The 72,089-nt window shown below is 31.2% G+C and overlaps 2 pseudogenes; one reads left to right on the forward strand and one right to left on the reverse strand.

Annotated features, from left to right (window-relative positions):
• Positions 1 to 9,058: 9,058 nt before the first annotated feature.
• On the reverse strand, positions 9,059 to 34,964 carry LOC107513734 (annotated as a pseudogene).
• Positions 34,963 to 35,740, forward strand: LOC107513733 (annotated as a pseudogene).
• The last annotated feature ends 36,349 nt before the right edge of the window (positions 35,741 to 72,089 follow it).

Consider the following 72,089-nt stretch of genomic DNA (forward strand, 5'->3'; position numbering starts at 1 on the left):
TTCTCCTTTTTCTATAAATTAGCAGGTTGATTTGGCTGACCTGTATTGACTTCTACTAATCTCTTATGGGCCAACTCATGCATACATGGACAATTGGTGAGTTGGGTAGGGCTGGTTAAAGATGGCCTTGGCTAAGACAAAGTATGAAGGTGCAAAGATTTGCCTTCAAAGAACTTACCAAATAATATTCTAATCCAATACATTATGTGATATATGGCTCAGAAGCATACGCGATGCTATTGGAATTAGAAGCAATATTTTTATTATGATGATTGGAGATAATTTCCTGGAAGTCAAATTATGATTGGGGTTTAAAGAAAGGCTACATTATTGACAAATTGGCATTTTAGCAGATGGAATGACAATTGTAAATATTCTGAGGCTACAAAGTACATATTCAGGTAATGGCAAATTGTCCAAACTGAGCAGAACATAGAAAGGTAATGGAGAGAGCTCATGTGGGATTAAGTTGGGGACTAGTTTATGCTGAGTTATTTTGGATACATTTTGTATCCTTTATGCAGGATCTTCCTCAGATGTTGTATACTTAATTGTGGAGCAAAAACAAAAAGTTAAAAGAGGAAGTAATTATTCATTGAAGAGCAAAGAGACTGCTCATTAGCAGAATCATGCATAATAAATGGAAAGTCGGTATGTGCCAGATTTCAAAGTAACAATAAAACCTTGACTAACATTTTCTCAAAGTTTTGGATATAAATGTTTTAACCAAACAGAGCTAAAAACTGCTAGGCACTGAAATGTAAGTGATCTTTTTTCATAGCTTATCCCAATTAGGAAACATAGGTGATAATATTATGAAAATGCTATGAATTTTCTTCTGCTCATTTTTTTTTTTTTTTTTTTTTTTTTTACTGCTGCAAGGTGATTAGCATTGAGATTTCAGGAACAAGGGCTTCTTTGCTGCTGGAGCGATTAAATGATTAAATGACATGGAGCCTGTTTTTACTAGTAAAGGTGATAATTGCATAGAGGAGTGTGACAAAAGCATTAGTATATGTCCATGAAACTCTCTCCAGAACAAAAACAGGAGAAGCAGAATGCTTTCATAGACACTAGCCTGCTCTTCATTACTGTGCCCATCACACTTCTGAAATTCATTTTTTTCATCAATTGTAATGAAAAATAACGAGAGAACAAAAGTCGTCTGGGAATTTTAGTATTAACTGACATTCCAGTCTTGCTTTACTTGGTAGCATTGAAATTAGCTACTTGAGGTACCATTAAATTCAGCTTATATCTGAATATAAATATTTTTATTCTAAAAGTTTAAAATAAGGAGGTAGGTTTTATATTTACTTTATGCTTTATTTATATTTTATAACATAGATTCAAACCTACTTCAACAAGATTTAAGACCTTGCGAATTATATCTAAAGTACATATTTTTAATTTTCAGAGGTTGACTATTCATAACTTAAACCTAAACTTCGTTCTTCATTTAAACAAACAGGAAGATTTAACTTAGTCCCTGGATATTCATCCATACTATCCAAAAGAGAAACATTAATTTACTCTTTACATTTTCTTCCAACTCTTTCTCAATTTTACTTATAGTAAAGAAAGTAAAAGATTCTTCATATCTCATTCTACATATTAAAACACCATTATAGCATTTTTAAAAATTTACTTTGGCCCAGCTGACAGTATTTTGAGGTCCATAGCTTTTTTTAATGGTCAGATAATTAATGATCTTTGTCTGAATGTCATCTGAAAAAGTTTTACTATTATAGTATTTCTTTCCTTCCAGGAACCATTGCCTAAATATTACAACCTGTTTCTCACACTAGTTTTGTGATTACATTCTTCTAGGCTTTCAACATCTTTAAAAATGTGCATGTTTAAATACATATACATTGTTTGAGCTTTTGTCATTGCATATTTGAATAAATCTAATTTCCTATTTCAGTATTATAAAAGATTGTTAAACAAAAACTATTATTATCTTCTATTTCAGGTTTATCATCCTTATGCGACACAATGTTATTCGGGCATTTCTCCTATATTATACACATTTATCTATTTATATATCATTTCCTAATTATGTGTCAGTGAATAACGAATTCATGATGTTTAACTAGAGCTTTAAGAACCAAATAAATACTGAAAAAATTCTCTGTATTTCAAACTATCAATACATTTCTGTTTGTCAATATAACTAAAAATTGTATTAATGCACACAACTCATCTGTGTTTGGTTCAAAATAATTTCTGCCTTGCAGAAAGATATCATTTGTCTGAATTTTCATAACTTGATATGCTTGTCAAATAGCATATAATGAAAATGGTCCAGAACCATTCTTTTATAAAAGAAAAATAACCTATTAGTTAAAAGTACAGACTCTAGAACTAGACTCCCTGGGTTTGTCTCTTGACTCTGCCACTGGCAAGTTGGGTGATCTAGGACAAGTTATTTAACCTTTCTGTCCTTCAATATATTTATATGTAAAAAAATATGTCATTACATTGTGATAATTAAATGAATATGTATGTATGTGGTATATGTGTCTCTGTGTATTTATAAACAGTGATAGCTAAAGTATCTAGTTTCTTAAAACCATAGTTTCTATTATCCTTCTTTCCTGCATAAACCTATAATCAAAACACTAATCAATTGCTCTTACATCAATTGCCACGAATGACCGTCATTCAGACAAAGCTCATCGATTATCAAATGTCTTATATGAAAACTATTTTTTTGGTTTTTATTTAGTGTTAGATAGAAATAGTATTTCTCTTTCTTGGAACATAGACATGTCTTCTAGATTGATTTCTATTCACTAGCTCTTAAGCCTAGTTAAAAATTAAGCAAAACAAAATTTTAAAACCACCAAAGAAAATCGACACCTCAAATTACTACTTGAACCTATTCTTCTTCCACCACTTAGCTTGTCTTACATTATAAACTACATTATAAATACATTATAAACTTACATTATAAACTACTCACAAAATACTTAGTATCCTAAAAGAATAAACATTTATTATTTTTATAATTCTCTACATTGGCTGGACAGCTCTTCTTGTCTGGGCTAAGTTTTCTGTGGCTAGATGATCTGGGGTGAGCTCATTCAAATGTCTGACAATTTGTAGCCTGATTGGGCTGGGTTGCATAGTTCAGTTGAGATGGCTCGTGTATATTCTTTCGTCTTCCGGTAGCTTTGTAGGACTCAAACTGTTCATAGCACTACCTTAAGACCTTGATTTCTGCCCTCTCCAAATGATATTTGTTAAGAGGTACCATTTCATGGTTATATCAGAGGTTCATAATGTGATACTGGTTTTTGTACAAATAATATTAAACACTCATGCACAATTTTAGACCAGATGGCACTCTTGAGAAAGCTATATGACAAAGTTAGGCAATGTGTGGAGAATTTAACATAACATTGAGCCACAGAATAGCTACTACTGAACATTCCAAGACCTAGACATATTTATGACTGATTAATAGCTTTAAAACTTAAGATAAACCTTTTGTGATAGTGTTAAGCAGTTAGTAGCCATGAGCAACCGACTGGAGCAAATGCCCAGCTCTGTAACCATAATAATAACAAGATGACTACTCAACCCCAAAGTCACCTTTAGAACCTCCCAGAAAAAGAAATATTTTTTCAATTATCAATACCCCTACATCATGGAGTACAAAGAAATAAATAACCACAACATAGCAACCAGTTTAGGCCAGCCACAAACACTTGATCAGTAAGGAGAATGCTGACCTCTTTTCACCTCATCCTCATGATGCGTAATATCATACATATGCCTAGAAGTTCATGAATCTAATCATAACAACTGAATTCTGAGTATGGACACATGCAGTTGACAATAGATTATCTAACAGCCAACTGTCAATCAAAATTGCCACACGCCAATCAGTTAGCACTACCCTTGTAACCTATCATCATGGCCCAGATATAAGACAGACCTCCCCTGCTCTATGAGGCTACAGCCCACTCTGAAGTAGCTCATTTCTCTCTTGAAATGTACTTCAATAAATTTTACTTTTCCTAACTTCGTTGATCTTTAATTCTTTACTGTGTGGGCAGAAAGAACCAAGGCCCCCCAACACTACCAGACTAATGACAGATTTAGATTACCCCCAACAATAAGAGTAGAAAAATTAATGTCAGTTATAGAATGCCTTAAGAAAGACTTTGCTTTAATTTCTAATTCAAATAAAAACACTATTACTATTTCCAATATGGCATTTCCAAGTTCACACATAATGCCGAAATCATGCAGTCTGATCACAAACATAATTTAGGAAGTTCAGCTAAGTGCGGCTAATGCTTTGGAAAGTACAGGTCAATTAATTTTTCTCAAATATATTGGATAAAGAGAGAATAACTTATTCCCTTTAAAATATTAGCATACGAATCTATGAGCCTCAGGTTTATAGAGAAATAGAATAGAACTATACTAATCCAATATACTAATATACTAATACAATAGAAAGCAATACCAAAAGAGAACAATAGAATTGCTATTATATATCTCTTCTCTCCCAACTCATTTTTAAACGTTTTTCTTATGACTTCTTCCTGGATACCCAGATCGCTATTGAGTCATTCTCTTTGGTGGCCTTGCCTCTCGAAAAATTCATTCTTGTAATTTGAATCTATCCTTTCCTATCTCTGTTTAAACCTTCCATTTCCTCTTAGCTCAATGTTTGTTTGTTTTTTTCCAGTATTTTTATTTGCACATTTTAACATTCAAAAACAATTTTACAGATTAATTTTTTTCACAGGTTCATTATTTACAGTAAACATCAGGATTAAAATGGCGTATGGAAGAGTTTCAACAAAATACCAGCAGCGATGGTGCGATGGTGCAGAGTACAAAGACTCTGGAAGAAAGAGAACAGAGGAGACAAAAGCAGCATGTGGCCACTTCCTACCAGAGATACTGATTTCATTAAGGCAAAGCTTTTCTTCTGTTATGTCTTTCCCCCACCTAATTTAACTCAGATAAAAAGACATTCTAATTCTCACCCCACTGCTTCCTGAGGTCTTAGGAACATGATTGGTATTATACGTGACCTGATGCTACCTGTGAATATAAACACCTGAACAGACAAGTTAAATTTTGATGCATTAACCATCTTTCTGGGAGAATTAAAAAGAAGCAGAAGTTTGATTCTTAAGATTTTAAGAGAGAAAGGGGAGGGCTATATGTGTATGGTGCTGGTGGAAGGGGAGAGGAGAGAAAAAGGACTCAAAGAGGAACGAAGGTTGCAAACCCAACTCTTCCATGTACAACTGCTCTTCTGTTTTTCTCAGATGCTGCAAATATAATGTTCTATTATATTCAGAAAATAACGAACGGGAGTTTTCTACCCTCAGTCAGTTGTATGGGTGTGATGGTTAATAACAGGGAATTTACCCTGGGGAAGGGGTGTATTTATTTCATGTACATAACAATGTAATTCAAAATTGTGCTTTATTATGTTCTCATCTAGTGTGTTTTTCTTATATTAAATCAATTTACTGTGTGTCCTTGGGCAATTTTCTTAACTTTTCTGTGCTTCAGTTTTCTACTCGTAAAATGAGAATTGTAGCACTTTAATGTTGAGAATTAGAAATGCATAAAAAGCACTTAGGAATAGTGCCTGACCAAATTAATAGAGACAGAAAGTAGATTGGTGGTTGCCAGGAGCTTCGGAGAAGGAGAAAAAGGAGTGTCTGTTAATGGATATGGGATTTATTTGTGGGGTGATGAAAATGTTCTAAAATGAAATAGATAGTGGTGAGAGTTGTGTCATTATGTGAATTTACTGGGAAAAAAAAACCAAAACAATGAATTTTACATCACTTTAAAAGGGTGAAATTTATGGTTAAACGTATCTCAATAAATATACAAAATTCTTAAAAAATAGAATAGTACCTGGCACACAGTAAGTGCCCAATATATTTTAACAATTATTTGTAGGAATATTATTGTCATTATTATTATTTTGCCTTCTTATGGGCTAAGGTAATCCTTAAAAATTCCTTATTTTTAATAAAAACTCACAGAATCTAGAAAAGTATTTCTAATTTACACACATGGATTAACATTCACACATGTATTTCTATCTAAATTGTCTCAGAAATTAAGAGTCTGAGAGTCACAATTTTAGTATTTTACTCTGGAATAAAACAGTTGCATGCAATGGACATTTGTTTATAATATAGACTTTAGATAAATTCCAAAGATGATGTTATCAAAAATTTATGACAGGAGATTTTCATTTTCATCTCCAGGAGTAAACAGGAAGTCCAGTAAATAGATTATATAAAGCTTAAAATTAAATTTTCAAATACAAGCTTGCTAGAAATGTGATAAGAAAATATATTTTAGGAGACCGTTTACAAAAAGACAAATATAGTAAATAGTAAAATACTTACTAGTCCCATGTCCTGTGGCCCTAGTTTGCCCAACTATAGAAAAATCTCACCACAATGAAAAGACCCAATTCTACTTATGTGATCATTTTTTTTAAGAGGTAAAAGACTTGACGATTAATGACTGACTTTTAAGACTACAAAGCACATTAGAATATGTTCTCATCAATTGAGTTTTTATAATATGAACAATGATTAAATCCAGTCTTTATCTATTCTATTGCTAAAAGAATATGACAATTGAGCCTCAAACTCAGCTGCAGGAGAAGCAAGTGATAAGCCATGATGGCTGTGATGCACTTTGTTCAGCTGTGATGTACCACATTCAGCAATTATGTTGACACACTTGCATTTCATGTGAAACTTGAACCTTCTCAATTCCTGGAATAGGGTTTCCTTCATTAGAGTCCCCTCTTCTTCTAGTCCTTTCTATAATTAGTCATTTGTCTTTGTAGCAAATCAGAGAAAGGTTAAAACTTCCAGAACTCAGGTCTCTGTCATAGAAAGTAATGCACTTTTTTTTTTTTTTGCATAGAATAAGAACATATTTATACCCTCAAACACATCGCTCATTTTCAGAAAGATGATTAAATTTCCATTTTACCCACCTTCATTTAAATCAAATAAAACTGTTCCCTAAGTCACTCAAGGGCAACAGATTAATACACAGCACAGGCAGCCTTACCCTCACTTTGTAGAAGCCCCCTCCCATGTGCACACACATACAAACACCCCAGAGGTGAGGCCTTAGGAATTTCCGACTAAATATTGAGTAAAATTCAATAAAGATTTAATTCCCTTGTGAAAAGCATAGCTATTTCTTTAATTTTACATTATAGTCAGTGGAAGAGATTATGAAACAACTTTGGAAAAGAGATCTCTATAGTGGAAGTTAGAAAATTTCAGACAATGGATATGGATGATAATTTAGGATCAATTTCATAAATTAGGATAGTTTCAAACATTTTCTTTACCAATTTAAGGCAAAAACATTTGCTTAGTCCTCACAGGGTTTATTTTAAAATTAAAAAGAGAATTCTAAATAAGTACAAATATATAACCAAAAACTTTGGAGAAGGCTAGGACACAGGGAACCAACTTTGTAATGCTTTTGTAATTGAATATCATTCCAAGAACCAAAGTGCCCCAGTATTGTTCACTTAGTTAATCTGGGGATGAAGAAAAAATGTTTTTGAAATTATATATCCATGTGTAGCTAGTCTTTAAATACAAAATAAATAAATATTTAAATATGATAAAGAAAACTTGTGGAATAAGAAATTCCTGTCTTTGTAAAGAACTATACATTTACAATGAATGTTTTCTGCCTGACTCCTAGTTTTTGCCTATTAAGAGTTCTTCAATGTGCAATTTATAGAAGGCAGCAGCTCACATTACCTTAGAAAAGCCCTGTTTAGCCCAGAAGTAGCCTGTTCCAGACACTCTGCTCCCTGAAAAGGCATCATTCACACTCATGTGCATACACAGCTGAGAATACATGTGTACATGTGCAAAGAAGTACTTGTCTAAAGGCGGCTAATTAGCTTTGCAAATAAAGTGTAGAATCAAGAAAATAATATCCCCCAAACCAAAAGACACATCTAATGAAAAAATTGCTGAGCTCACTATGAAAAGGCAGCAGCAGTAAAGCCAACTTATCCTACTTTATGCTCTAGGGGTCTAGCTGTTCTGTGAATTGGCCATCAGAACACTAAATCTCTCTGTATTCACATGATTAAATTCAGGCTTAGCTTCACTCTCTAGTTACAGGTAAGACAATATATAATAATGAACTCCTTATAGCTAAGTTGTATCCATACTGCCTCATTCTACCCTTAAGAGAATTTTTCCACATGATAATATGCCTTAGGGACCTACCAATCCAAATTTCTGAGGTCTTCTACTTGGATAAGTTCAAGCATTGGACCACTGAGAGCTTCAGTCAAAGTAAAACTACATATTTATGTTTATGTCTTCCATAGTGGCTGTACCAATTTGCAGTCCATATTCAGAACTAGGGAGTAATATTAAAACTGGTGTCACTGAGGTAGTGTTAAGCATGGCAGAGAGGTGACTAAACAGAAAAATGAAAAAGCGACTAAACAGAGAAATGAAAAAGTTAATTCTTTAAATGTATTTTATTGTTTTTTTAAACAAAAAGTGCAGAATTTTTGGCAAAGTCTGAATACTGGTTAATGCATGTTTTCTCCTCCTACATCTATGAACCCCCCTCTCCAAATCTCCGTCATTGCCTTTTCAAACTTCAGAGAGAAATAAAAGAAAATAGATGCAGACTATTAATTTTTATTTATTCTAATAAGAGGCATATTCTAATAGTCATAAAGCAATATGTTTAAGAAATACACTTGAACTGGTATTCTCAATATTGAAAGTACAATTACCAATTCTATTCAACTTGCTTCACAAGTCATTGATTGTAGCCCAAATGAACCATAGTGCCCCCCATCATGTCTTAAGAAGCCACTATACTGTGTTTACTATGCACATGTATTTTAAAGAAATAAAGGACAGCCTTTCCAACATTAGTTCCTCACATAATTGACAACAGTGCTTTATGTCTCCCTTATAATCCCCTCACATAGGCAGATAGCAAATACCTCCAAAATTATATGAAAGAGGGCCAGAGGCAAAACTCAATGATGAATTGCATTGTTCAGATGACCTTTCAATTCACTGGTTTTTAATTTCTGTTTCCTGATGTACTGAGGAGTGAAGGTGAGAATCATCCAATTGATGACAAAATAGAACAACAAAAAAAAATGGTATAGACAGTAAGAGCTTGGCTGGCAGTTTAGAGGCTGGCTATTGGCAAGAAAAAGCTATGGAGGCTGTGATAGATCAGGCAAACATCATGATCACCACAAAAAGATGGAAAACCAGGTGGCAAAACAGCATTGCCACTGTCAAAAGAAGTATACAGTAACCCAGCACACAAAGGCTCTGAAAAAAAAAAGATATGTTTCCTCCAAGGAGTTTTGAGTTAAGGGTGATGGTAACTGTACCAAACCAGACAATAACAAACACTTCTGCAAACTGGGGCCGTCCATCTTTTTCACTATCTGCAGAGCCTCTTTGAGGCATTAATACAAGTGTCACACAAAGGATCAAAAGGACTCATAAATCCCGATCTCTCAAAATATATTACTTTTTCTTGGGTACAAAGCATGCATGAATTTTTTCCCAATAGCTTTTAGATCACACAGGATGGTATTCTGAACAGATTCATTTAATTCCTGAATGCAAGATCTCATAGGAATGATTTTTACTTCCACAGAGATGTCTTGTGAGACGAATATATCTGAAAGGCCAGTGGACTCATCACAGGGCTTTCTCAGTGTTTCTCCTTTTAGTTCAGTGTTAAACTGGAAAATAGATATATAATCACATTTAGAGCAATGATGGAATTGTCAAATAGAAATCCAACATTTTATAGTAGAAAGAGGCCTAGAAGTGAGTTGTACAACAACTCGGTTAAGCTCAAATAGAGACATAAAGTAGCGTTCTTTCCATTCTATTACACATAAACTTTGCTAAAGCCCTAGTATGCGCTTTCTGCAGAAATGCACCTCCCTTTTGAATCTTTTGGCTCTTTTATCCCACAAAGATCTTCTGGAGTCTAGCACATTTTTAGCAAAAAATTGTCAGCCATTCATATCACACTTCATCAGGCTTTGCTTACTCCAAACAATGTAATAGCAGTTGCAGCCACATGAACTCTGTAAAACTATCCTCAGAAAATATTTAAATACATAAAATAATATACATTCGTCTGAAAATGCAATCAATGATATTAAAATGTAGTTATCAAAACAAAAAAAATGTGATATGATAACATATGCTCTTATATGAACTCAGAAGAAAATATATGTAAAATATTGGAGAAGTGTGAAGTCTATTGGTTAGCTTGAATTTGAACACTAGTCAGTGGAGTAGTCTTTGACTTCCCCCTTCCACATATTAATCAAATAATTGAAATTAAGGAGTACTAGAAAGCAACATAAGAAAATGTGACTTTATTTCGAGTTTGATGACTGAATAATGACTAGGCACAGACTTGCTCATTGCTGGCCAGCGATGTCACATGAGCCTCTATGGACAAGAAGACTGTGATCATGTGGGTAATTGCAAAGTAGAAACAAGAGTAAATGTTATTTTGAGATAGCTACAACAAATGCAATAGAATATAAATGTTTTGGGGGATTTATCTTGGTAGCAAGTTCATAAGGTTTCTATTATTGCTGTAGTTTATTGCCCATGTTCTTATAAAAGGAAATACTGAATTGCAGTTAAAACTTATTAAAAATAACAGTGTAATTTATTTTCCATTTCACATTTATAGTCTTCCTGAATTCTCATCTAATTCTAGATGCAAGATGCAGGGTAATAGAATCTAGAAATAGACTCTATGAGGGTAGCGACTGCATATTAAGAAGATATTTTTAAAATAGAAGATGAACTTAACTATAAAGTTGGGTACTTTTAATAAATCGAAGGATCATGCAAGCTTCCAAGGATGAATGGTACTTTGAATAACACCAAAGTGTTATTATGATATTTTATGAGTTAAATTGAGGCAGGAGGAAATTAAAAGATGATTTAGAATCAAAACTACATATTAAAATTTCAAAGAACATAATAACACACTTTTTATGTTTTGAATATAGTTGGCCCTTTTTAAATGTTTCTTCTACCTACTAGTACATGTGTCATTTCTTCATCTAATTCCACTGCTCAATTCATAATTGTTCTTCTCCCTATTTACAAACAATGTCAAAACAATGTTGCCTGTCACACTTTCTGCCGTCCTTTCAACTAGCTACAATCGCAATAGCATAGATGTTCCACTGCCACACACTTACTCTCTTTGCCCCAATCTGATTTAGGAACACATTGCCTCTCATCTGCATTAATGAAATCATCTCTTGATTTACTGTCCTCCTTTAATTAGACACTTAAGTAATTAGAATTAATTCTACTTTCTCCCCATTTTAATCTAGCCTACATAGTGCTTATAAATCTTAAAATAAAAATAAGGTTATGCTATTTACTATAACTTAACAAAAGCTCAGTTCTTTCAAACCTCAAGTCAAATTCTTCCATCATATGGCCCTAACTTATTTTTTCTAATCTCTTGAAGCACTATATAATCCCACCAACTGATGGTTTCTCTATTTTGATAATGTTCTATGTTCTTCATTTAAAACCTTTTAGTATGTCGACTCCACTGGTTCAAAACTAGCTCACTGACAAACATGTGAAACAAATGAACAGGCAATACAAAATCCAGTTGTCTGAGTATTTTTACATGTATGTAGCAGTCCAAAAACAAACATATCTTAAATTTAATCAAATTTCAATTTTAAGTCAAACTTAAATTTCACTTAAATCATTCTAATGATCAATTAGACAAATGACTATTTTCCTAAAAACATCTACCTTTTAAGTGTTTGAGATTTTTAAAAAATCATTCGTTAGGAAATCTTTAAAAAAAGTAAAATTTTAAAAAATAAATTTTTGACTACAAAATCATATAAATTGCACAAATATACTCTGTGTGATTAAAAGCAAATACAAATAGAAAAATACATAACTCTCATTCACTTATGCAATAATCTTATTTCTTAAGATAGTAAAATAGTTTATAAATATTAACAATTTTTAATATTATACTCAAAACAGTTTTACAAAAGTCCCCAAAGGATATCTGAACAGATATTAAAACATTAAAAGATGATTTAACATAGATGAAATGTCATTAGGTGTCCTAGTCAAACATATCATCAGGATGAATAATGGTTGAGCTCACTGGCATCAAGTGACCATTTTCTGTCTGCTGGTTTTGATGATTATACCACAAGTAATTTATGACCCATGACACTGTCATTTTCTCTCTGAATATCTAAATCCTATTTCAACTTCTTCGTCGGGTGCATATCTTCTATACAGTGGTCCCTGATTCACCAGACTGAAGTAATGACTTTTTCCTTCCTCTACTGTCAATTTCACTTTAGATACAGAAGGTTGTCAGATAAATCACATCGAATCAGTAAGATATTATATAGCATATAAATATGTGAATATGTGAATGTCTCTCAATTTGTGAACCAACAGATTTTAATCTTTTATAGTGTATTTAATTTGAATCAAGCTATGAAACAATTACACATAATCAACCACATTGTTAGGAGGAGGAAGAAGATGACACTCAATTTCAATTTGGTGATATCACTAGGATCCTTTATTTCGAGCCTATTCTATACCTGTTATATACAAAACATAATTTAAAACACTAAAGGGCAAAGATGGCAGCAGCATTTTTGATTATTGCCATAAGTCAGTTTACCCATTTACCATTCTCAGAAATGTCAACTTTATCATTTTAGGCGAGTCCTGCTGTTGATAATTCTTATATGTGTGTGTTCTGCGCTGTAAATGACTCAGTTAAATAATAATTAGTGCCTACCTTTTAAGCATCCTTCTTCCTTATACTCATCAATGGGTTATTGATTTGTCTAGAAATAAAATCAACATAAATCACTAGATTTCGACTATGAAGAATATTGTCAGCTTGCCGCAAAACCTTTGAAATATCTTTCCTCATGTGCACTGAAAGCATTAGGAACACCTAGTTCTAGAATTAGAAACTCAAGCTACTATGGTGTTTTCATTTAAGGGCCAAAGACTAGCATTTCTGATCTAATAAATCTTCCATTTATTGACTCTTCAAGCTATTTAAAGAATAAGCCATGTTCTATTTGAACCACCCATATACTTGTTCTTTTTATTTGCTTAATGGCTTGCATTTGTGAACTTTTTTGAAGTTTTATGGTAGGTATAATTCTAAGACTTTAAATATTCTTCTGGCCTTTAAATAAATATCAGTGTTTAGTGAATAAGTTTCTTTAGCTAAAAATTATCAAAAAGATGGGAATATTTTTCTATTGCCAAATATGATTGAAATAAATATACCTGAAGAGATGACATTAACTAATAAAACAATAGATTTTAATTTCAACCACAAATGGAACAATCACTAAAGTTTCTGGATTTCTCTTTAAAATGAGGATGTCAGCTCAAATAATCTTTAAATTTCTTGTCAAATTTAACATTTTACCCGGATCTTCATGAGACAGTTATATCTGTGACTATATCCGACAGAATTTATGAGATTCAAATAAAAGAAATAATTTTATTCAAGCCTTTACACAAATGTATTTCCTATCCCTTTTTTTCCCAATGAGTATCTCTCTTTGTCATTGGCATCAGTGGCCCAAATAAAAATAACTTTAATGTTAGTTGCTCTCCACTGCTTTTTGATTAAATAATTTTTATATGTTCACATGTACCAAATAAAAAATATATACATGCTTATACATATATACACATTTATACACACACACACACCATATTTTGTTTGTTTATTTTGGACCTTTAATATAAAAGCAAATCTTATCTTTACCTCCTCTCTTTCATTGAGCAGTCATTGAGCTTTGGCAACTGTAACTTGCTAATTACCCCAGGTTCTGGTTTACTTTGCCTGTGAAGTATCTGAGAGGAAAAAGGTACATTGGCTCCCAGTAGAGAAACTTGGAAAATCCATCAACAATATACTTTTACTCAGATCTCAACTAATATAACAATAGTCAGCACTTAATGAATTGATATCACATTTTATGTCTTTCCAGATATCACTTGATGTTTCATTATTTGCTGGTGCTTTTAGAAATTTCCTTTGGTGATAATGTTTTTGTGTCCTTACTAAGCGTAACTTGGCTTTTAGCAGAGCCTTTGAATTTTTTTATAATAAAATCATTTACAGATGTCAGTAAATAAATTAACACCACAAATGCAGCTAAATTGCATAATCCCGCTCATTGATTTTGTGTTAGCCTTCAAGATGTATAGATACCAGGTGGCATCTCTGTTAAAGGAAGGCAGTGAAAGCCAAAACTCTTCAATTCCCAGAAAACAGGGAAAAGCATTTCAAGGGACCAGAGAAAAATCACAATTCTTCAAATGGAATTCCTGTTTATAGATACTCAAGAGCTATATCACTTTGGCATGGCATTTAAAAACCTGTGAAGGCAAACACACACACGAGCATGTGCGCATGCACACACACACAGGGAATACATGACCATCTGAGATTCTACTAGAGATAGCTGCCATAATTGACCAAGATTTCTTTGTCTTTTAATTATTAAAGTGGAAATTAATTTACATTAGAGTTACTTAAACTTGGAGCTTTTTTCTCTCTCCCCAAAAGGTCTATGCTTCTCGGTATAAATAGAATATTAAAGGATCAATGTGGCCATTGTAGAATCACCTTAAATTAAGTCAGAGTACACAGTGATTTCTTCATTTTTCATCTTAATTCCAAACACTTGCACAACTCTATATACTATATACTCTAAGATTTTAGCTTTTGAAATGTTTGGCCATTACAAATGATCACATTTAAGTTCTCTTGAGAATAAAGAAAAATCAAATTCATAGTTCCCATTACATCGAGAAAATCATATTATTAGTTCATCTCATACTGCTTGCCTTTGGGACTATCTGTACCAAATAATCCATCCCAAAGTGCTTTTAAATATAGCTTCTAGAGTGCTTTTAAGTCATAGAATCACTTTTCCTCAGACTAAAATGCAACTATTTATAAAATTAAAATGTCATTTGTTCAGATAGGAATACCACAGAAAGATGATGTAGATGGAAATAAAGTTAAAAAAAAAAAAGGCTCTATACTTAATGTTTAAATATTTCGTTTTGTCATCAAATCTCTCTTCAAGTTAATTTAATTTCTTACTAGTCTAGAAATAGCATATATGGTGAAAAGATCAAAGCTTGGGAGTCACATCACCTTAGGTTTGATTTCTAGCTTTAATATTCTCTTGCTAGCTTACTTTTCAGATTCTCAATTTTCTCATATATAAGAATGTGATAAGAATACTCACCTTATATAATTTTTGTAAGAATTAGAGTCACAAGTGATTTAGCATAGTTTGAGACCAATAAGTACATATAAATGATGCCATTTACTATTCTGGCTTTCTCAGCTTCATTCTACATATTGAGTTGTCTGGGCCCTCATTCGAACTGTGGTATAACTCATCTTGCTCCTTTTCCATACCAGCTTTCTTCCTTCTCCCTACGTGTTCATCCGAAGAATATTTTCCCCCAAAATTCCTATAGCTAATTTTATCCGAGTCAGTTGTCCAGAGAATGTGAAACCTACATCTTCTTGCGAACTCTACTTTTTATATTTTAAATTAGATTTCTTCTGGTTAGAGTTTTTACAGTACTTTTTTATAACTTTACTTTTAATCTTTCTATATTATTATATTTAAGAAGTGTCTTTTGTAGGAAGCATACTATTAATTTTTTTTGTTTTATACAGTCAGACAGTCTTTGTTTATTCATTAATTATTCTATTCATCGATATTTAAGGTAATTATTGATATATTGGTTTGACAACTATTTTTTAGATATTTGTTTTTTATTTGATTCTGTCGGTTTTTTGTTTGTTTGTTTTTGTCATTTATTTTTTCGGGTTGAGTATTATTGCATATTTTTCCACTCTATGAACTTGTTAATTAAATATCGTTTTCTTATTTTTACATTCCTGATGCTTAATCAAAATATATTAGTCATTTATCACATCCTATACATTGTAAGACACTTAAAATACTTTAAATTTAGTCCTTTCCTTCTTGCTTTTGCAATTTTATATATTTTAGTTCTTCATACTTTGAAACCTCAAAAGTCATTCTTCTCCTTTTTTTATAGAGTCACTATTCTTGATATTTATCCACTAATATATTGTTACTTTCCATATTTATTCTTTCCAACATTTACATTTTTCCATTTGAAATCAAATTTTATCTACCTAAAGAACTGCATTTTAAGCGTTTTCTCTTAATTAACCTTCTCATTTCTTTTTTTAGTTGTTTTTAAGTCTTTTTTTCTTCAGCTTTATTTTGAATCACATTTTTATTGGGTATGGAATTAAAGATTGTGAGTTATTTCCCTTTTCTCCTTTAAAGAGTCAATTTTATTATAATTTGGGTTCCTTCATTTCTGTTTAAAATTCAATTGCTATTCTTATTCCCATTTCTTGGAAGATAGTCTATCTCCTCCTGATTCCTGCAGCTACATTTAAAATTTTCTCTTCATTATGATTTTCAACAATTTTATTATTAGGTGCTTTATCATAGCATTCTTCAAATTTATCTTGTTTGTGGTTCATACTCCTTTACCCCATCTTAAATATGTACATTACTTAGGTTTTGAAAAATCCTCATAAATGATCTCCTCAAATATTGTTTCATCCCCATGTATTTTTCTTCTCTACCTGGGAATCCAGGCATATGTGTGTTTGGCCTATTCTTTAGGGCCCATATGTATCTTACAGTCTTTTCTGTTCTTTTGATCCTTCTTTTCTCCCTCTCTATTAACCCTCAGTATTGTCATCTCTTAAAATATAAATTATATTTCTATTAAAACTCTTTTCTGTTAAGTCTAGTATCTAGACCACTTGTGAGTCTGTTTGTTATGTTGTTGTTGTTTTTTTCTGTTTAAGTAACTTCTGGGGACATATCTGATGATTTTTTATTGAAGCCTGAATATTATAAGCTATAGATATATTTTAAGACTCCATATATATTGTTTTTCTACACAGAAAATTTACCTTTGTCTTTAGCTGGAAGCTAGCGTGAAAGAGGATCACCTTAATCCATTTAAGTTTAGCTAATTTGAAACTCAATTTTAGTATTGTTCTATAGGTAGTTTACCGTTTTCCTAGAGTGTTGCCTTTAAGGATCAAAACTGAAAGCTTGGAGTGTTTGCTCATTCTCCCTCATTCTGATGGGCTTTGAACTATAATTGTTTGTTTTCCATTCCCTTTACAATGTACATTCTCTGGCCAACGTTTTTGCTCATCGGCCTCTCAGTCATAGCTTGATAAATGCAAATGCCATGGGGGAATAAGAGGCACAAAATGTCAGGTTCATTCTTCCAAATCTCTTTCTAGCCAGGATCTTGGTCCTTCAGGTTTTGAGTGCCTTGGTAGTTTTCCAATGCCTTCAAAAATGTTTTGTTTTGCTTGCATAATTATTAAAATTTTATAGGTATTTTCAGCAGGAGGTATTGAGTTTACAAGCTGATTTATCATAGACAAAAGTAGAAGTTTCAGAGTTAATTCATTTTTTTGTTTTCCTAGCACCTAGGCATGAAATCAATATTTGTTAAAAGATTTAAAGTAAAAAATGACATTTTGCTTTAATAGAAAGGATAACAATTAAATTTTATTATTGCTTCAGTTGTTAGAGATATAGTGATCAGATATGTCTGGTACATTAATCATAGGCTAGATTTTAAAGAGCTTTTCATGTTTTTGAACATTATTATGGAAGCAAAGAAAAACACTGATTTTCTTCCTTGTATACATTGTAGTAGAATCATCAATTATAGAGCCTTTGGTCAGCAATCATTTAATTTGAGCCATAATGCCAAAGTAGAATCTAGAACCATAAAAAAAATGTTAGTCCTATCTTTAAAAATCATACAGCTTATAAGATAATATAGAGATAAAACGTTCGATATGTATACAAAGAAGTTCAACAATTATGTGTTTTGAGTTCTTATATGTGAGCAACAGAAAATGATCTTAGATGATATAAAAATAATTGTCATATATTAAAATAATATTAAATACCATATAGATTCTCTGGAGGCCAGGAGATCAGCCTTGCTAATTAGCAGGAATCATTCTTCATATCATGCTACATTACCGATCTGGTAGAAACTGTCAAATATCCCTTGGCTTCTTTCTTTCAAGGACATTCATGATTAAAACTTGAGCTCAAGATTATCAATCACATTTACAAAGACTATACACACACACACACACATACATATATAATGTGTATATACATATATATACACATACATGTATGTATACACACACATATTTATAGATTTCAGAGAGATTAGGATCTGATATCTTGAAATAGTCATTATTCAGCCTACTGCAAATATTGCCCTAGAATGAGCACAGAAGCAGATATGAGAATGGAACTGTTTCTTATTAGCCCACAAATCAAAGAGACTTGAAAAGTTTTAAAACTAAACCACTATTTTCAATATTTTCTATTTGGAAAATATGACTATTTTTTAAATTAAAGTATGCTGTTGAGATTCACATGCACAGTTTATTATTGTTATTATTTGTTATTTTAAGTGAATTAATAATTATTGTAGATATCTTAGAATCAATAGATATAACCTTTATAAACAAAAGTTTATAAGAATCTTCAATAATTTAAAGGGTGTAATCCTACCTCCCCAAAATGTGAGAACTTCTGAATTGCCAGTACTTATATAGGAGCAAACTAAAAACATTGAGTTTCTAGAAGGCAAGTGGTATGTTTTTTTTTTTTGCTGCTTAATATATACCTTGAATAGTGTCTGAAGTTCAAAGCATTAAACCAATATTATTTATTATGTCTTGATTTTACATGTAATGTTATAAACAGGAATACTAAATAGAGATTCTAAATATCCTTGAAACCAAATTCCTTGAGTAGCTTTTACAATCTCTCCAAGAATATTACCTTTCATTTAAAGCTTCCCATATAACCTACTAGGCTACTATCAATCTCAGAGTTGTCTAATTAATAGTCTGCTTCTTAATTGCTGCCTTCCTTTTAAATCACAACATCTTTAATTCTCTACCAAGGAAGGAAAAAAAATACTCTCCTGAGGTTATCAATGTTATCCTTAAAATTTCTTCGTAAATTCAAGAATATTTTGTGGCCTTTCTAAAGGATTTTTAAAAATATGTAAATATAAAAGCTTTCTTCTTCAAATATATGTCTTTCAGCTGTACAAGAGGTTTTGTAGATTACTGTGACACTATAGAAATCTTTGGATTATTCGGGACTTCTTGTTGGTTTATTCATGTATGTCTGTATTTTTATTCACTAGACTGTCACTTAACAGAGTGTGGGCTTAATTCATCTTTAATAACACAAATTAAGTGACGAGTTTAGTCTTTGGAGTCAAATAGACCTTGAGTTAAAACCTATATTAACCATTTCCTAGTTGTGAACCCAGGTGAAATCACTCAACTCGGAAGCTCCGTTTTCTTAACTATAAAATGAGGATAACAGTATCTATCTAAGAGGCTTATGTAAAAATTGAGGAAAATACCATAAGTAAATAAGGTGTATTCAACTAAGTCTGTAATTACTATACTAGAACAGTTCTATTTTTTGTGTTTTCTTCTCTTGTTCCTATGTGCCTATTTCTCAAACCATTAATGTTTGTTTTGGTCAATGCCTTAAGGAAAAAAGGAGACACACCTGCTAAGTCTAATTAAAAGTTAATATTTTAGACCAAATTTATAGCCTGGGTTAAGGCTGAATTAGAAAGGAGGTGCACTCCATTTACCTGTAAGTAAATGATCTTTCATCTTCTTGATTTTCAAGCTCAACTCACTCATTAATTACCTAGCACATGAATTCTGGTTAGTTGCATCAGTTTATCCATTTTTGGATACTGAATACAAAAAACTTTGTTTAAGCCAAACATCCAAGTAAGTACAGCATACATTGGCCCCCTCTGCTAAAGAGTGAGGAGTGTTTCTCAAAAGATGCATCAAAACATATATATAACACCTTGTTATATATATGGGCCTGTAAACATTTAAGGGCAATCTGTGGGACAGAGTGCTTTAATTTTACCTTTATATTTGCTCTTAGCTTTGTACTGAAGAAGAGTTTCAATGGGACTTCCAAAGAACAGATACCTAAAAACTTCTCTAGACCATAAACTGATTATGAGAATAATTAGATCTTGATTGTCTCTGCAACATTCAAGAGTAATCATCGGATGAAAAATATGGGCTTGATATTTCATGTGGGAACTGCTCAGTCTTAAGGATTTTCATCTATCAGAAAAATTATTAAAGATTTGTGATAATATTAAATAACCATTTAATAAAAATCAGGGCTACCCATCATATCATATATAGATCTTTTCTTCCAGCAAGTGTCCTGAACATCAGATATTTCTAAATGCATTTTTCTAATCCAAGTATGGGAATTTTCCATAACTTATTGGCTTTGTGAGATTGGAGGGTTCATATGCCAAAATGATTTATATTGTCATATGTGGAAGTAATGTATACTTGTTTGACTTCCTCTGGGTTATATTCATTTGTTAAAGGAATTTTTAATATATTCATTGAAAAAAGAGTAAATTATCTAGAACTTTCAGAAACTTTTTCAAAAAAAAAAAAACGAGAACAAATCATAGGGGAAGAAATTTTTTAGAGTCTTCAAAAACACAAAAAGCAACATAACTATTGTTAAAGAGCTTCATAAATAAATTAAAATAGTGATTAGCATTTATATATTTGGAATATTAAAGATTAAAAATTAAAAGAATATTAAAGAATATTAATACTAAAAAATAACTAAAATCTTTTTTCTCTATAAAACCATCTATCCATTCATTTACACATTCTCACATTCAATAAATTTTGTTTTGTGGTGAGTAAACGCAAAAAAATTAGATAATTTCTCTTAATAAGGAACTTGTAGTATAGCTGCAGAGATTGACTATAAACAAATAAATAAAAATTTCATTATTTAATGACTTGTCCTGTAATGACAACTACTTTGAAGCCAAAAGAATACATTTGTCTGTTGATTCATTTGAAAAAAAGGACTGTATGGAGTTGCATTAGGTGTTTTGTCAGGGAATTGAAGCGGAAGTTAGTAGGAGAATCATAAATTAAATATTCTGTTAATAAAAAATTTCTCTGAGACCACAGAAGAGGGAAATGTTGATGTAGGTGAATACTTGAGTAAGATTAAGGGTATTTTAAGATCATATTTAAGAGTCTGGAAGTTGGATAAAAGATCTGAATGGCAGAAGATGAGATTGTAAAAATTGCTTGATACCGAATAGTGAATTTTGTTAGTAAACAGTGGCCATGGTCAGTTAGTAGACTAACCATTGTCAGTCTTAAAATATGGCTGTAGTGAACTCACTCTAAGGTGGCCTCCAGGACCCCACATCATGATATTCACAGCCTTGTATGATCTCCTCCACTTGAGTATGTGTAAAGTTAGTGACTTGCTCAAACAGAATATGGCAAATATAACAGAACGTGCTGATTATGTTATATAAAATTACAGTGCCTGTCTTGAGAAAAGACTCTCTCTTACTGTCTTTAAAGAAACAACCTGCCATGTACTAAAGATCAGGACCATGTGGCAAAGGCATGAGGGTAGCTTCTAGCCTTCTGCCAGCAAGAAACTGAAGTATTCAGTCCAATAGTTCACAGGTATTGAATGTAGCCAGCAACCATGTAAGCTTGATAGAAAATTCTTCCCTTGTTGAGCCTTTAGATCAGAACTCAGGCCTGGCCAACACCTTAACTGATGCCTTGCATGAGACAAAACTGATTCCTTACCCACAGTAATTGCAAGATACCAAAGTAAGTTGTTTCAAGCCTCTAAGATTATGGTAATTTGGTACATTGTAATAGATAACTCCTTAAGGATGCGTCTATTTTGATATTTTCAGAAACAGTAACAATAAAGAAGATTCCCTAGCGCTCATCAGATATGAACCCATTAGTCTACCTTTCATACCTAGTGTCTGTTCTTTAGCTCGGGTTGCATCCTTCAGCGAATCATGTATAATTTAGGCTAAATATAGCCAATCACATTTAACTGTTAGCCACACAACTGAAGAAAATCGCTGAGTAATTTAATGGGAAATAATATATTTATAAAACACTATTCGTACTCGATGTCACCAGCTTTTGAAAAATATTAGTTAAACATATTGTCATTTAGTAATCATGCACAATATTACCACACACCATTGTGCTTATTATTGTGCTATATTTATTGAGAATTCTTGTATAATGTTCAAGGCAAAATGCTTTTTGTTTTCACCTGAGTGTTTATTAAATTAGTTTTTCTTTCTCGGGAAATGTTTGATTTATGTTTAAATCTGTTTCAGTTTCTGGCACGAAAAGCAAGAGTTTTGTGACAGTATATTATGAACAATAACATGTTTGACAGCATCCATCATGCTTCATCTGAAATGAAAGTTATTAGATTCCTGTAGTCAGTAATTAAAGTTCAATTGCATTTTCCCTAGGAAAAACTTCGAGTAATAATAAAAATTGTTTAGAAATAAACATATTAAAGAAATAAATTCTTTATATAAATAAATCTTGGAAAGGCAGTCCACATAATAACACTATTACACTCTGAAGTTTAAGCATTCTATTGTCCAAGCCAGTTAACACTTTCCTCCTGAAGTTACACTGTTATATTATCTTTTTCCCAACTGAGAAAAACAATTTTAAAAAATACAACAAAGGAAACAAAAACATTTTCTAGAGTCATACATCTGTTTGTATGAGGCTAACTCTAATGGTCTTAAGTGTCATAGAAAACTGCTTTTCCGCCTTCCACTTTGGAGGGTTTATTTCAGAGGTCCAGCAATGGTCTATTTCATCTTTCTGTTTTTTAAAAATTCTGTGTTCAAACCCTCAGAGATGAGAAGAAATTCTTTGCTGAAATACTGTTTAATGTTGAATAAAAATGTTATAGGTTTTTAATGATATGATTTTAGGTAATTAACCCTCAAATTTAAACATTAAGTTATTGTCCTGAATATTTTATCTTAATAAAAGTGTTATAATAATCTCAGGCCATGCATTTTTAGAAAAGTTTGAAACTTTAAAAATTTTCTTCTTATTATATGAATAAATAGTCTTAGTAATCTTATTTCATAAACCTCTGCCGAGGCGTGCCCTTCTTTTTCCACTGAATATAATTTTCTCTCCCTAAATTACCCAATGCCTTCATCTCCTCCCTACCCTACTTACATTCCTTCTAAAACTCCACTCTTAGGAAAAAGTCTGAATTACTTTATCTCTCTGGGAAAGAACCTGTAAATCTTATCCTAACATCTTGAAATGCTCTCTTTTCTAGCTGTAATAATCTCTAGGGCAAACTCAATTCTAGGACATTGAAATGCAAAATTATCTAACCCAACTTAAGAACAAATGACAGCTTCTTTTTTTTTTTTTACTATAACATCAGATGAAAGGTCTTTTCTAGCACTCTAATTTATTGTTTGAGCAAGACTTAGTAGATTTGTATATACATACATACATATATTTATAAGAAAGATAATCAATTGCCTTTATTTTTAGCAAATTTTCCTAGAAATCTTTGGTCTCTTTCTTCGTTAACCCCTTTAAATGCATGATAATTTATGTACGTAATTCCTCCTTAACTAAACTCTTTTTCCTTACACATGGAGAATTAGTATTATAGATTATATTTTTATACACTTAAATGTTAGCTATCCATACATGTAATAATTTTTTTACATAAAACAGAAAAAGATTTTCCTCTCATAAACAAAAATTATATATTAATATAATCACTGAAATATATTTTTTCCTACCACCTAAAACTCTATACTATATTCTGGTTTCCCCACTATGTTCCTCTTCCCGAGTAAAGAATAAACTATGTGTAAATGTGTGAGAGTCGAAAGTTTCCACTTTTAAAACCCTAATTTTCTTGACAGAGATGTCCTATAGTCAGAAATTTGTTTTCAATATATTTAGTAAATTGGAATAGCAATTGCTTTCTTTTTCATGTTCCACCTAAAGCTCAACAGGTAGATATTCATAAATATCTAGCAAGATAGCTAAATTTTGGAACTATAAGAATAAATAAGCAAACCTAAATTCCTAACTAGAGTGAACAGGAAGATTGTTTGAGAATAAAGTAGAGTAAGGAGATATAAAATTCAAGCAAGTATGTTGCAGAAAATACATGTGCAGGCTAAGTGTTAATGACTTGCTTTTTCCCCACAAATGAGGCCATTTCCCAGAAATGAGGAAATGTTTTAATTTCCTTATTTGCCAAGAAATATATTTTTTCATCCCTTTCTTTTTCTTAATCTCTTTGAAATAGCTTCACCTTTCATATACATTTACTAACCAGAATAGCTCATATATCTTCTCTTTATATATGTTAAACCTTATTCTTCTCTTTTTGGTCATTTTACTCTTCTCATACGAGCATGGGCATATATACACAAGTATACACATAGAAACACATGCATATATACGGGGTGGGGGCCGGGAAAGTGCTGCTAATATAACTTCTTTGAATATGTTAAATGATCATGAAGGAGGGTAAAATCTTGAATTCTTCAAAGATCTATGATCCGTCAGAGCCATTGCAGTCCCTATATATTTCCTGTCACACTCCTAAAAACAGTTGTCTGCTTTTATTGGTTTCTTTATTAGAAACAAGGTATAAGTGCTAAGTATAATTAATGTTTTGGGGGTAGACTTGCTTCTAGGTCCTCTCAACCAACAGAGCAAAGAAATATGTGTGTGTATATTCACCTCTGTGTGTGTGTGTGTGTGTGTGTGTGTGTGTGTGTGTTCTGTTTGTTTACCCACTGCAGGACTACTTGCTGCCTCCAGTTTTTAGAGATTATGGGTAAAGCTGCTTTAAATATCTGAGTGCAAGTTTTTATATGCACATAATTTTTAAATCAACTGGATAAATACCTAGGATTTTTTGCTGAACCTCATAGTAATATTGCTTTTAGATTTTAAAGAAACTCCGGAACTATGGTCCTATATAGGTATACCATTTTGCATTCCCACCAGCAGTGAATGGGCATTCGTATTGCTCTTCACCTTTATCAACATATAGGTGCTCTGGTCAGCATACCTGGTTTTCAGCTTTTGAGCCTAGGATTTAAACATGTAAGTGAGCCTTCAGATATTTCCAGCCCCTGGCCATGTGAGTAACCTCCAGCATTGAAGTTTTTGCAACTGACTGTGAGGTATTGTGGAGCAGTCAAGCTGTCCCCACTAAATTACTGATCCTCAGGATTCATAAACATAATGTAGGTGTTGTTTTAAGTCTCTAAGTTTGGAGATAATTTGTTACACAGCAATAGTAACTGGAAGATAATGGAGCTATCGTGAGAATACTTAAAATAAAATATACAACTGTATTATAAAGTTGTATACCTGAAATTTATATATTGTTATTAACCAATGTTACCACAATAAATTAATTTAAAAATTTTAAGATAAAATTTGGACAAAGAGCTAACTCCATAGGAAGTTGGAATTTAAATGATGAACTCTGAATAGCTGTATTAATTACATACAATAGGAATCATGTAATAAGTGCTTACTATATCCTAAGCATTATGCTAAAGACTTTATATGCATAATGTCATATAATTCTCACAATAACTTTCTCTCTATATATTTAAACTATATCTATTAAGAAAACAAAACAGAACCTCAAGAGGTAAATATCACAGACATAAAGCCTCACAGATGCCAGTGGAATGCTCTGAAACTAGAATGGCCCTTCAGAATACTCCAAGTTGAGCACGGAGGGAATTCAGCCCTCTAAATCCTGTGTCAACCAATTATTGGATGCAGGCTGCTCCAAAAAAATACCATTAATTCATATAAAGTTTAAAAACAACATTTAGTATGGTATAGAGATAGCATTCAGGAAAAGGTTTCTAGCTGGTGAACATATCAACTGGAAGAGAACAGTAAGTGTGCTTCTGGGAAAGTTTATACTTCTCTGTTTATTAATCTGGGTTTTGGTAACAGGAATATGTTTGGCTTTTTAATATTCACTGAACTATACACTAATAACTTGTAAACTTTTTTGTATGTATAGTGAACTTCAATATTTTAAAAAAATATATGTTATACTAATCCTATCAAGACATGGTTGAGTTTATTCCAAGAATCCAAGATTGGTTTAAAATCTGAAAATAAATTACTGCCATTCACTAGGCTAGCAGAATGGAGGGGAAAAAACCCATATGATTATTTAAAAAGATGCAGATGTTGTTATTGGGAAAAAAGACATTTGATAAGTATTACCTTCTTACTAACAAGAACTTTCGGGTCATCTCTTAGATATGTCCTTTTATTAGACATATTTTTGCCTTTTGCCCCTGTTTGTCTTCACTTAAGATACAAATTCCTCAAGAGAAAATCTGATTGGCCTTATTTCGGTTATGCCCTCACTCTTCTGATGAGGGTAAGAGAGTTACTCTGGTTCCTGCTGTACAAAAAAGCAGGACTAAGCATAAAAAGTAGGCAAAAATAAGAATGATCACTTGAATGTTTAATAAATGTTCATTTGAATAAATCAATGGACCATCAGGCTCAAAGCCACAGATACATAAAACTAAATTTCATATACTCTGAGCTATAAATGGTTCACTGTGATTGAAAAGAAAAACATAAGTGAGAAATATTACTGGATGTAAAATAGCAGATGTAGATAAGAACAAGATCTCAAATGGCCTGTTAGCCTTTGTAAGTAATATGAATTTAATTATAAAGCATTAAGAAATTATTAAAGCATTTAAAGCAGAATGGACATGAGCTAATGTGTGCTTTAGTTAAGAATGAGCATGCTGGCATCTGTAATGAGAATGAATGTGAGGAGAGTGAACCTCAAGCAGAGATGAATTGTAATAATCCAGTTGAGAAATGAAGAACTAAATTAATTGGTAAGGAAATGAAGAGAAAAAGGTAGGTCTAATTGCAATTTATAAGGTACCATCTATAAGCTTAATATCTAGCTGAGTACCCAGAAGTGAGGTAAGGGAGAATGAAGAGTAAGGTTGAAGGTTTATAGGATGGAGGGAGGCTGATTAGCAATACAAGGGTTATAAGAGAAGGATTGGCGAATAGGAAAAGATAACATATCCCCTTGATCTATTTTGACCATAAGTTGCCTGTTAGTCATACTGCTGGAGATGTCCAGTAAGCATTTGGATAGATAGGTCTGAATTTAGTTATAAACAATCACAAAGTGATGAACAATATTTAAATTGTTCTTTTAGTTTAGTTTGGAATAACTTTCCTTAATCTTCTGCTCCTTGAATATATCTATTCCTTCTTAAAGGATATATTCAAGGGTTGCTTTTAAGAAACTTTACCGGTCATGATTCCTCACATCATTAGAGAAAAAAGAGTGCTTTCTATGTTTTTCTACTGTATTTTTCTTAGTATATCAAGAGCTGTCCATATTCAACTCCCACATGGAACTTAGCAAAATGATTAATATTCATCTAGAGTTTAAACTCTGTAAAGGCAAGAATTTGGTATATCTTTTCCAAAGTGTATCTTTAAGGCCTAGAGCTCTTCTTCATAGATGATGAGTATATGATAAATATTTGGTGAAACAAATAATAAAATAATGAATGAATGAATCTGCAAACAAAAACAGAGACTCTATTGTATCCTCATTATGCCTACTACTTTTAGTGCCTGGCACATAATAGGTACACATAAAATAATTTTAATTATGAAAGACCGAAGAATTACAAAATTTCTTACACTCTATAATAAATTCATAAATATGTGAACTGCATGCATTTTCTTTTTCTATAATTTTCAACATTGTTTCTATTTTGCTAAAAAACATTGTGTATATTTATATTTTAGCTATATGAATACATTGAGGTTTGTGCTTTATATTTTAATAATATACATTGTATTAAGAGTGTGCTTAATATGTTTATGCCTTTATGTGTAATTTGCCCATTATTTCAGAGAACTAGAATTTTACAACATTTTTTTGCATTACATTGCATTACTCAACTCTTCTCTTTATTATTTTATACTTTAGCAATCAATAATATTGAGAAATAATGACAAATAAAAAGCTAAATGACATTCTAATTTAGTCTAGAAGTGGTTTTTTAAACACTCATATTTGGCTAATGCACCATAAGAGGAAATGTAAGGCAGGTATATTTTTTAGACATTGCTAGCCATTTAAACATGCTATATTTACTTGCACAGTCCTGATTTTATATTCCTGTGTTCTGGCTGTGGTTGAAGACTGTTCACATATAAAATTATATGAGAGTTTGTGTGTGTTCATAGATATAGCAATGCTGAAGAAAAATATACTGAGTATAAGAAATTTTTCAAGTAAAATGAAGCTTACTTCTAAGATTGATACTTTTAAAATGGTAATTCACCATGATCTTCATCAAATGAATTAGAAATATAATGATTTTTAAAAGTAGAGGACAGCAATTTCACATTTTTTTGTTTCAATGCCTGAATTTTTAATGTGGGACATCATATTTTGCACCAAATATTTATGAAATTTTATTTTTTTTAATTCTCACAATCTTTGTGTCAATTATTGAAAATTCAACAAGAATGATACTTATTTCAAATAACTTTTAAACCTTTTCTTCTGCCTTTAATCTGTTGGTGGTTAGTGCAATGTATCAAAGCTTTTTATAAGTTATATTTTACATAAAAATCAATATATACTCAAAATGAAGTCATATGAGTAGAATTCAAGGCTTTAGTTGAAGAGCTTTACAATATAAAACTTGTTCCTAGACATTTGTTTCTTTATATATTTTCAGAATCATGTAATTTGTTCTGTGGGACTATTTGCAGAAACCAAATCTCTGTAAAAGTGTGCTATTTCTCTATTTTAAAAAAAAGATTTAGATGAGAATAATTATTTTTAATTGTTCTGTGGCTGAAATTATGTTTCTTTTCCTTAAACAAAAGATAAAATAATCTTATTTAATTAGTACCTGCTTTGGAATCAGAAATGTGAATTTAAACCACAGAACAGATAATTTATTAATTATAGTAACTTACGGAAGTTAATCAACCTGTAAACCTCAATTACCTATCTATAAAATTGGGGCAAAATCACTTATGTCACATTGTAAGAATTAAGTGAAATATCATTAAAAAAAGACTACCATAGTATTTGTTATGTACCAGCTTTATTACATATATTAATTTATAAATCATGTACATATTATACATATATATGATTTTTAGGATAGAGTCTGGTATACATTATTGGGATATATTTAATTAGCCTAATAATGAAAGTTTATAACATTTTGAACATGCAGTTCACATGAGATGAAATAAAACCTCCAACACTTATTTGGAGAATGAAACACTGAATCTAATAGTTCTCTTTTTCAATATTTTCAGGTACATAGCACAGGTGTATTAAGCAGGCAGACACAGTTCTTGTTCTTCATAACAGGTAACATGAAAATCAACAATATCTTTAATATAAAGTTTGTCTAGAGAGTCTAAAAACCCCAGAATGTCTCAGAAGGCTGAAGACTGGGCAAGAATGATTAACACTGGATGAGGCCACCAAGTAATTTTAAGGCAAATTTCCTAAAGACTTTAACATCCACTCTGTGCATAGCCATGAGTAACCAAAAAAAAAAAAAAAGCAAATTTGTGAATAATGTCATCAGCATCCATGATAAGACCAGTGAAGATAATGGTACCATTGTGAAAAGTTCAGAAGATTGCCATTTTTTTTTTTCCTGAGAAATGAACCCAAAGAATATATGTGAAACTTGGAAAATATTGCACCCAATTATTTAAAAAACAGGATTTAGTAATCAAAATATCATAATTGTAAGAATTAGAAGTCATCTTTTACTCTTCTCTTCCCAAAGAATTTCAAGATCCATCTCAAGCAATACAAATTGTCCTAATATTATTTTTATATACTCTGTACCTTATTATTATTAAGGATTTATATCTACCCTTGGCTCTTGTATGATAATTTCTTTGAATACTTGCTGAGCAATTATCTTCTTTGGCATTGGAGAATAAATGATAAAGATGAGAGGTTTAATTTTACATGTTTTTCTTTTTTACTAATTTTTAACATTTTCAACAATTCCTGTTGCTAAATGACTTGAGATTCCACTAAATCATTGCTCTCTAGCAGAGATGGTAAAAGTTAGAGTGTTTCCATGTGCACAGAATCTTATTTCCGAATAAGTTTAAAAACATATATATATAAAGTAAGGAGCAGTTTTCTCTGTTTATTTTTAAATAGAACAGAAGCATAGAATCCTGAGAATAAGGAATGAAGATCATAGGTCAACTTTCTATGCCAGAGTTGCAGAACCTTAAGGTTAATGCCAGGGGTAGTATGAGTGAACCACCACTTCCACTTGAGGTGATCAGCGTTTGTGTGAAATTCATGAGAACAGTAATCTCTGAAAAATGTCTTATTACTTCCAACACAGAAAAGCTCATGAATTTACATGGTAAAAGTAACAACCCTAAGAAGTAATGAGAAAAAACTAAAATTATCCTAGGTTGAATCAGAATCAAATTGTTGTCAAAAACTTAAATTAGAGGAAAGTAATGCAGAGGAAAACAAGCAAAAGCTCTGCGGCTTAGTAGTTATTGATGCAATAATATTCAGCCTTTTGGTGAAAACATGCAAACTCCCTAAGTATCAGTAAAGGAAAATGATGTGCAGATAACAAAAAGTAAGAGGAAATCTGTTATAATTCCAAGGAGGCAGGACCTCCCTGAGATTATGAGTAGGTGAATGTTTAAGTAGTACAAAGAGAGTCACTCTGAATAAACTGGATAATTTCATCTATGACCACGCCACTATGAAGAAGCCGTATCTTGTTGATCTCGGAAGCTAAGCAGGGTCAGGCCTGGTAAGTACTTGGATGGGAGATCACCTAGGAAGACCAGGTGCTATAGGAATAAAAAATAAATAAAATAAAACAAGGGATTTTAAACTGACAAGGTCCTTGCAATCTGTGAGGTCAACCAAGAGTTGCCTCATCTAAAAAAGAATCCTTTGGATAATTTGAAGAGAAGTTATCTGTCTGGTGTATATATTTAAGTTTTTTGAATTTTTCTTTCCTCATCTGTAAAATAGTGTAGGTAACAACATATATTCTCTTAATTTTTGAGTGTGATGGACAACAGATAATGCATAAGAAACAACACCAAGAAAAAAAAGGCAAGATATGTTAAGGGATTGGGGACAGATATGTAATGTCTATCTCAGTGAGAATGATATATAATGAGACTTATAATGTGTGTATGTTCTAGTGAGAATGTTGTAATGTAGGAGAACACACTTAAATCCAATACAACTAAATCTGCAATGAAATAAAATATTATTTACCTAAATTTTGCTTTTAATTTACTGAAATTGTGAATAAAATCTGATTATTAAATTCCTATTTTATTGGTCTATAAGAAAGATGTTTTTATATTTCAAATTTTTACTAGAATATACATCATCACTATTTTAAAAAATATCAATGGTCAAGCCAGGAACTACCATTATTGAAGGATGCTATATATTTATTTCAAAAAGAAAATTAAACATGGATGAATAAACAATACTAAAATTAACTGCCAATTAAACATCTAAAATTGTCACAAAATCAGGAATTTCACCATACTTTTTTGTATTTAACTGTCACGTGTTGTATGTGTGTGTGTGTGAGAGAGAGAGAGAGAGAGAGAGAGAAGGGAGAGGAAGTGGGCTTGGCTTCCTTACTCAGTTGCAATGGACAGCTTTCCATCTGTCATGCCCCAGTCCATTTTTTATCAGCTGAATCAGTCAATTAGTTCATACAACATAATTTATTGCCTTGCTTAGTTTTATCTCCTGATATACCCTCTTGACAGAACAAACCCCTATCCTGAGCAAATAGCAAAGTGTATACTTTCATTTTTTACACTGTGGGGAAAAAGCAGATACGGGACACACCATTATTTATTTGTGTTTGGTGTTTGTTTGTCACAAAGTAGCAATCATAAATAACAGTCAGGAGAGGACAGAGACTCAGCCTTTAATAATATTGATTTGAAAATACATCACCCAGCATTGAAAATGTCATATAAAATTCATATCTATTGCTGTTTACAGGGGGAGAAAAGAACGTTTGCACTTTGCAATGCTAGCACAATTCTCCAAAACATTAAGATGCCGCGTGATCTTTTTTTTTTCACACTTATTTTTGGTAGCCAGAGCTACATTTCAGGGTTATATTGATTTTCATTCTGGCTGTGGTCGATTAATATTTCAGGAAGGATTCAGGTGCATTAGGGCAGAGCTAAATAGAAATATCAGTGCATTTTCTCAAGCCGGGGTGGTGTGAGGTGTGACAAAACCAACCTACCTACCGATTTTATTTGGTAAGGTGTACAGGCAATAGAATGAATCTCTAAAATTGGCAACTGCATGGACTGGTTAACAGGAAGCTTGACATTCTTTTCAACACTTGCTATTGTTATTAATGACGTCGCAGCTTCATGAAACCAATAAAATAGTAGTGTTTGTGAGCACATTAGTGATCTTTTTATTTTAATCTTGAGGTTAAGTGTGTTCACTCTATAATTTTGCTTCCCAGAAACATTTTTTAGTAATTACTTTTCCTTGATAAGGATTTCTCAGTCATTACAGGAAACTGCAAATGTAATAGTTAAGGGATGATTCTATTGTAGTAACATTTTTCATCCTGACCCTATTCCAAGGTTGAGAAATTGCTCCTCAGTTTAATGTTTTCTATTTGCTTCTTTGCCAGCTGAGTTCTTCTATTTTAATAGCTCGTTTCTATCATCTACCATTCCCTTCTTCCTTTGGGCTTGGCTTTTTCATTATCTGACTGTTATACGAAGCTCAGATTTCCCTGAACACATTAAAATGTCCAACATATTGTCATCTACATAAACAACCACAATTTATGTGACCTGCAAACTCCCACTCTTCTCTAAGAAAGAAATAAATTTTGTAGAAATAACAGAGAACCATTTAGACCCATTGGTTATTACCGGGTTTGAAATATTACATTTTATTTAAAGAAATGTTAATGATTACAGTGAATAAAATTATATTTAATAAAACAGACTCTCAGTAATTCAATTCAGCTATAATCAAAGTTATCTTAATTAGAACTTTGGAAGAAATCAACACTTTTATTATCTTTCTCACAATTACTAAAATTATACAGCTTATAAGGAATATGATTAAAAATTCAACTTAAAGATGTCTTTAATACTGCCAAAGACCTATCAACTTCAGAAAGCTCAGTAGCCATATAATGAGGAACTAATTATGAATGAAACACTCTACATAGAATAATGTCCCTAGCATCAAGGTTAAATGCATTAGCTTACTGTACACTTTAGTTCTTTAAAACAATGCCACATTGTTAGTTTGCTTCAAATGCGAATCAAGGTTTTTCATTTTCCTGAAATTACTGAAAAACTTTCATTTCTTAATGCTTATTCCCCCTCCCAAAAAACACAAGAGATGTAACTTTTTATTCAACTCATGTTTATCTGCCCTTAAAATTATATTTCTTATTGCATGAGGTTCATTTATTTTTTCTGAAATATCTCTTCTAGACCTCTCAAGATTTCATTTGGACTAATTGCTTTCTTGACATGCTTCAAAATTCTTCACTCAAGTGTCTTTGAGTTTACTGGAATCTCAATCTACCTCCCTTTTTTGAGAGAGAGCATTGTTTTATTGTGCTTTATTGTCAACTATCTTCCTCTGAAAGGGATTCAAGAAAGAAAATCTGTGTGTTCTTGCATGTCTTAAGATATATCTCCTTTGACTTCATGTTTAATTGTTCTTTGGATGGGGATAAAATGAGTAAATAGATTACTTTATTAAAAAGTTATTTAGTCTGAGAGAGTTGAGTGATGTCTTTTTTGTTCTATTGATCTTTTTTAAGAGGTTCTAGAATTCTATAACTTTTATTGAAATAGAGAGTTACATGAGATTGTAAGAAATAATGCAGAGAAACCCTTTTTACATTTTACTTAGTTTCCCCAGTTGTAACATTTTGCAAAACTATGCCAAAATATTACAGCTAGAATATGAGTATTGATACAATCTACCAGTCATATTCAAATTTCTTCAGTTTTATATGTACTCCTGTGTGTATGTATATATATATGTGTGTGTGTGTGGGTGCTTTAAATTTTATCCAACTGCATCACCTGTGTAGGTTCCTGCTTCCACCACCACAGTCAAGATACTGAATAGTCCCAATGCCACAAGTATAAAATCCTATTGTGATTTTATAACCACAACCAACTTTCTCATACTTTTTCCTCCTCCCCTACACAATTTCTGGACACTACTAATCTGTGCCTTATTTTTAAAAGTTTATCATTTAAAAAATGTTATGTAAATAGAATTATACAATATATAACCTCTTAGGATTGACTTTTTCATTAAGTATAATTCCCTGAAGATTTATCAAGTTGTTTGTGTATCAGTAGGTTGTTCCTTTATAATAGCTGAATAGCATTCCAAGGTGTGTTTAACTATTCATTTGCTGAAGGCTTTTGGGACTGATTCCTTTCCTACTATTACAAATAAAGCTGCTTTTGACATTTGCAAACAGGATTTTTGTGTGTGCATCAGTTTTTATTTCTCTGGGATAAATGCCTCTGGATTCAAGTGCTAGATCATACAGTAAGCTGCATGTTTAATTTTTTCATGCTTTTATCAAACTGTGTTTAAGAGTGGCTCTACTGAATTTTCTTTTTCTTTCTACCATCTTCTTCAATCCCAAACTTGAGCTAGTTGCCCATCGGCCTAGCATCTTTTTTGCCATGGCACTCAGCGATGATGACATGGAAAAGCAGACTAAGCATATAATGGCTTTTACTGAACAGGAGCCAATGAAAAAGAGAAGAAATAGACACAAAAGCCCAAGAGTTCAACATTAAAAAAAAATCATCTTGTGCAAACCCAGAAACTGAAGATTATGGAATACTATGAGAAGGAAGAAGAGGAGACAGAGCAGCAGAAGAAAATTCATATGCCTAATTTGAATCAAGCAAGGCTCAGAGTTACAGATCTTCTAAATGCAGCAAAACAGAGACTCGGCAAGGTGGTAATAGATACAACCAGGTACCCAGTGCTAACTGGGTGGAATGGTCCTTCAGTATTTGTGCCAGTTTTGGAGCCCCAGATGATTGTTTATTGCTGAAAACAGGATTTCCCTGTGGTAAAGGCTGCAGTGAAAAAAAAAATCCCTATGTACAAAATCAACACCAAAAGAGATGTTGATGTCCAAATTGATCGGGCGGCTTACCTTCCTGAGGAAATAGCTGGTAAAGTTGAGCTATCTAACGGGGATCATAGAATAAAGGTTTCCAATACCTAGAGAGCCAGCTGAATCTGATAGCCCAGCAGATGGAGCCAGAAGTACGGGGAGTCTTATTTGGTGCAAATGCCAACAGGAAGTTTTTGGACTCAGCCTTTGGGAGGTGGAGTTCATGTACTGTTATGATGTGGAAGTTTCTGATATTTGAAGAAACAAGATTATCTAGCTTCTTCTTTGTTGTTTTTAATATTCTGTACTTATCAGTGGATATCCTTCTGTAGCTAATGCCTTTAGCCTAATTGTTAACAATGGGAGAAAGTTTCACTTACTATGATCAGGAAACCTACTTCTAGTTTTTCTAAAAGTAATGCAACTTTCAGTTGGTTCTGCAGCCTGAAGGTGAGGAAATCAGGTGGTGTTTGCATGGACTTCATTCTGTCTTCTGCTCTTCCTCTGGTTCTAGTTATCTAGTTTAGAGGGTGATATGTATGGGGTTTTTTGTTCTTTAGGCTTAAAATGCGTGGGTGTGGGGTATGCATTTCTTGCAGCAGTAGTAGCTTCACTATTACCTCTTTGGGCCTGTAAGTGCTATAAGCGTTCCTTATCTGTAAATGCAATTTAAAATCTAAGTCATGATGCGCTCTCTCTCTCTCTCTCTCTCTCTCTCTCTTTCACACACACACACACACACACACACACACACACACACACACATACAACCTCACTGGCATTTGGTGGTGTCCTTTCCTCACTTTAGCCATCCCACTAGATATGTGATGTCTCATCATGATTTTTATTTGCATTTCCAAAATGAACTAATGATTGGGAACATCATTTCGCATGCTGTTTTTTTTTTCCTGCCTTTTTTTAAAGTTGCTTCAAGATAGGCAATTTTTAATTAATTTTTTTGAGGTGACATTGGTTAATAAAATTACATAGGTTTCTAATGTATAATACAGTAATATGTCATATGTATGTTGCATTGTGTATTCACCACCCAAAGTTAAATTTCCTTCCATTGCCATATATTTGACCCCCTTTATCCTTTACCACCTGCCCCCTCTTTGGAAAGCTCCAGACCTATTTCTCCCACTAACTACTAAACTGCTGTCTGTGTCCATGAGTCTTTGTTTATTTGTCTTGTTTGTTTGTTGCTTTCAGTTTTATATCCCATATATGAGTCAAATCATATATTATCCACTTTTTCTGTCTGACTTATTTCACTTAGCACAATAATCTTAGGATGCATCCAATAAGTTATGTTCATTTCTTTTGTCCATCTTCATATAGGATTTTTTAATGTTGAGTTTTGGGATTTTTATGTATTCTAGATACTAGTGCTCTGTCAGATTCATGGCTTGAAAAATTATTTTTCCAGTCTGTGGTTTTCCTTTTCACTCTTTTCACAGAGGCATTCACAACGCAAATTAAAAAAAAAAATTTGATAAGCTCCAAATTTTAATCATTTTTCTTTTATAGTTTATACTTTTATTGTAAAATCTAAGAACTCTTTGCCAAGCACCAGACCACAAAGATTTTCTATTTTTTTAAAGATTTATATTTTATATTTTATGGTTAAACCTGTGTTCCATTTTGAGATACTTTTTAAATAAGGTATACAGTTTTAGTTGTGGTTTACCCTTTTGCTTATGGATATTCAGTTGTTCTAGAATCATTTGTTAAAAAAAGGTTATCTTTCCTCAAATTATTGTTTTCTACTTTTGTCAAAAATCAGTTGGGTATATTATGTGGGTCTATTTTTGTTCCAATGATCTCATCCATCGACCGATAATACACTGTCTTAATTACTACAGTTATATATTAAGCCTTAATATTGTTTAAAGTAATGCTGGCTTTTAGATATCCTTAAGCCTGTGACTTTCCACTTCAATTTTAGAATAAAATTGTCTATATCTACAAAAAATCTTACTAGGATTTGGAAAGGAGTTGCATTAAACCTGTTAATCTCACTTTGTCAGTTTGTGTAACTCTTATGCCCATTAGGGGAGAATTGACATCTTTAGTGTGTTGAGTCTTCCAGTTCATAAACACTCTATCTCTCCATTTACTTAGGTCCTCTTTGATTTCTTTCATCAGCATTTGGTAATTTTCTGCATATGTGTCTTGTACACATTTTGTTAAAGTGCATATCTAAGTATTTAATTTTTCTTTGGGGTGATTGTAAATGGTATAGTGTTTTCAATTTCTGTTTCCACATATTTATTATTACTATATAGAAATGCAGTTTATATTTATGCGTTTATGTTGTCTCCTGCAGCTTTGTTAAACTGACTTCTTAGTGCTGGGAATGATTTGTAGACTCCTTAGGATTTTCTATGTAATCATGTTATCTACAAATGGAGAAAGACATTTCTTAATTTAAATCTTTATGCCATCTTTTTATTTATTGCTATTACTAGAACTTCCAGTACTATGTTAAAAAAATTTAATGATAGTAGACATTTTTGTCTTGTGCATAATTTGCAGGGAAAACCATCAGTTCTTCACTACTAAGTGTGAAAATAATGTAGAATCGTGTTGATGCTTTCTTTCAAGTTGAGTTAATTCACCTGTATTCCTAACAGCCTGAAACTTTTTATTATGGATGGGTACAAAATTTTGTCAAGTTGTTCCTGTAACATATCCATAAACTTATTTGCCTGAAACAACACAAATTTATTCTTACAGTTCTAAAGCTCAGAGGTTCAAAAACAATGGGTTCGCGGGGCTGTGTTCATTCTAGAGACTCTAAGAAAGAAACTATTGCCTTGCATTTCCAGCTTCTAGAGGCCTCCTGTATTTCTTAGCTCACGGTCTCTTCCTCTGTCCTCAATCAGCAGCATAGCAACTTCAAATCTCTGTCTCTGTCTCTCTTTCTTTTCCTCTCTCTCGTTCTTTCTCTCTGCCTTTCTTACCTTTGTCTCCATCATCACATCTCATTCTCGAATTCTGACCTTCTTGTCTCATCTCATAAAACCTCATGTGATTATATTGGACTACCCAATAATTTAGGAGAACATTCTCATCCAAAATCCTTAACTTAATCACATCTTCAAAGTTCCTTTTGTCATATAAGTTAAGATATTCACAAATCTGGGTATTAGAACACAGATATCTTTGAGGGAGTAGGCATTATTTTGACTGTTGCAAATGGTATGATTTTTCTCCCTTAGCTTGATAGAGTGGACTACACCAATTGATTTTCACATGATGAACCAGCCTTGCATATCTTGGTGTAAATCTCATTTGGTCCATTTCTGTAACTATTTTTTATATATCATTGGGTTTTATTTGCTAATATCCTGTTGAGGGATTTTAAGTCTAAGTTCATGAGAGTTACTGGGTGTGTGTGTGTGTGTGTGTGTGTGTGTGTTGTCTAGGTCTGGTTTTGATATCGGGATAATAATGTCTCATAAAGTGTATTGGGAAGTGTTCCTAGTTTTTTTTTTTCTTTTTTTTTAAATATTGTATAATATCGGTATTAATTCTTTTAAATTTTGGTTGAATTCTCCAGTGATATCAAATTCAAATTACAAATTCAATATCTTTGATGAATATAGGCTGCTCACTTCTTTAATTAGTCTTGCTTGACGTTTGGTAGTTTGTGTTGTTTGAGGAATTAGTCTTGTTTAGGGAGAAGGAAGAGTTTTTAAAATATAAATTTAATTTACTTAATAGTTGTAGGATAACCCAAATTATTTAATAGTAGTTGAGTCATGGTAGTTTGTTTTCAAGAATTGGTCAATTTTACCCATTTTAAATTTATATATCTAGAGTGATTTTCATTATTCCCTTGTTATCCTTTTAGTGACTGCAGAGATAGCCCTCATTTCATTCTTAATGTTGGTAATTTGTGTCTTATCCCTTTTTTTGTCTTGCAAAAGCTTTGTCAATTTCACTGATCTCTTAAAAAAAATCAACCTTTATCTTAATGATTTTATCTATTATTTTAACATTCTCCATTTTATCAATTTCTGCTCCTCATTATTTCTTTCCTTCTGCTTCCAATCCTTCTCATACCTCTCCAAAAATTAAGGAGAGAACACGTTCGAATTTATTTTATAAGGTTAGCATTACCCTGATACCAATAGAGATACTAAGAGAAAAAGATTACAGGCCATTTGATCAACATAGATACAAAAATCCTCTGCAAATACTAGCAAACTGAATTCAACAAAAAATAAGAAGGATTATACCTTATGATCAAGCAGGATTTATTCCTGGTATGCAAGGTTCAAAGTACACAAATCAATAAATGTAATACACCGCATTAACAGAATGAAGGATAAAATTATATGCTCATCCCAATAGATGCAGAAAAATAATTTCACAAAATTCAATATCTTTTCATAATAAAATTTCCCAACAAATTGGGAGGAACATATTTCAACATGATAAAGGTCTTATAAAAGAAATGCACAGCTAAATCACACTCGATGAAAAAATAAAAACTTTTTCTCTAATATTAGGAACAAAAAGACAATGCCCACCTGCCACTTCTACTCAGCATAGTATTGAAAATCCTGCCCAGATAAATCGGGTAAGAAAAAAGAAATCAAAGGCGTCCAAATTGGAAAAGAAAAGTAAAATTGTTTCTCTTGAAGTCTTAGACTATTTCTATAGGCTGTGGTTCCTATGACAGTTTTTCTGGCTTTTGCATTTTTTTTAACTGCTTCATTTATCTGGTACTACTGAGGCTTTCACCTGTCCTTACTGGTGATGCCCTAGAGACTAGAAGGGTTTACACCAGGTCAGGCTACCATATGTCTCTCAGTAAGGGAGAAATGTGGTGGAATTCTTTCACCATTCACACCTCTCCCTCCCCCCGCCCCCCCCCCCCACACACACACACTCCCACCATTATCTGCTCTGGTATCTCCAGGCAGAAAAAGAGACTCAAAGAGGACAAAGAAGCTTCCTGGTCAGTAGTGGATCTACTACTGTAGTGAAATCTCTCCTTCTAACGTTGGCAACCTGCCTTGATAACTCTTAGTGGGAAAAGAGATATGCTAGGGTGAGGAGCTGTCAGGAAACGTCAGTTCTGGGTGGTCCTCTTCTGTTGAGTGGGGGCAAACTAGCCTCCCTGGTGCTGTGCCGTTTCTCTGGTTCTGAGGTCCTGAACCACTTCACCTTCTTACCACCTTTCAGAATTCTCACTTGGTTATCTTTTGTGCCTTTTCCAGAGATTATGTCATTGTGCTTAGGAAGGAGGGTTAGGAAAAAACAGATCTATATCATCTTTTCCAGGCTGGAATCTTTGATATTTTTTTTTACCTTTCTTTGTTTGTTACTTTGGCATTTTACTAGCGCATGTCTAGGTGACAACTTTAAAATTTCTCTTCATCTACCCTGGGTAGACACTCATTTTGAAAGTTCATGTCTCTTTAAGGCAGTAGGCATTTTCTTTCCATTATTTATTTGTCGACTTCATCCCATTTTACCTTTTCTCTCATCCTGAGACTCTTAATAAGTGACTACTGGCTCACCTGTATAACTAATTTATAGTTTAAAATTTTTTTTTTCTCTGAGGTCTACTTTATCTTTATCATAGTGCTATATTTCTAGGAATGTTGCCATAATATTCAAATATTCGTATCCATTTTTTTTCAATTTGGTTACCATCTTTTTAATTTCTAAGAATACTCTCTTCTTCCCCTCATTTTTTCATATCATTGTATTATTATTTCTGTAAATCAATAGAAATATATTTTTGAAAAGTTTTGAAAAACAAATATAGGTCTTGTTTTTAAGTTCTTTTCTGTTCCCTGAATTATCTCTAATTTTTGCATGATTTAATTTTTTATTTATTTTCTTTTTTTGTCTTTCATTTTTACTCTGTTCCTATTTCAAATCTCCTCTGCTAAATGTGTAATACATGGCTATTTGCCATGAAGCTTGCTAGTCATTAACTTGACATATGAGAAAGGCATTTACTATCATTTACCATGAATTAGGTTTGCTGTTTATTGCTATGATTTCTTGATTGCTACAATGAAGAGAATGGCAAATCCTCACAGGTTTACTCAATTCTTCAGAGACTACTTCTACCATTTTTTATCCTGGGGCTGAATTCTAGACTGCATGGTATTTTTCACTTACACAATGTTCAAAAAAGATGCAGCTGTTTTCTTTATTAAACTCTAATCAATTCCCCATTTTTAGCACCCTTTCACATCTTGACCCTATAGCAAGCTGCCAAAGAGAAGCCAAGAGTCTTATTGTGTTTAGCCAGGCAATCTGCATTCGTAACATACTGACATTTCTCTCTGCTTTTTCCAGTAACTTTCTCCAGAGTCCAGCTGAAGAAAAATTTTGACACTCTCATCCACTTATGAAGACTCCTTTGTTTCTTTTCAGCGTTATTTTTTAGTCTTTTCCTATTTATATTATTTTTATGGTGCATTGGGTGTGCAGTTAAGGGATAATGGGATGTAAATGATTGTGCTAAGTCTTCCATCTTAAATTGCAAGTCTATTCATAACATTTAAGTGCTAAATTACATGTGTTATAAAGATACATTTGCCAACAGAGAACCTCGCTTGAGCCTAATATTTACCAATGATTTCTAAAAAAGAAAATAAAAATACAGTTGCATTATTCTTTCCATGAAAATAAAATTACAACAACAATTTCCCCAAAGAATTAATATAGAAATGTACTATTAGATTCTCTTAAGTTTTGTAGATGTTACAATATTTTTAGAAATATTTTGATCTACTTTGTACCAATATAGAATAAAATATTGGTGAATTTCTGAATATTGCTTCTTTTTCTGTTTTATTAAACTATATATATATTTGTTATAGAAAAAAACCGAAACATGTAAAAGAGTGCTACCTTCAATATTTTAAAAAATATTCGTTTGAATACCATGTCTATATACATGTGAAGCATTATAAGACAATGATATCCTCTTTTATATTTATATGTATGTATTTTAAAACAAGACCCAGAATGTTTCTTTTTTTAATATTCTTTTTTAACTTATTGAGATGACATTGGTTAATAAAATTATATAGGTTTCAACTGCACAATTCAATAAGACATTATCTGTATATTGCACTGTGTGTTCACCCCTCAAAGTCAAATCTCCTATCATGCTAAGTGAAATAAGTGAGATGGAAAGGGTTGAGAACTATATAATTTGACTCATATGTGGAATATAAAACTAAAAGCAACAAACAAGACAAACAAACAGAAACTCATAGACACAGACAATATTTTAGTGGTCACCAGAGGGAAAGAGGGGAGGAGGGGAGGTAGATAACAGAACATTTCTACTATTTCACCTGTCACTAACCAGAATATGATTCTGAAAAGTTATTTTATTTCCCTGGATTTAGTTTTCCAAATGAGAAAAGAGGGGATTACACTAGATAAGTGTGTGTTTTTCTTAGGATTTTTCATTTTATGAAGATTATGTTTTGGTCTGTAAATACAACAGACCAAATGCTGTTTGAAAAAACAGCAGTTAAGTTGAAGAATTTCTAGTTTTATTGTTCTACCTTATTTGCTAATATCTGAACTTCAGTGAAATATTTTGATCATTCTGGAAAATTATTAAAAATGTTACTCAACTATTTAATTAACTTCAATAAATATTATTGAGTCTATTTCTGTCAAAGCACTGAACTTATATTATCAACTGAGCTAAAGGTTGTTTAGAGGACAATACAATATATAGATCAAATATACATTGAGAAACAGATATTAAGAAAGTGCATGCATGTGCTGAAATCATTTTGAAATTTATATACAAATAAATATTGAAATGAGTGTATTTATTTTGCAGGACTATGTGTGATAGATACTTCAAGGTACCTACTACATATTTATTTTAATTTTTTCTTTTTAATTGAACTTGGATATTTTTCAGGATAATAATGCACCATGCAAAGATCATTCAACCTCCTAGACACCCAGGCAGTCAAACTTGTATAATTGACTCATATCTGACCAGCTACACATGTGTCATTCTATTGGTTAGCACTTCTAAAAACCCGTTGATATCCTAAAAAAAAAGTATCAAACTGGTACTTTTCTTTGCCCTTTATTTTTGGAAGAATAAATATGGAAACCATCTTTTAAGCACAGGCAATGAGCAACAGAGTAAGGATACTAGAAAAGAAAGACAAAACTACTCTTGGAAGCTGATTGTATGAAATCGGTATCTCTAACAACTCTGGTCTCCTTTATGTCTAAGGCTTCCTGATACATAAGAAAAATAGATCTCCGTTTAGATCTCACATATAGCAGGTGTGTCGCTATATGTGAAGCTGAGCATTTTAGTTTTGTAGTTTCTTCATTTTCCAATCAAAGAAACATATGCTGATTAAGTAACATGAGTAGTATGATATAACATTAAAATGATCTGTTTTTATTGTGGGTAAGGGCAGCGAACTTATTTCACTTGATGCTTCTGTCATGCAAATTCAAGTAACATTGTATTTTAAAACTTCTCAGAGGGGTGGCATGTGCTTGCTCGGAAGCATCATTTCTAAATATATTTAACAATATTACTGAATTCGGTAAATTCATGGACAGCTCCAGAAAAAGGATGCTGAACATCTAATTATCATAAAACTTGACCTCAAATATAAAGAATAGTTCATTAGGTGATCTAAATATGGTATAATATGTAAAGCATAAGGATTAACATGTCCAAATATATAGAAACATAGAATTGCATAATATGTTTAGAGGATGTCAAATAATTCAATAACTGTCTTTCCTGGTAATCTGTAAACTCTGAGGACAGTAAAGATCTTGTAAATCGCATTTATCTGTGGCACTAAGCACTGTGCCTAGAACATAGTTAGCACCCAAAATATTTATGAAGTAAATAAGTGGATAAACTCGTATACGAAAAATCTCATATGATTTGAAGATGGTAGGGGAGAAAAAGACAGGGAATATACTCATTCTTGTTTAATGATCAATTTTTCTCCTGATTGTGTCTCTCAGAACCATGTTCTTACTATTTAACATCATGAGAATAATTATTTTAGGAAGTCCATTTTTTTTTCTATGAAAGATAAAACAATATGCCTACATATATCTGTCATTAGTGAATGGGTATAATTTTTAAGGGTTCACCAAACATTTAATAGCGACTACTTAGACATTATAGAATTTGAAAAACGAATGTCAGATAATAACTGCTTAATTTACTAAATAAATTACATAAATAAAATTTCAGTATTCTATGCAATTTTTAATAATTTGAGTGTACTAATAATAAAAGACAAAAATTTGAAATATTATAAGCAAAGTTTACTTACTGAAGTTCTATTTAAGAAACATACATGAGTAGTACCAGGTCAGAAGAATTATTTAAAACAAATAATCTAGAGGTTTGGCTCTCTTAATTTAAATAAATATTTCCTGCAGGATAAGACATATTCTTAAAAATTAAATCTGCCTGTCTAGCTAATCTCCATTTCCTCCTGAATTATAGCTTACTTTTACATAAGGCCATAAAAATTGCATTCTTCCATTTCTGTTGGTAATCAGCTGTGACATTAAATGGCATAAATCTTTGTTCATTCATATTCTGCTTCTTCAAAGAAATGAAAATAAAGTACATCTAAAAGTGATCATTATAGAAAGCACAAGGGATTCTAACTTTTTTGTTAAGTTTTTGGAAGTTTTCACTTGGATTTAAACATTTCTGCCATTCATTTGTAGCAACAAAAGAAAACTTGCTTTATTCTTAAACTAGAGATGACAGCTTAAATCTTAAACTTTCTTACAGTTTCAGATCAGTTTAAAAAATATCACTCAGTCAAAGTCCTATGTTGTCTAGTTCAATCCTCAAGGCAATGACAGTGAAGATAACAGCCAAACATGAGGATAATGGGCAACCAGAGAGAAATGATGCATATGAATGACTCTCCTGAAACTGACTCATACTGTTGCATTGGTTGCATTTCTAGACCATTGTATATTTAAAGTTTTTTTACTAATGAAATTTAAATTATCAATAATTCAATGATGGAAGATTGTCTATAGATTTGTGACTTAATTTATAGAGTACTTTTGAATCTGAAAGATTTTTAAAAATACAAATTATAGAATTTTGTATGAAAAAAAATCAACACACCATATTGGATAAAGGAGTATAATTAAATCTCCCAAACATCAAATGTTCAAAAATTATCAACATTTTTCTTGCTCTATTTATTGTCATTAAGTTTACTTACTAAAATTTTAAGAGAAATCTCAGACCTTCTATAATTTTACTTTTATATACTTCAGTTTGTGTTGTTCTAAATAAGAATTTATAATTAAACCACTCTGCTCATATGACACATAACAACGACAAATCTTTGGAATCATCAAATATGCTGTTCATTCTAGGAAAACCACTAAAAAAGTAAAAAAGTAAAAAGTATAATTGATGCTAAAAAGGAGAGAAAATGGAATTAAAAATGCTCAATTAAATTACAAAAGGCAGAAGAGTAGAAGACAAAATAGGAACCAAGAACAAGGTAACAAATAGAAAAAAGCAACACATATTTTAGATATTAATACAACTCTATCAAAAATCACATTGAATAACAAAGTCTACATGTATCAGTTAAAACACAGATTATCAGGGTAGACCAAAAACCAAGATTCAACTATAAGTTGTCTATAAGAATTCCACTTTAAGTAAAAACACACATAAAGATTAAAATTAATTGAATGGAGAAAAATACACCATGCTAACACTAATCAAAAGAAATCAGGAATAGTCATATTAATTTCAGAAAATACAGGTTTAAAACCATTGAAATTTATCAGGGATAATAAAATGCATTACACAATGATCAAAGAACCAATTCCCTAAGACATACAATACTTAACATCTATAAATAGTGTCAAAATATGTAAGGCAAAAACAGCTGGAACTACACACAAAAAAAGACAAATCCATTAATATACATTAAGACTTCAACATTCCTCTCTCAGAAATAAACAGATCCAGAAAATCAGTAAGGACATAGTGATTCAACAGCATAATCGATTGACTGGATATTATTGACACCTATGGACTCTTCATCCAATGACAGCAGAATTCACATTCTCCTCAAGCTCACTTGGAACATTCACCAAGATAGACCACATTCTGGGCCATGAAACAAACCTTGACAAATTTAAAAGACTGGAATTCATACAATGTCTGCTCTCAGACACCATAGAACTAAACTAGAAATCAATAACAGAAAGATAACTGGAAAATACTCAAACATATAGAGATTAAACAACACATTTTAAAATAACACAGGGACCAAAGAAGAAATTTCAAGAGAAATTAAAAAAAAATTTTAAACTAAATGAAAATGAAAATGTAGTTATCAGAATTTGTGGGATTCAGTGAAAGCAGTGCTTGGAGGGAAGTTTATGGCATCAAGTACATATATTAGAAAAGTAAAAAGTCTAAAATCAATAACCTGCTTCTATCTTAAGAAACTATTAAAAGAATAACAAATTAAATCCAAGTTTAGGAGGAAAAAAAGAATTAGAGCAGAGATCAATGAAATTGGAAAAAAGAAAGTCAATAGAGAAAATATTCAAATTCAAAAGCTGCTTCTTTGAAAAGATCAATAAAATTGATAATCCTGTAGCCAGGCTACCCAAAGGAAAAAAAAGAGGGGACACAAATTGCTAATATCTGAAATGAAAAAGAGGACATTGCTACAGATCCTATGGACATCAAAAGGATAGGAAAGGAATACTATGAACAACTTTATGCTCAAAAACTTGATAACCTAGAATAAAGAGATCAATTCTTTGGACACAATACACCAAAATTTACACAAAAAGAAATATATAACCTTAATAGGTCTATATCTATCAGAAATCAAATTATTAATTAATAACCTTACATAACAGAAAGCACTAGACCCAGATGGATTTAATGGTGAATTTATCAAACATTTAAGGTGAAATTGGACCAATTCTCTATCGTCTCTTCCAGAGGATAGAAACAGAAGAAACACTTCCTAACTCAGTTTATGAAGCCAATATTACCCTAATATCAAACCAGATAAAGACATTACAAGAATTAAAGCTAGAGACCAAAATCTCTCTTGAACACAGATGTAAAAACCCTCAAAAAAATATTAGCAAATCAAATCCAAAATTGTTTAAAAATAATTATACACCATGAACAAGTGAGATTTATCCCAGGTATGCGAGGCTGGTTCAACATTTGGAAATCAGTTAATATAATCCATCACATCAACAGGCAAAAGAAGAAAATTATATAATTATATCAATAGATGCAGAAAAATTACTTGGCACAATCCAAAAATTATCCATGATAAAAACTCTCAGTTAAACTTAGAGAACTTCTTCAACTTGATAAAGAACACTTACAAAAAACCTACAGCTAACATCATATTTAATTGTGAGAAACTTGAAGCTATCCTACTAAGACTAGGAATGAGGCAAAGAAGAGATCTCCTCTCACTACACTTTCAACATTATACTGAACTCATGGCTAATGAAATAAGGCAAGAAAAGGAAATAAAATATATATTATTTGGGAATGAAGAAAAAAACTGGCTTTGTAGATAGATGACTTGGTTGTTTCTTTAGAAAATCTAAAAATATTGACAAAAAAAATCCTAAAACCATTAAGTGATTTTAGCAAATTGTAGGATGAAATGTTAATATATAAAAGTCAATAACTTTTCTATATGTCAGAAATGAATAAGTTAAATTTTAAATTAAAAACACAATATCATTTATATTAACACCTTTAAAAAAAGGAAATATTTAGGTATAAATCTAACAAAATGTCTATAAGATATATATGAGGAAAATTACAAAACTTTGATGAACAAGATTAAATATCCAGTTTATATTAAAATATCCCAGATTATTTTAAACATGTCCCTTTTGGAGTTTAAAGTAAGAATCAACTTAAAGTCTATATACATTACTTTGAGTTATAATCTTTTAAGTTTCTTTTTACCTAGGCTACTCCTTCCCCTTTTTAGGACATCTGCTTACCTGTATATCAAAGCTCACTCCAACTTCATTTTCCTCTCATAATGTCTTGTATTTCTTTATTCATCGTTGCAATAGTAGAGAAAGTAATCGAATAAGTTCTCACAAACAAATCTACCTTTATTATTTTCTTCTAGCCTTTTAACTGGCTAGACCTCACTACCTCTCGCAGTACTTCCTGTTTGAACAAGCCATGGGAGGACAGCCTGATATATCCACTCTGAATGTCAGCACGGGGTGCTATTCTATGATGGGCTGAGACTTGGATGCAGAGTTGGAGCAGAATAGCCCTGCTGTTGACTCCATTTTGCCATTTATCGCACAAACCTCAGGGCAACATTTATGCTTCTAGTTTCACAGTCTTCTTCAATACAGAATTCATTTTACTTTTGCCTGTCTCTTCTTTCTACAGAGCATTAAAAGTATTTCATTAAACCAAGTAAGAAAGCATATCCCATGCCATCTCTTCTATCTTTTATTCCTTTATCCCAGTTGCCTGCGCAGGGTCTATCACATTGTAAAATTGGGCAGGAATTTTCAGAGATTTAATATGTAAATAACTTTCCTTGTTCTTTGTCTTTCTTTTGATTTTCCCAATATAGAAAGTACATTCATAATTTTTTTTCAAGTAAACCAGAAGATATTGATCATTATTTTAGAAAATCAATTTCTTTAGGCTTTATTGCTATAGATAATATTGGTTTGCATCAAATCTTATAGCATTTTTGTTTAGAAAAATAATCTTGTTCATCTAATAGAAAGTTCCTGGTTTTACATTGATAGGTACTCATTGTTCTAATTAGATCCAACTAAACGTAGTTGGAGCATAATCTCAAGTGTAATGTTCTTTTTATTTATTAAAAATTATAAAATTGAATTACTTCTGCAGAATTCACGTATTATATAAAAGCCTTGGCATATGGATTGCATTCCCCACCCCCCTCTACTTTTTTGGACTATAATTAAACAGTCACATGTTTTCATGAGACCATTAGCACGTGTTTACTGTTACTAGTTTCCTCACTGAAAATAATTTCAAATTATCTAAATCATCATCCATAGAACATTTTTTCTCCATAGGGAATTTCAGGGATTTCTAAATATTTGTTTTTCAAATGTTTAAGGATTATTTAGGGAAAGATATAATTAAAATAAACAGAAACTTTTGCTAAGAAAGGGAAGAAAAAAAACTCAGATCAGGTGAATCTCTTACTCCTCCATTCCTGGATACAGAATTTAGATATGATTTTAGAGAGACAGCGGTTTATAGTCTTGAAAAAATGCCAAGCATTATTTTTACTTTCTTCTTTGGAAAACGATATAGACTAATCAATTGTACCTAAGTTATATGTATAGATACAGTCTAAAATATTTTTGATAATACACAATGATATAAATACATGTAAAATATTGACATAACTCCTTTGTTTTCAGTTAACAAATTTATAGGTAATTATAGCACATAGACGTTTGTAATCATAAGGATAAAAGATAGGAAGTAACCGTAGGCTATTTCCTCTTTTAAAAACTCATGGCAGAAAGAAAAAGACAAAGAGTGAATGATTTCATTTACATGTGAAATATCAAAAACAAAACAAAAAAATGCCGAACTCGTGGATATAGAGAACAGATTGATAGTTGCAAGATGTAGGGGTTGGGCTAGGGCTAAATGGGTGAAGGGAATCAAATGTATAAACTTCCAAGTTATAAAATAAATCCAGTTTATATAATGTACAGCATGATGACTATAGTTCATAATACTGTATTGTATGTTTGAAAGTTTCTAAGAAAGTAAATCTTAAAAGTTGTCATCACAAGAAAAAAAATTTAACTGTGTGGTAATGGATGTTAACTAGAGTTATTGTGGTTGTCATTGCACAATATATATACATAGATTGGACCATTATGTTGTACACCTGCGAATACTATAATGTTATATGTCAATTGAAAGACTATGATCAATGTGTCATCACCACAAACTTAAGTCTTTGCTCTCTAAACTTCCGCAGTTACTCAGACCAAGTAAAGTGGAGGATTTTTGCAGTTTAGATCACATGCTTTTTCTCTATTCATATTTATCCTCAGGTGTACAACATTCAAAGGGGAATTGTTGAGATGGAAATCTGTTTCAGAGTTGTGCACATTTTTCTGGAGAAAAAATTAATTGTAGAGCAAAAAAGAAGAAAAAAATTTAAATGAAAGACAACAATAACAGAGCAAACTGTTTTTCCAGGGACCTTTAGAGGTCTGAATATCATCTGGAAAACAATAATTATTCTGATTGAGACTGTGAACTTCCAAATTTTTTTTTGCTCTTATTAGAGGACATTGTTATTTAGCATTATTACTATTTAATATTAATGCAATCTTACGCTCTTTTCTAAAATTATATTCTGTCAAATAATCCATTTCAATGTCAGTTTTCTCACTTTGAAGTATAACTTTTTTTATGATATATATAATCTAACTTTTAAAATTTTTCTTTCAGATATGTTGCAATTAAAAAAGAAAAGAAAAGAGCAGATTTAAGGTAAAGGAAGCCAAGAAAGCCAGATAGGCCATTGCAGTTCTAGTTTATAAAAGACAGTAAATGATTTTGCTATTTATTTATTTATTTAATTTTAATTTTAGGCAAGGCAACCCCTGGTTGACCTCACAGATTGCAAAGACCTTGTCATCTTACAATCCCTTATTTTTTAAGTTTTTATGCCTATAGCACCTGGTCTTCCTAGGTGGCCTCCCATCCAAGTACTAACCAGGCCCGACCTTGCTTTTAAACCCTGAGATCAAACAGGATTGGGTTTGTTCAGGGTGGCGTGGCTGTAGGACAGCAAATGATTTTGGATGAAGATCATTTTTAGAATCTGTGTTTGGATTATTCTTCTTGATAAACACATCTTAAAGATGATTATCAAGTTTAATGACAGCCTGCTCGATGAGAAAATGATAATTCAATTTTGAAAGTTCATTTTTAAAAAGAACTATATACTAACAAAGACAGAACTATATACTAACAAAAGAACTATATACTAACAATGTGTGTATGTGTGTGTGTTATAGCAAAATAAGAAGTCAAAGCTTGAAATATAGGTCTTTCTCAAATGGATTGTAAGGGGAAAATTCTCTCACTCTTTTCAGTGCACATAGATTAATTTATTGCTAAAGGTATGTGATAGACATTACTGTATGTTCACAAATCCTATTATAATCTTAACTTGAGTTTACCAATCATTACTGACACACTTTCAAATCGAACTCTGATTCTGGAAGGTAAGGAGTTGAAATAATTTCATTAATAAGATTTTTTTTTTATCATTAATAAAATCAGTGAGCTTCATATGGTAGAAATAGTTCAGAGTATTTTTTATTCTAGTGGAAGATTTAGCCAGGACAACCAGTTTATTTCACAACACATTTCCTTTATGAAAGCAGATATAACTGCCTTAATCCAGTCTCACATATTTCAGTTCATTGACGAACCAACTACCTTTAAAAAGGAAAGAAAACATATGAATGGACCTCGAGATAATCATGCTAAACGAAATAAGCCAGACAGAAAAGTTAAAAATCACATGATATCATTTATGTGTGAGTTATAAACCTAAAAGCAACAAATGAACAGGAGAAACAAGAGACTCATGGACATGGACAATAAACTAGTGGTTACCAGAGGTTGAGGGTAGGGGGGAAATAAACCAGGTAAAAGGGGTCAAATATGTGGTAACATAAAGAAATCTAACTATCGGAGGTGAACACACAGGGTAAATATATATATACCTTACTGTTAAAGTGTACAGCTGAAACGTATTAGATTTCGTTAATCAATGTCACCATAAACAAATAAATAAAATTTTTAAAAAAGGAGGAACTAAAAGCCATATGCTCCTTCAATTATCATAGAGAGTTGAATTATTCTGATTCAATTATATCACTGAAAAAAAAGAAAATTATAGTTTAGTTAAGGAGGTATATCATAAACCAGATCACAGAATAGACTTCAAACAATTTGTGGGTTTCAGGATGAAAATTTCAGGGATTAACAAAGGAACTTCAGTGGTTTCTCTGATAACTGAGTGAATTTATGCTGGAGTTTTCAATCAGAAAGATTTGAGAAAGCAGTTTTTATTGTTGACATTTCTGTTAGGTTACCTTCACCATCTAACTGAAATTCACCCCGACGATATCCTCTCTTGAGTGTTGAGGTGCTACATAAAAGACAGTTCTGATAATAGTAATTAGATCTTTTTTATTGATAAGAAGATTTTAATTTATATGTTTCTTTGGAGCTAGCCTTTTTTTCCCCCCTTTTAGTGTAAAGATCTTTATTTTTCTAAGATTCTCACTAGGATAAATAGTTTTAAACTTGATTTTTAAAATGCCCTGTGGTTGTTTCAAAGTCAACTGAAGGATTTAGGTCTATTTTCTTTAGGTCTATTTTTTTTTTCCTCATTCGATATGTATGCCGAGTTCACTCACAAGGATTTATTGTGGGGTAAACCCAAAAAAATTTACAAGAAGTGAACTCAACTATGGGATCCAATCCAAAAGAGAAAATTAGGATTGAGAGAATTGATAATTTAATGAAAAATGCTTTAATTGAGAAGATTTAACTAAATGGAATTAACATCTCTCTAAATTATTTGGGTTTATTCAATTTCCTAATGCTATTATATCAGAAGGTCTTATTTCCATTATATTTAAATAGCTAGTAGCTTAACTTATGTATTAGGAAGGTGATACAATGATTATTTTTGCATACTAAAAGGGCATTTCTCTTCCACCAAAGTGTTGGAAGTTTTTTTTTTACAATTTTGGAAATATTGTAATAAAACTATAAACTAATCCTTTGTGAATTCACCCTCTGACTTAAAAATTAAAATACTTTCAGTAACATGAATGTTCCTATATGCTTCTCCATGAATCTCTCTCCCATGGAAGTCCAGCAGCAATCATGATCTAAGTTTTGTGTTTATATTTCTTTACTTTTTTGTATAGTTTTAACATATATGCGTGTCTCTCTAAACATGAAAGTTCTGACTGACTTTTAGTATGTACAATTGATACAATGTGTATGTTCTATAATTTTTAGATATAACATTAAGTTTTAAAATTCATCTATGCTGTTTGATTGAAATAGTCTCACCACCGTGTCTTTTGCAATTTATATACATTACTTCACTTAATTCTCACTACAGCTCCATGAGGTACATACTTTTATTTCCATATTAAAATGTGAGGAATCAAAGCTAAGAAAATTGAAGGAAACATCTCAAGGTCTAATTTCAGGAAGGTGACAGACCCATCCATGTTTGGTAGCTATACCTCTCTGACTCCTGAACCTATGCTTTTTAATATACCATAATTCAGACTCATAGCACAAAGAGCTTGAGACCAAATTGTTTTCGAGGTTATAGTATCTCCATTTTATGCATGAGCAAAATGAATATATTTCCCAAAAGTTGCCTATGTGGGAGACAAAACAATAGCCCCACCAAGATGTCTACATCTTAATATGAAAATGTTATGTTATACGATAAGGGAGAATTAATGTTGTAAATGGAAATAAGAATATTAATCTGTTTACCATAAAATCAGGAGATTATCTTGGATTATGTGGGTGGGCTCGATGTAATTACAAGTGTCTTTTAAATGGAGAAGAGGGAGGCAGAAGAGTAAATGAATATACCTGCTTGAATAAATAAATTTCCTACGTGATAAAAAAAAATTATGACTGCTAGCACACTGCATTTTCCAACATCATACTTGAAGCTTTTAAATTTTTAATTAGTAATTTTTGTTGATGTAATGCATTGACATAGCTCAAATTTGAGAGTATTAAAAAAAGTGAAAAAATCCATTTGACATACCTGATCTCCAACTAAACACTTTCTTTCCTTGAATGCAACCTATATTATCATTTTTGTGGTTACTTTCCACACGTTTTATGTTTATGTAACCAAATATGCATATAGATACATGCACACACTATTTTTTTCACACAACTGATAGCATACTATGTACGCTATTGATTGTATAGCTTGACTTTTCGCTTAGCAATATGTCTTGAAAATCATTTCATTTCATTGTATAAAGAACTTTTTAAATATTTTTTAACCAACTACATAAAATTTTATTGCATTTATGCACCATAATTTATTTAGCCATTTTTATATTAACATTTAGGTTGTTCCAGTTTTTTTGCTAGTTCTCATCTCCCAATAATATAAAAAAAGTCTGTTTTATCAAATTTTGTCAACACCGTAAGTTCTCAAGCTTTTTAATTGTTGCCATTATTAAAGAAAAAAAATGGTATCAGTGTAATTTTAATTTATATTTATTTTATTATGATAGAAAATATACATTTTTCATCCATTTTCTTCTCTGAGAAATCTCATTAATTTCAGCTTGAGCTCGTTCTTCTATTATCATCAATTTTTCCATTATTGCTATGTAGGAGCTCTTTATATATTATGAAAAATAGCTCTTTGTAAAATGAGTGTCATGTATATGTTTCTTTGTAGAGCTTTTTGTTAAGTTGCTAAATTTATCAACATTTTATTGTAATGTTAAAACACATAGTTTTAATCTTATATTCAGATCTTTGGTGAATCTGAAATTAATCCTAATGTAAAGAATTAATTTATCAATTTTTTTAAACATATGACTACCAAGTTTTCCCTACACTTATTTTTCCAATAAAATTTTTAGCCAATCAAAATTATGAATATGTTTTGTTACATTGTCCATTTTAATATGTATGTCTCTCCTTGTTCACCCAGTACCACCTACTGCTCATTACTAGGTTCTTCCAGCCGAGCCCAGAAAAAAATATGATTAATAAAAGGAGGACCCAGAGATGTATGTATAGGGTCTTTTTGAGATGAAGAAATGAAAGTTTTTCTTCTATTTTTTGGAGAGGGACCTTAGACTCCTCTTTAGTATCAAGAAGAGGAGTTATAACCTGATAATTATAATCACTAATTAAAAATAATCATTATAACTTGATAACCATCACTTTAGCCTATCATAATAGGTGAGGGTATAATCCTTATTTTTAAAAAAACAAATTTCCTAGAACATAAAGATTCCTTACATAAGTATCCTAACATGAACAAATTTTTCTCTTTGTTTTTCTTAATGGCAGAATGCTACCTACATTCCCCACTCTCATAATATGAAATGCATACTGATTTTGCAATGCATGCGAATATGAAAGACTAAACAAAAATAAATGATCAGAAATATAGACAACTTACTTTAGTATAAACCTTCATTTTGAATCAATATTATGGGTTTCATATTTAAGACAGCAGATAATTCTATTCTAAATAGAAAATATAAGGAATAAGATCACTTTTTAAAAACAGTTAATATTTGACAGAAATTAAAATTAAATATATTTTATCACAAAAATTGAATGGAAACAGTAAATTACAAAAGAAAATCATAAGTAAAAAAGATTACTATTGCACTTTTTTGATATTCATTATTTTTCATTATTTTATGTCAAAGACAATTGTCACATATACTACCAGCACAAATGCACAGACAGAAAACAACTCTATTTTCCAAGTAAACAACTATGAATGAGAAAGATTTTTCATTGGCTTGGTGAAGATTCTCATAGGAACTCAATGCTAAGAACTATAAAACAATAAATAAAAACTAAGAAGCTTCTCTTCTTCAAAAAGTAAAATAAAATAAAACTTATGAAGTTATTCATGGTATCAACTTAAATAAAATTTTTAAAATATATATATTTGAAATAACATAATTTTATATTTAGAATAGATTCTAATTATAATAACAAAGTATAAAAGTATTATTGAGTTTAACTAAAATAAAAATAATTGGCTGATCTCCGTTTATTATTTAACATAAAATGAAGTAGAAAGGCTGAACTGAATACGTTGTATTTATGGATATTCAATACATGTCTGCAACCCACAGGAGAATTGAAACTGTAAGGTAAGGAGAATAATTTTTAAGCTTAAGCACTGACATTATATATCCAAATAAGTGTTTACTCTTTCAAAATAGTCATCTTGCTTTTGACTATTTTAAAATATTTAAAATATTTTAAATTATTCTATTGCAACTGTCTTCTGTAACAGAAAAACAATTCTATGAATTGACTGACAGAAAAATCTGTATCCTTTGAGACTGAACTCGATCTTATGATAATAGTTGAACATAATGAAGATAGTGCTGAGCTCAAGCAGAGTACTATTATTGAGGACTAAAGATAAGATACAGCTAAAAAGACTGAGGGAATTTTAAAATATGGAGTAGAAACAAATTCTGAAAGCACTTCTAAGCAGCGCTGGGAAACTTTCATCAGAAGGAGCATTATAGGACTATTAAATTGCATACCAACTGCCTTCCTCAGTAGATATCACTTATGGGGATATAAATATTCTGGACATTACATTTTAAAAAGTGAGAATCACTCGTATCATTTAGAATCTCATAGAAGCATGTGCATTTACAACAGTTGACATTTTAATCTTCATGGGAGAGAATAAAACTATTTTTTATGCAAATTATAGAAAAATAAAAAAAAACTGAATGGAGACAATTATGGCTAGATCATTTCAAAGTTATATCAATGTCTAAACTCTATGCTGTATGCCTGAAACTAATATAATATTGAATGTTAACTATATTTGAAAAAATTACAATTATAAAAAGAAATAAGGGAAAATTTCAAGATCCTCCAAGACAAAATAAATCCACAAAATAAGAAGGCTTATAACTATACCTTTACCAAAACAAACAAGAAAACCATCAAAGTAAATGACTTGCTATTCTGACAGAAAAGGTACCATTAAACTATAAACTTCGTAAAATGCCTGAAAATGTTAAAAATAAACTTTAGGAAAATAAATTTATATGAAGTAATGGCTGAAATTTAGGAAATAGAATTTTATACAACACAACAGTGAAATTTCAGCATAGGAAAATCTACACACTTCACCAAAAAATCTGATGAAAGAAGAAAATTGTAAGTCAACAGTCTAAAGAGAATTAAATGTACTTGAACAAACATTAATGATATGAAATCACCTTGAATCATAAATTTAGGAATTACAAACAGTAGTGGACAAACATCAGAAAGAAGTTATTTGAATAATTCAGCAAAGAAATGTTAAGAAGACTAATTAGTTCATAAATAAATAATAAGGCAATTATATATATGAGTTAAGATTATGTGGTAATATACAATCAAAGAATATTCCTGACAACAGAAAATTAATTTTAAATGTATTATCTTTAGTATTAGGCATTTGAAGATTTATATCACTGCCATTAATAATTCACAAAGGCTGTCTTTGGTAAATATTTATTTTTGACAGTATTTTTAACAATATAAACTATTTTATCTTTTAATGAAAGCAGCAAATAATATGTTTAGCTTTTTTACTTACTTTGATTTATGGTAAAAGAATTAGACCCTGAATGCTTTAAGAACCCACTATGTTTAGGTGCTCTGCTATAAACTACTATCTCCTCCTCCTCTGGTTCAGTACTTGCTCACTAGCATCTTCTTTCCTTTCCCACTCCTACAGTTCACACTCAAACTGTCAGTTTTGCTTATCCTTGTCTCTGACACACCATTCTCACATTTCCAGGGTAATAAAATAGAGCTTATACTTTAAAAAGTTTGGAGACTCAGTTAAGATTATTAGCAATGTGAATTAAATTGAAAACCTATAGGAACAATATGTATTTGTGTAAGATATGTAATTATTTGATTTTGTTTTTTAACCTCCATTTCTATTCTCTAAAATGTTAATATATCTTGGGTCAAGCAGAGGAATGCAGTTACAGAAAAGTAAACCCACTCTCCTATACAAATTCACAAAAGTGAAGAGACATAGGACCAGTTTCATACCCCTTGATGTTTTTGGTGTCTATTCTCTGATTCTGCAGTTTTACTCATAACATTCTACAACACTTAAATTATGTTTGAGTTATTAGCAGCTTTTCTCATTCAGGGTTCTTCTCAGCTAAATCTCAACAGGCAGTCTAAACTGTGGTAAGATTTACTGAGAATATTAAATAAGGCTATGCTACACAAAGCAGAACATAATTAGTGTCAAAGCCTAGCTCTGTCTGCACATTTACAGTCAATTTGGACTACTGAAAAGTGCTAGAGTGTTTCAAATAATCAAGTCCTGCTTGAAATTTCAGTGACCTAATTTTATAAAACAGAATTGTGCTCCAACTGCTACCAGCAAAATATCTTTAGTTGACTTACAAAATATTATTATAGCAAATGTTATAACTCATTGAGAGTGCTCTGGGACATTTTTCTGAATATATCCATTCTTTATCTTGTCATTTGTACTTAGCGAGGACAGAAATGGACACAGGTTCAGGGATGCTATGGAAAAACATGCGATTTCCACAGCTAAGTCAAGTTCGAAACTTATTTGAACCAAGTTTGAATTTCTTTATGGTGATTTACAAAGATTAAAAATTCTCTTAAAAATTTAAGAAAATATTTAATTCTTATTCTGTGCCAACTGATTTTCATTATTTTAAAATTTACACGAGTAATCCATCCCCATTTTATTAAAATTTAGCAAATCCAGATAGTAAAGTGGAAAAAAATGTACTTTTTCACCCCTAAGAGATAAAAAGTGTTAGAATTTGATTTATATCCAACTAGAATTATTTAAAAAACATATTGCCTAAAAACATGAAACACTGTTTTTCCTTGGCTATATGTTGTTCTGTTCTACACTTTATCATTACAAATAGCCTTTCATTAAGCTTCCTTACATACACTATTTGTCTGTTTATCTTATTATTACCTTGAAATAGAGTCATAAATTTAGAAAACGTGAATTAGAGAGAAAATATATTCTAAGAGTTTTTCTGCAGATTAGCCCAACTCTTTTAAAAATGTTTAATGTAAATATTTATTCTCAAATATCTATTATAAATATCTACAAATATTTTTATTAATAAAAGTGTTTGCTAAAATTTTCCCATCATTCATCTAGGGGAAATTTGTGTGTGTGTGTGTGTGTATGTGTGTAGTTGTTTAAAACAAACTATAGTGAATGATTACATATATAATTTTCATGAGTAGGAAAATATGAAAAATGTATTTCATAAAAGGATAAAATTTTTTAAAATCGTTGGTTGAATGACTTGTGACATAGAAACAAAAATAAATGCTCTCATATGTATTATCTTATTTTACTGAATCCTTACAATTAGTGAGATACCAATCACTATCTTTTTTTCTCTCTTCCAGACGAAGACATTATGGTACAGTAATTCTAAATAATGTCTTTTATTGATTTAACAAGTTTGCAGTAAAACAAAAATATGAACATATTTCTGACCCAAATTTTTTATTTTATATTATTATAAAAACGTAATTTAAAAATGATTTCTCTTTTTCACTATAATAATGAAAGATTTAAAAATCTTTTAATGCAAAGAAATTGGAGCTTGAACCCTGGAGAGCAGAAGAAATAATAATAATAATAATAATAACAACTTTTTCAAACATCTGAGGGTATGTTCTAAGCCAAAAAAAATGATTAAGACAACATTTCTCAAAATGCATTTGGTAAGATGTGAAAACGTATCCTACCATAAGTAAACAATAAAATAAAAAAATAAAATAAAATAAAATAAAAAACACTTGGTTTAAAAAATGGGGGAAAATCTGAGTTACACATTATAATCAGATTTGTATGCAACCCAGGACTTTGCAAGAGCCTTAAAATTTCCAATATGCCTGGAAGATTTCAAAGTGAGGGAAATAGTGCAAAATTTCATGAATTTCATAAATGTGTATTTATAAAGACAGTTGTAGGTCAAGTACTCTAAAGGAAATACTTTGCTAAAAGCTTCGATTGTTTAGGTAAATGAGAATTGCCTAATATCATCAGGTCAAACTTAGCTATTCAGAATAAAAGAAGACAGCTCAGAAGTCATTGTAATTACCACCAGGCTAAAGGAAAGCGATCAACCAAAGATCTACACCAGCTCCTGCTAGAAACTCCTACCGGGATTGCTGTTTACTTATCTGCCTTTGCATCTACAGTTTAATTTGCCTTTACCCAAGATGTATCTACCTGCTTCTGCTCGGTCAGTCCTATTTTTACTCCATCCATTAATTTGTTTAGGCTTGATATATCTGATAACACTTTTCTTACTCCGTGCTTATTGTCTCTCCTGCCTTTACTTCCATCTTAATCTAGACTTCCCTGTGTCTCTGCTCTCTTGGCTTCCACTTTACAGTCTCGATCCATCTCTAAATCAAATCTAAGTTTATTACTGGTTTTTCCTAGCTCTCCAACTGTCTTTCCGGTTTATTTTCAAATCATATACCTTCTCTCCCTGTTTTAGCGTACAGTTAATTAAAATTATGTCAATTTCTATGTGTTTGGATCTTCACAAATTACACTGAACATTACACCCCTTTAATCAATTTTAAAATATCCCAAATAGCACATAAAAGATCAAATATAATCTTATTAAATCTGTCTGAAATGATAGTAAAACCATTAAATGTTAAAATGCTATGTTTTTAAATATAACTTTTATAAACATATATTATCTTTCTTAGCTGTAAAAGGAAAAAAAAAAAAAACAGGTAAAAAATATATGTGTACCACAAGTGCTATTTACTTTACCTGCAGAAGCTGAAAGCATCAAGAGGCACTTGTGATTTCCATTCCTGGAGGATAAGAAAAATCCCTACACATTGTTCTTGACAGAATAACATTATGGGTTGCCACCAGAACAGTTTTAGAAGTGTCAGGATAAGTGTTCTCCTAGCTTCAGAGAAAGGACCAGGCCCACAGCTAATTAAGTGAGCAGTGAGTTAAGAGTATGAAGCAAGGAAAGCCAAAGTAGAGATTGAGGGGGTGAATAAAAATTTTCAGTATACTCCTCCGAATACAACTATCGATACACAATTATTTCTGTCTCCTAAGAGAAAACAGTCTTCTGCTGCAGAACCAAGATTCCAAGGCATAAAAAAATCTCATTAGGACCAAAGGAGATTTGAAAAGAAATATACCAGATTTTTTGAGTAGACTTTGGCTAGCTGTGAGTCATATAAGTGGAAATCCTGCAGCCAATGATGTTAAAATCGTATAATGTAAATTTTTGTTTAATTCTGTTACTGTTCCTTATAACACAGTTTATGCTCTGATTTTTATTTTTCTCTTTTGTCTTATTTCCACCATCTTAAAAAAAAACTTTAAAAATATTTTAGGTTACAAATATTAGATCATAGTACAGATATTTTATTGAAATATTTATGTGTCCTAAGTTTACTATTCAGACATTCTATGTAATATTTATTTTTCCTTTACATAAATACACATTTTCTCTACTACATAGAAATGAAATATTTAATTCAGTCATTAGATATTACAAGTGTTTAAGAAAAGACACTTCAAATTACATTTATTTAATATAAATAGTTTTTTGGTGAAAACTGCATATGTAAATGGGCTGCTAGTACCTTGAAAATGTAAGACATGTCCTGTTGTATATTGTTTTGCTTTACTTCAGAAGGAATTGTTTATGTTTTAAGGAAAAATATGGAAGATGTGGTATTTTATATGGAAAGCTTTGTTTGTGTGTTTAGAAAAAATAGATAACATCTCTTATTTATGAATTTTAAAAAACTACATAATTTAGCCATAATGCTAAGTGATTTTTTACCCAATTAAGAAATCAACCAACACACTATTGGAACATGATTGTAAAATACTTTAAAGTAGGAAATGGTATAGTGAAAAGTGTAGTTTAATACATGGTTGGAAAGTTTTCTTGATTAGAAGAGATATAAAGAAATAAACCATCTATGCTCACAAAATAAAAGAATATTGAATTAAAAACAAAACCTTCTGCACAATTGGAGCTATAGGCAACAAATTTAAATCAGAGAACTAAAAACTATTATTAAAATTAAATAAATGAATACATAGTGAGGATGTAAAGAAATTACTCAGATATTATGTTCTCAACTGACCTCTAAGGAATTTTAGGCTTGAATTTGTCCAATTTTTGTGACAATCAAACTTTCAACAAATAAAATGTAACAATTTGACAAATGACTACAGTCTTCACATGAAATGCAAACAAATGTTAGATGATGGTAATAATGATATTATAAGTAAATTCTTTTAAAATTTATTTTATAGTTTTTACCCGTACTACTGCATTCTCGAAACAAAAAAATTACACCAAAGTTTCCAAGAAAACTAGTGAGAAAGGAAGATTTGAAATACATAGATTCAGTTATTATACTATTGTTTACTGAGAAAACAATCTCCAAATGTCAATGAGAATTATAACATGTACCACCATAGAATGAAAAATGATTTGCCAAAACTTTAAATACATTATTTTAAAAGGTTATGCCAATTGTATTAAAAAGTTCAATTTTCAACAGCAAAAATATGAGACATGTACAGATATTGGTAAATATGACCTATAGAGTACCAAAAAAAGTAGATAAAAACTGTCCCTGAGGAAACACGTGTTAAATTTATTAGACAAAGATTTTAAAATCAACTATTATAAATATGTATAAGGAACTAAAAGAATGTATAACAATGTCTTATCAATGTAGAATATAAGCAGAGAGAGATTATATCTAAAAAGAACCAAATAGAAATTCTAAGTTGAAAAACACAATAACTATAAACAAAAAATTCATGACAGAGACTCAAATAATTTCAGTTGACAGAAAGAAAAAAAATCAGGGAATTCGTAAATTATTCAATAAAAATTATCAAGTCCATGTAACAGAAAGAAAAATGTAATAAAGAAAAATGAAAAATTCTAAGTGATCTGTTGGAGCCCATCAAGTTTATTGGTATATACATAATGGTAATCTCAGAAGGAGATGACAGAGAAAAAAAGATGTAAAATAAATTTGAAGATATGTTATCAGAAAATATGTCAAACTTGTTGAAAAAACATTAATCCGAACATCTAAGAAGTTCAAAGAATATCAAGGAGGATGAACTCAAAGAGATCCACACTTGGACACATCATATTTAAGCTGTCAAAAACAAAGGACAAAGTATCATAAAAACAATAAGAGAGAAACAACTCTTCATGTACAAACAATTCTCCATAGTATTAATAGTATTAATTCTAATTTCTCTTCAGAAACCACAGAGGTCAAGAAGCAGGAATGTTATATCTAAAGTGTAGGAAAAAAGGGACTGTCAACCAATATTTCTGGATTTAGCAATAGTGTCTTTCAAAAATTAAAGAGAAATTATATTTTGAGAAAAATAAAAACAATTCATTATAATCATGCCTGGACTATAAGCCAATGACCACATAAAAAAGAATGTTTCAGCAGGATTAGGTGCTAGAAAAATGCAAATCAAAACCACAATGAAATATAATTATAGATCCACTAGGATGCCTATAGTCAAAATGATAGACAATAAAAAACATTACTGAAGATGTGGAAAACTGGAACATTTTTTTCACTTCTGATAGGAATGTAAAATGATGCAGCTTCTTTAGAAGATAATTTGGCAGTTCTTCAAAAAATAAAATATAAAGTTGGCATATGACACAGCATTCCACTCTTATGTATGTACTCAAGAGAATTGAAAGAATATATTTGCACAAAACTCGTAAATAAATATTCATAGCAGGATTATTTATGATAGCCAAAATGTGAGAAAAATCCAAATATTCATCAATGATAAATAGATAAATGAATATGGTATATCCATACAATGAAATTTCAGCCAGCAAAAAAAAAAAAGGAATAAAATGAAATAATGATTCATGCTATACATATATGCATGAACCTCAAACACATTATGCTAAGTGAAAAAAGACACACAGGAAAGACCATGTGTTATATGATTCTATTCATAGAAATGTCTAGAATAGTCAAATCCATGGGGAGAGATAGTGGTTGTCAGGGTCTGGAGGAATAGGCAATCTAAAATGACTGCTAATCAACATTGGATTTTTATTTGGGATGAAAAAAGATTCTACAATTAGATAATGATATTGTTGCACGGCTCTGTGAATATACTAAAATCTAACTGTTCACTTTAAATAAAATTAAAAATTAATTATAAAATAGAAAAATGAATTAAAACAACCAAGAAAATCAATCAATTCCAAAGGAGATTGGTTGGATATATCAATAAAATTGATAAGGCTCTAGTCAGACTGACCAAGAAAAAAAGAGACAACTCAAATTACTAATATCAGGAATAAAGAAAGAGACATCACTATGAACTCCATAGATATTAAATAGGATTAAAAGGAATTAATATAAAAATTTTATTCCCATGAACTGAACAACTTAAGTTAAATCCAACAAATCCTTTAAAAGAAGAACATAAACTATCTCTCACTCAAGAAGGAATAAATTACCCGAATAGTTCTATAAGGATTAAATATATTAAATTATGGTTAAAACATTTCCAAAAATATAAACCTCAGGAATAAATTCTTTTACCAGTGAATTATCCAAAAGTTTAGGAATTCTACTAAACCTTAAATAAAAAAATAATAATTTAACAAAATCTCAGAAAATAAAAGAAGCAGACACACAACCCAATTCATTTTTTTTACCCTCATTTTTCTAATAGCCAAACCAGACAAAAACAGTTCCTGACAACTATTGACCAATATCTTTCATGAACATAGATTCAAAAATTCTCAATAAAATCTTATTAAATCAAATTCAAGAATATATAAAGATGATGATGTATTACAACTAAATGGATTATATAGAGTCAAAAAGTAGAAAGTATTCACCAGGGATGGAGAATTGGTGAAAATTGAGAAATGTTGGTCAAAAAGGTTCAAAGTTAGAGTTATGTAGAATGAATACACATAGAGAGCTAATATACATCATAATGACTATAGTTAATAATAATATATTGAATACTGGAAATTTCCTAAGAGGATATATTTCAAGTGCTCTTACCACAATCACATATACCAACACACAAAAGGTAACTATATGATGAGATGGATAGAATAGTAAGCTTGACCGTGGTAATAATTTAACTATATATATCTCAAAACATACTGTTATACACCTTAAATATGAAGTTTTATTTTAAAAAGCAATAGTAAGCAAAAAAACATATTTACAAAAGAATAGATATATTGATCAATAGAACAAAATAGAGAGCTCAGAAATAGATCCACACAAATATAAACACCTGCTTTTTGACAAAGAAACTGACATAATTTAATGGAGAAAGAATAGTCTTTTCAGCAAATAGTGCTGAGAAAAAGTTATAGAAGCAGTCAAGGAGTTTTAGACACCATTCCAAAAAGCACGATTCATTTAAAAAATTGATAAATGGCAATTTTTATTACTGAAATCATTTATTCTTCAAGAGATATTGTTAAGAAATGAAAAGCCAAGCCAAAGTTTGGGAAAAAATAACTTCATGTCACATATATGATAAAGTACTTCCCCCACCACCAGAATATATTAAAAACTCTTAAAACTCTCAGTAAGAAAAAAAAAAAAAATGTAAAAAAACGTAAAAAAAAAATATCTTTAAGACACTTCACTGAAGAAGAAATATAGATAGTAACTATGCATATGTAAAGATGTTCAATCTCATTCATCATTATGGAAATGCAAATTAAAAACACGATACTATTACATGTTTATTAAAATGGCTAAAATAAAAAAATACTGACAATACTAAGAGCTGTTGGGAATGTGGAACAAATGGAACTCTCTTGCATATCTGATGGTAATGCGAAAGGTACGACCATTTTGGAAATGTATTTGGCACTAAACACAATTAAAGGAAGATTTAGTTATCTCCCTTAAAGTATTTACTCAGATGGATTAAAAATTTACACACACACACACACACACACACACACACACACACACACAATCTGTACACAACATTTAATAGTAGTCTTTTTTACATCACCAAAATCTGAAGTCATTCTAGATGTTGCTCAGCAGATGAATGGATAATAATATATAGTACACCCATACAATGGCATACTTCTCAGCAATAAAGATGAATTAAATACTAAATCTTGTGAAAACATGGATGAAATTTATTTGCATTTTGTCAAGTGAGAGAGGGTAGTCCCACAAGCTTAATACTATATTATTTTTTACAAATAAAGAGTGAGCCAGGAAACTGAGACCATTTAATCCAGGAAAGGCATATTCAAAAGTCTGCAAAAAATGCTAATTTACATTTATAAAGCAGACCAGGTAAAATGGTAGATGCTAACTAAATTCATTATAAATCAATTCTTTTAAGTATTATATCCTTTTAAATCACAAACGACATTAGCAACAACAAAAAAGTATGTTTAATAAAAGCCTCGGTACACAAATTGGGCCTCAAATTCCACTCTTAATCTAGCCTAGAGAAGAAAAGACATCTATTTCTCACTGTGAGGAAAGATACTAATGTCAAATACAATTCTTCATTTCCATCAGGTCAAGATAAAAAATTTTAAAAATAACAATAGTTACGTGAGAACAGTTTCTCCAAAAATTTTTGACCACCAAGGTGAGTTTCAAAGAAGAATGCAAAACATATCCCCTAAAATATTTACAGCCATTTTAAAACATAGCTTTTAAACCTGAGTATTCTCCATATGATCCTTTTAGCCTTCAAGTTCTATGAGTCTAACAATTAATGGAGATGGTCTAGTGTGCATACTCAGTTGTTTAACCTAAATCAATTCCCATATTGAATTTCTTTAAATATGCAACATGCAAGTCAGCATCAAAATCAATAGCTCTGGCTCCTCATTGGCACCTGCCAAGAAAATATCTATGAAATATAGCACACCTCTCATCCTCTCCTTCATTCACAGTCACTAGCATTCTGCACAGAACATTTACCCTAACACTCTAAAGAAATGTGTGCTATTCAAGTGATAATTTTTCAAGTGTAAGATCAATTTTGATTTGACAATTAAGGGAATGTGCAATTCTTCGGGAAATAAAGCAGTGAAGACACACTTTCCTATTTTTTTCTATTTTTCAACAAAATGATCATGTATTGGGGTATTTCTTATGGAAGAGCATCATTCATAAAACTTAGATTTGATCCAAACTATAAAACATTTTTAATGGATTGCATCAAAAATATCAAAGTAACAAGTAGTAGGCTAGGTTTCTGAAAATATTTGTCTTTCAGGGGAAAGCCTGGATATCTAGAATAATTATACAAACACCGTACCAATACACTATTAATTCTCTGTGTATCCTCTCTTCACTGTGACTGCTGCAGCAGTTGGTGGAGAAATTCATCATGCAGTATTCACATTCTTTGTATAAGACTGAAATAACAAGGTCATTGGTCCTTTGGTAGTTATTTTAGTTAAAAGTTTGATTCATTGATTCTTTGAATAATGAGTATCTAGAAAGAAAGTATCCTTTAATTTTAAACATCTTATACATAAAACTGAGTAATTTTTCTAAGTGACGCTGATCAAGCTGCAAACTTTTTGTTTTTCTTTTAAAACCTTATATTACATTTTTTTTTTCTTATTCAAGATAAATATCAACCTTGAAACATGACAATGATTATACTTGGTGACAGTACAGTGAATTTGTGTTATCTGAGAGTAAATTCTTTCATGAAGAAAATCCAATGAAATTCAATAAAATACAATACAATTCTTATATTAACTTTAATGAAGCTCTCCTGGAGCTTGGATGCTTGGAGAGGTTTTAAAAGCAGGTAGCTTGGATGCCAGCTGGGGTTTTCTCTGCTCAGTCAGATTAAACAAAGAATACTTGTGCAGTTTTATTAACACACACAATTTAGCAGAGTAATAGTCAGGCTTCTCTATTTCATGGGTTGGTTGCTAACTGGTAATATCATTCCTGGGAGAATTCAGGACTTTTAATTATGCTGTGAATAGTTTACAGTATTGAGCTACAAAATGAATATTAAACTGAGGACATTTAATTCGTGCACTGGTTAATTAAATAGCATACAACAGTAAGCTAGATTTATTAATAAAAAAAAAAAAAAACCTCAGCAGATTTGCTTTGCAAATCATGTGTGAAAAAATATATTTTTTAATTTTCTAATTTTTATTAGCAGTTTACTGTGCTAAATTAAAACTGAGTCAAAAGTGGGTTTTGAAGTTTTACCTAGGGACATAAGATGACCCAAAGACTTTTAAATATTGAGTAGATATTCACAACTCCTGGTATACACATTCTACCATTTCAAGTTTATATTAAATCATGACTTGAAAAATATAATTCATTGTTAACTCACCATATATCTAAAATAATATAAAAAGAAGAGGATATTCACATGAGGGTGTTACAGAGCTGATGAAAAAGCCACTTTTAGTATTAGAAAGTAATAATAAAATTCTTTAAAACTTGATTATTAAAACTGATGCAGTTCTGGATAATCTCATGTACATTCAAAGGACAATTTGGATTTGAGCTCTTCTGTGTACCATGTGTCTTGATAAATGCTGGAGATGAGTAACATTTCATTTATTTTCCTAAGAATCTTTCCAATTCAAATATGATCATTTAGTGATCTGCTTAATATTATTCAATCACCTCTCATTGTTATTAAGATAAAAATCAAAATCTTTAAGAAGTTTTAAAGGGCCATGGAGGATCCTGGTTCTGCCCATCTATTGGGCCTTATTTGCAACACTTTCCTATAGTATACTCATATGTGATTACAACATCCTTTTTTCAATTCCTCAAATTAGGCTTCATTCTTCTTCAAAGCCTTTGCTGAATCTGTTTCTTTACCCATTGAAAGTCCCCTGCTCCCAGCCCAACTTGAGCTGAACCTTGTATTCATTTTTCAAAATTCATTATAAAGGTTCCTCTCTCTCATGGTTCCTCTCTCTCATGGAAACCTTCACTGACCAATAAGATTATAATTCCACTAACTCTTCTAATAATGAATCCTGTGATTTATTGTTGTTGAACAGGTAATTGGGTATATGAGTCTAGAGTTCTAGGAGGAAGTCCAGATTGGCATATGAAGCTAGAGTCATCATTATTTAAATACTATTTAAAGCCAGGAGGCTAACTGATGTCATCACACGGTAATTAGTATAGACAGAAAAACAAGAATACTGGTATATTGCAAGCCTTTATTATTACATTTGTCAATCCTTGTCTTTCAACTGTTGAATTTAGTCTATTTTGATTACTTGTTAATATCAATACATTTAGATCTGCTTTAATAACACAATTTATCATATGTTTTTCTTGGTTTTTATATTATTTCTCATCTTTCCATACTTAAAAAAATTTGACATCCTTATTTTCAGTCTAAGAATAAAAGAATTTTCCACTTTTTAAAAACTCTTGATCTCCTTCCAACTTCATCATACTATTTTATATATTTCCAAGACTGGGATGATAAATGATAGGAAGATAGACGGAACTAAATAGATATAGATATACATATTTTAAGAAAATAATGAATGTTACTAAGGCATCTATTTGTTTATTTTTCTTCAGACTATCTTCTGACTGTGTCTACTGTTATTTACATACTTTATACACAACCGTATTCAGTGTGGCTTTTAAGTAGCAATGCATCTAAAACCTTGCATAGACAATAATTTATTTTCATGCCTTCTATTTAAATAACAATTTGCTGAAATAGAAGTCCAGATTATTTTTCTTTACATTTTGGAAATACAATTCCATTATATTCTCTCATTCATGTTTTTTAAAGCTATTATCTATTTTCTTTGTCTTGTTTTTTTATCTGTGGTCTCTTTTCCTTATAATTTTTTTCTCTTTGTCTGTGATATTTAAATTTAAATTTTTTCTCTTTGTCTGTGATATTTAAATTTAAATTTCTATGTAGAACTAAAGTTTTTTCTATCTCTCCTCTTTGGCAATGGTCGAGATTTTTCAATAGATTAAGTTCTCATCATTTTCTTGTGTGTTTTTTCTCTTTATTTCAATGTATAAATCTGATATTTTAAAAACAATTTTACCTCTTCATTTTTTATCTTTTAATTTCTTTGAAACACTTATGATCTGGTGTTGCATTTCCATTTTTATTCTTCATATCTCTGTTTTCCTCTTAGAATGTCAGAAATCAGTGAGATTTCTGATTCTCCGACTTGATAAATTTTTGTATTTCTTCTATTGAATTATGTGTTTCTGTTCTTACATCTTTTTTGTATAATATTTTACTTGGCCCTTTTTTATGTTTTCACAATAATATATTTCCTTATATAATTTAGTATCATTATTAAGCTACTATAAAATTCTAGGTTTTTAATATTGATATTTTTGCTCCTAATAAAATTTGTAATGCAGGGTACTTTTTTTCACTCTTTGCTTAAGCATAATTGATGCATTGTATATATTTAAAGTATATAACATGATGACTTGATATATGTATACATTGTGACATAATTACCACAATTAAGTTAGTTAACACATCGATCTACATATTCCATGCAATCTCTACCATAATCCCAAAAGCATCTTTTTAACAAAAAGAAAAAGCAATCCTAAAATGTGTACGGAACTACAAAAGCCCCTCAATAGCTAAAGCCATTCTGAGAAAGTAGAACAAAGCTGGAGGTATCACACTTCCTAATTTCAAACTATGCTACATAGCTATAATAATCAAAACAGTGTGCTACTGGCACAAATATAGACACATAGACTAATGAAACAGAATAGAGAGTCTAGAAATAAACCCATGCATATACAGCCAATTAATCTTTGACAGGGCTACAAGAATTCACATGAGGAAAAAATAGTCTCTTCATAAATGGTTTTAGAAAAGCAGAATACCCATGCAAAAGAACAAAATTTGGGGGAAGGAGGCATCTGAGCTTGCTTAAGTTAATCTGGGTCTGAAAGCTTCTTAAAGCAAGGTGATACCCAGGCCTGGCTGGGCAACTCCCACTTAACCTTCATTTCCCTGTATTCTGCAAAAAGGGTCAGGCTCCCATACTTTGATCTCTAGCATTTATCCCTGTCTTTATCAAATACTTATACAGTACCTACTTTTACTATGTGCCAATTACTGTTCTCAGTGCTTTACTTAATTCCTTAAAACAACCTATGAGAGCAAAACTACTGTTATAATTCTCATTTTCCAGAGAAGGAAACTAAGTAAGGCACAGAGAGGGTAAGTCACCTGCCCAAAGTCACTGAGCTGGTAAGAAGTAGATTTAGATTCAAACCTGATCAGTCGGGCTCCAGAGGCCTTCATGTTCTTAACTGCTACGCTGTGCTGTCTCTGTTGTAGCTGTCTGTTTTCTTATGTGGTCCCCCAGACTGTAATGTTTGTGAGGACAGAGTCTGTGTCAATTTTTTCACCTTTATCTTCATAGTAATTGGCATAGTGTCTTCAATAAAGAAAAAACAAAAGATATGCAAAAGGCTAACAAGTACACGAAAAGATATTCAATATCACTAGTTATCAGGGAAATGTGAATCAAATCATTGTGAGCTATCATCTCACCTGTTAGAGTGGCTATTATAAAAAAGACAAGAGATAACAAATACTGGCGAAGATGTGAAGAAAGGGAACTCTTGTGTATTGTTGATGGACATGTAAATCGAAACAACCACTATGAAAAACAATATGGAGGTTCCACAAAAAATTTAAAAAAAGAACT

This window comes from Rousettus aegyptiacus, unplaced genomic scaffold, assembly GCF_014176215.1.
Source record: "Rousettus aegyptiacus isolate mRouAeg1 unplaced genomic scaffold, mRouAeg1.p scaffold_m13_p_2, whole genome shotgun sequence".
NCBI lineage: Eukaryota > Metazoa > Chordata > Mammalia > Chiroptera > Pteropodidae > Rousettus > Rousettus aegyptiacus.